The following is a 72,089-nucleotide window of genomic DNA, read 5'->3' as shown; positions in this document are numbered from 1 at the left end:
AGGCTTAGGTGATGAGTATTACCGAGAGGGCCCAGAGATACCTCTCCGACAATCGGAGTGACAAAACTTAATCTCGAATTACGCCAACCCAACATGTACCTTCGGAGACACCTGTAGAGCACCTTTATAATCACCCAGTTACGTTGTGATGTTTGGTAGCACACAAAGTGTTCCTCCGGTAAACGGGAGTTGCATAATCTCATAGTTGCAGGAACTTTGTATAAGTCATGAAGAAAGCAATAGCAGTATACTTAAACGATCAAGTGCTAAGCTAACGGAATGGGTCATGTCAATCACATCATTCTCCTAATGATGTGATCCCATTAATCAAATGGCAACACATGTCTATGGTTAGGAAACATAACCATCTTTGATTAATGAGCTAGTCAAGTAGAGGCATACTAGTGATTATATGTTTGTCTATGTATTCACACATGTATCATGTTTCCGGTTAATACAATTCTAGCATGAATAATAAACATTTATCATGATATGAGGAAATAAATAATAACTTTATTATTGCCTCTAGGGCATATTTCCTTCAGTTTGTGTCAAGCCAACTCAAGATGGTGACCTCATGCTTTATTGGGGGCATCGGGAAGATATTTCCATACAAATAAATTCTCTCGAGATCTACTGCAGCAGCTACAAGCTAAAGATACTTTTTAGAGAACAACAACGATTGTGACTCTGCCGCATAGAAACAATGCCATGGCACATCTAGGTCTACAAAAGAAGGGATCAACCAAAGAACGGGTGCATATAGCAACGATGGGAAGATCATAATATGAAAGAACAGATGAACTGCAAATATATTATTCGCATATATATATGTAAAATACAAACAGTGATATACATTGTTAGGGTGTATACATTAACGCAATGACGTTGTTACCAAAAGTTGGCCCATGATGTTTGTTAGTTTAGTGAACATAAGCTCAGGTATACGTGCCAGCTTTCTTTTAGGAAGCACACATATCTATATGCTCTATCATTGTTTCTGCATAAAATGCTCTATCATGCTTTTCTGCATAAAGTGTCCAGTATCCACAAAGGAATACTCACAAGAAGCAAGAAACAATGAGTTGATATGCGAACACAATCAAAATTAATTTCCATATTTACATGTCTATAACAAGAACAGGATCATATATAATTATATATATAAGCATGAAATATGCACAATACTTGATATAATCTCACCCACTACACATAACGGAAGAAAAAGGGGCAATAACCATATTGATTGATTACTTAGCCAAACCTGCTAGATTTATTTTAACAACCAAATTGACATCCTTCATAATGAGTAAACACCGAGATGATGACTATTACCAAATAATAACTGTAGAAAATACATTTTGGTAGGAAAATCTACTCTACAAATCACATAACGAGTGTGCCTTGCTTTGCAGATAACGAAGCAGGAACAATTATGTCCATACTTCATTATACCTTGGTATACTTTAAAATCGGCATATTACAGAAAACCAAGAAATCTTTATGATGTGGTTATCAATTACATGTACAATTTACCAATTGGGATTTGAGAAACACGGGGCTTGCATCAGGACCATTCTGCGAAAGAAACGATCTAATAGTTAATATAAGGGTGAGCGGTGAAGCTGAAGCACAACAAAAGATATAATGTAAGCAACTTGCTGGTCTAGTAGTGCACCCCATATGTGTGTTAGCAGTGTCCGGCTTGTTCAGTCATGTTTTCTTTGATCAGCTTAGATGAGTTCAACAACACCTTGTATCGTTAAGCTAGGTGGGTTTGTTTGTAAAGCGGGGCCGTTGTATTTCGTTGAAATTTCATAGTATTAAAAAAATAACTAATCTAACATGGCAATCTACATGTTACCTTAAACATTAAGGACCCTATATGACAGTAAAGATTGTTTTCTGCAAGGTATGTTAATCATGCTAACCGCTACTACAAATTCATATCTTTTTTGTTTGCGTGGCATAGGCGTACTCGTCCTGGCCTGCAGTTTTCTGAAGCCATCTCAAACAACAAATTGCTCTTATTGTAAAAAACAACTATCTTCATTTATGTATGCTGTCACATGCATCTTGGTTTCATAGATTAGTTGAATGAGTTTATCTATGTTACCTTTCATGCTCTAGGTTAACTAGGCACCTAATCACATTCATGCATGGACAACAAAACCGTCTGAAGACTGTCAGTTCAACACGAAATTCAACAAGCTTTCCTGTACAATATTGGTCAAAATGTCTATTGGCTGCATTAACTGAAGTGACCTATACATTTAGTAAAGTCTCTCATTTTTATGCTGCATACATAAAGAACACTTGTGGAATCACGTGAACAACACATGCATCAACGGTTGGGCGGTACGAGGACAAGAGATAAGATGGAAGAACCTGTAAATTAAGATTCCAAGAACCATATGCACCTTTCTAGATTGGATCAAGGCAAGGTAGTGTTTGCACGATAGCAGCATCGAACATGATTGTATTACCCTAAAAACTCAACATGGCTTGATCAGTTTACTCCATAAAGATGGCATCATCCTACGAGGTGAGATTATACCTAGGTTGTATCTCGCGCTGGTGACAAGACCGATCCTCAAGGAGCAAGCACACGCATCAAGCTTTGCGTGGCAGACAGCATGTGACATTCCTAGACCACCCCTTTGGGCGAAACAAAACAAAAGCCTCAGCACGCTGGTGGCTGACCAGTGACCTCGCGGTCTTCAAGGCTCAGTCTTGCCAGTGGACATTTTGTCGTTATTAACCGGTGCGAGAGACGCAGCATCTACCACTACCCTCCATCCAGGTGTGAGAATCCAAAACTTCCAATATTACTTCAGGTTTGGCATCCTTATTCTAGCATGCTGATTCTAGCTAGCTACGCACTCACCATATGTGGGAACTTAATTTCTGACAGGTTAAGTGTCAAAACTACGTATGCATTTCTAACAGGGGAAGCTAGAAAGTTGAGCATAGCTAGGTAGCTAGTTTTCTTTAATTTATTTCTTGTGTTCTAAGTCTGTAGTGATTAATTAGCTCCTTGTCATGTGTCCAAAATTGCATGTGGATGGCTCAACTACCAATAGGCGTGCAAACTCAAAAAAAGAGAGTTAAAAATACCAATAGGCGTGCAAACTGAACTAAATAATTCAACCTGGTAGCTAGCTAATTAGCACTGTGCAACGCAGCTGTCTGCTACTGTTACTACGTCCAGTACTTATTAACTCACTCCAACGTTGTTAAATTGTTAAGTAGTAACTATTCGCAGATCTGCAGCAAGTAAATTCTCTGCATAACCGACCACCTGATTCACTGTTGCCTGATCAGAACAAAATCAGACTGCTTTGTGTTAGAACTAGAACATAAAGGAGATAGTTGAGGATGAAAGTTTGACATATCTGAGTAAGTTTTTGTACGTATCAGAGATCAATGTGATGATTGTTTGTAAAACAATAAGATTTTGGGGAACCAGCACAACCCTCTAGGGGTGGCTTATCTCATTATATATAATGGATGTGTTACAATACGTACATAAGTACAGAAGCTATACATAGTCTAACACCCTCCCTCAATCTTAGCCACTTTCTAAAGAACTGAGAAGGGTAAGATTGCGCCTACAAGCCTCAAACTGTGGCAGAGGTAAAGGCTTAGTGAAGATGTCTGCAAGTTGATCCTTAGATGAGATAAACTTGATCTGGAGTTGCTTCTGTGATACACGTTCCCGTACAAAGTGATAGTCAACTTCAATGTGTTTCGTTCGGGCATGAAATACCGGATTTGCAGAAAGGTATGTAGCACCGATGTTATCACACCAAAGAATAGGAGGCTGTGGTTGAGACAAACCCAACTCCTGAAGCAAAGACTGCACCCAAATAATCTCTGCAGTAGCATTAGCCACAGCCTTGTACTCAGCTTCAGTACTGCTACGTGACACAGTAGCCTGTTTCCGAGCACTCCAGGCGATTAAATTAGGGCCAAAGAATACTGCATAACCCCCCGTGGATCGCCTGTCATCTAGGCTACCAGCCCAATCTGCATCAGAGAAGGCTGAAAGGACCCGAGAGGAAGTCGGCTGAATATGCATACCAAATGTCAGGGTGAACTGAACATAACGAATAATGCGTTTAACAGCAGCCCAATGAGTATCTCTGGGAGCCTGAAGATACTGACAAACCCTGTTAACAGCATAAGAGATATCTGGTCTCGTGATCGTCAAGTACTGAAGTCCACCAACAATGCTCCTGTACTCTGTGACATTCGCAGGAGACAAAAGCTCACCATCAACAGCTGTTATCTTGTCGGTAGACGACATGGGTGTGGTGGTCGGTTTGCACTTCAGCATGCCCGCTCTTTGTAACAACTCCAAGGAGTACTTCTTCTGCGTAAGGACAAGACCAGTAGAACGAGAAGTGACCTCAACTCCAAGAAAGTAGTGAAGCTTCCCAAGATCTTTGACCGCAAAATCAGCACCAAGAGAGCAGACAAGAGCATCAGCAGCATACTGAGAAGAGCTGACAAGGATAATATCATCGACATATACCAAAAGATACATAGTGACTTCTGGCTTCTGTAGAAGAAATAATGAAGTGTCAGCAGTGGACGGCACAAACCCATGAGCACGAAGGGCAGAGGCAAGGCGGGCATGCCAGGCACGAGGAGCTTGCTTCAAACCATATAGTGCTTTGGAGAGACGACAGATATAGTCAGGACGATCAGGATCAGAGAAACCAGGCGGCTGTTTCATATAAACCTCTTCCTCCAAAAATCCATGTAGAAAAGCATTCTGCACATCAAGTTGACGAAGTGACCAACCACGAGAAACAGCAATGGAGAGAAGAAGCCGAATAGTGGTAGGCTTGACGACAGGACTGAAGGTGTCCTCATAGTCAAGACCATGGCGCTGCCGAAAACCGCGAGCAACAAGTCGCGCTTTGTAACGCTCAATAGATCCATCCGAATGCTTCTTCACTTTGAATACCCATTTTGAGTCAATAACATTTACCCGTGGTGGTGGAGGAACGAGAGTCCATGTCTTGTTACGAAGGAGAGCATGAAACTCCTGCTCCATAGCCTCTCGCCAATGTGGAATGCGCAGGACAGCCTGATATGAGCGAGGCTCAGAAGATGGATCCGCAACAGCAACAGCCAAACAAGCAGCCAACCAAGCAACCGTACCATCCTTACGTTCCTTAGGTTTGAAAATGCCACTGCGACTGCGTGTATGTGGTCGGGACACAGGAACCACCGAGGTCAACGGAGCAGCCTGCAACGGGCTGGAGGACGGCGATGTTGACGAGTCAGCCGGTGACGAGGAGCCAGACACAGTAGCCTCGGGGTCGGTCAGCGAAGAAGGCCGGCCCACCGGCGAAACCGGCAGAGCAGACGAAGTAGCTGGCGACGCCGGCGTCACAGACCGGGCCGATGGCGAGCCCGGCATAGTGGGCCGTGGCGCGGCCGGTGTCGCGGGCCGATCCGTGGATGAAGGCGACGTGAGGACGGCGTCGCGGACCCGAGCTGCAGGCGAAGACGGCGTGACGGGCCGAGCCGCGGGCGAAGACGGCGTGACAGGCCGAGCCGCTGAAGACTCGGCGGCCGCTGGCGAAGAGGGCCGAGCCGCTGGAGACTCGGCGGTCGCTGGCGTAGCGGACCGAGCAGTGGAGATGCTCGGCGCGACGGGCTCTTCGGGTGACCATGCATGGGCACGCGAATCGATGCCATGCAACATAGGGCGATCGACGTGCCCATCAGAAGGCGGCGATGATGATGGTGAATCCTCCAACAGCTCCAAACGAGCCCCACGTCCGGTTCCTGCACCATGGTTAGGTAACAGCAAAGGAGAGTATGCAACATCATCAAATTGGTCAGAAGCAACAGAGGATGAATGCAGAGATGGTGGTTCGACAGTGGACACAGGAAGTTTGGCAAAGGGAAAAACATGCTCATCAAACACGACGTCCCGAGATATATAGACACGATTAGTGGGAACATGAAGACATTTGTAACCTTTATGAAGAGAGCTATAGCCAAGAAAAACACACTTCTTAGAACGAAACTCAAGCTTGCGCTTATTATATGGACGAAGATGCGGCCAGCAAGCACACCCAAATACCTTGAAAAAGGTATAATCAGGTTGTTCATTAAGAAGAACCTCAATGGGAGTCTTCATGTTTAAAACACGAGTGGGAGTACGGTTGATGAGAAAGCATGCAGTGATGAAAGCATCATTCCAAAACCGAAACGGAACAGATGCATGGGCCAAAAGAGTAAGACCAGCTTCAACAATATGACGATGCTTACGTTCGACTGAACCATTCTGCTGATGTGTATGTGGACATGCTAAACGATGAGCTATCCCAAGCGACTGAAAGAAGGAGTTGAGGTTGCGATACTCGCCCCCCCAGTCCGACTGGACATGAACAATTTTGTGCTTGAGAAGACGTTCAACATGTTTTTGAAACTGAACAAAAATATCAAACACATCAGATTTGCGTTTAATAAGGTAAAGCCAGGTAAAGCGATTATAAGCATCAACGAAACTGATATAGTAATTATGACCACTGACAGAAGTCTGAGCAGGACCCCATACATCTGAAAACACAAGTTCTAAAGGATGTTTCACCTCACGACTGGACTCCGAAAAAGGAAGTTGATGACTCTTCCCCTGCTGACAAGCATCACACACTGCTACATCTTTATTACTAGACAAACTAGGAAGCTCATGATGACGCAAAATATGACGGACAATAGGTGTGGCCGGGTGACCAAGACGAGCATGCCACTGTGACTGAGAGACCCGAACTCCACTGAAAACACGGGCGACGCCAGGATGCTCCAGACGGTAGAGGCCCTGGCACAACCGCCCACTAAGAAGAATGTCGCTCGTGCCCCGATCCTTAATAAAAAGATCAAAAGGGTGAAATTCACAAAGCACATTATTATCACGTGTGAGTTTAGGAACTGAAAGAAGATTACGGGTCACAGATGAAACTCGAAGAACATTGCGAAGCTGAAGACTCCTATTGGCATGTCTAGTGAGAAGAGATGCTTGACCAATATGAGAGATGTGCATACCTGCTCCATTGGCGGTGTGGATCTTGTCGGAGCCATGATAGGGTTCACGAGTGTGAAGCTTCCCCATCTCGCTGGTCAGATGCTCTGTCGCCCCAGAGTCCATGTACCAGTGTGGATCGATGGAGTAGGACTGAGTGTGTCCCTGTTGCTTCTGCGGCGCGGGACGATCAGCCATGGCGACCTGACGGGCATTGTTGCGTGTATCTTTGCCGTCATTGCCAAGACCAAGGAAGCTTCGCTGGAAGCGCTTATGACACTTGGAGGCCCAGTGCCCATCGCGGCCACAAAGCTGGCACACACGTGGACCGCCAGCCCCCGGTAAGGTCGCAGTAGGTGGGGGGCCGAGGCGGGCGACGGTGGCAGCCCCAAGGAGACCGGGGTGATGAAGAAGAGCGGCCACCCTTGGTGGCGGCGTTGGCCGAGAGGGAGCCAGTGCCCCTGGAGCGGCGTGTCTCGACCCGTTGCTCAGTGAGAAGGAGCCGAGAGAAAACCTCGTGTGCCAGCATGGGTGTCGAGTTGCCCCGCTCGTTGATGATCTCGACTAAGGCATCATACTCCTCATCAAGACCACTGACAATAAACGAGTTGAACTCGGAGTCGGTGAGGGGCTGTCCAATGGAGGCCAATGTGTCGGCGAGGCCCTTGACCTTGTTGTAGAACTCAGTGGCAGTGGAGTCAAGCTTTTGACACTCTCCAAGCTGACGATGGAGTGCAGAGACACGAGCCTGGGACTGCGCTGCAAAGGTTCGCTCAAGGATGGTCCAGGCCTCATGAGACGTCTTCGCGAAGACAACAAGTCCGGCAACTGCCGGCGAGAGCGACCCCTGGATGGAGGAGAGGTTCGCCTGGTCCTACCCCGTCCAGACGCGATGGGCCGGATTGTAGACCGGACCGTGCACGCTGTCTACCAGTGCGGGTGGGCAGGGAAGCGATCCGTCGACGTAGCCTAGCAGGTAGTGACTCCCCAAGAGCGGGAGAACCTGCGCACGCCAGAAGATGTAGTTGTCGGCGGAGAGCTTGATGGTGATGAGATGACTGAAGTGAACCGGCGGCGGCGAAGACGATCCCATCGAGGGGGCTGCCTGGGGTGCAAACACCATGGAGGCAGCCGGAGGCACCGAAGTCGATGCGGGAGGAGGCGGGACCGCAGCCAGGGCGGACGCCGCAAAGCTCGCGGCCGGGGCGGACGCCGCCAACCCCGCCAGCGGGGCGGTGTGATCCGCTTGCGGCAGGAGCAGCGGGACGACGCCAACGGAGTCCGCAGCGGACGGCGGCGCCGCGGTGTGGACCACGAGGTCGCGCCCAAGCGAGGGTGCCGGCGGCGTGGAATAGACGGAGCCGATGCTCCTGGTCCCGATCGGAGCCGGAACGGCGACGGCATCGAGCGGGAGGTTGAGCAGAGCCGCAAGAGAGGCCGGGAGGAACCCCGCAGCAGTGGAACCGGTGGTGGCGGCGCTCGACATGGCGGCGGTGAAGGCGGCGGCGGCTGCGGCGGCGGTGCGGGTATTAGGGTTTGGAAGCGGAAGCGATCGTAACCTAGCGTGATACCATGTAAAACAATAAGATTTGGGGGAACCAGCACAACCCTCTAGGGGTGGCTTATCTCATTATATATAATGGATGTGTTACAATACGTACATAAGTACAGAAGCTATACATAGTCTAACATTGTTTGACCACCCACACTCTAAATATATATCATATGTTTCAGAATTTGAGGGGGTGGGGGGGGGGGGGGGGGGGGGGGGGAGGAGGCGGAGGTGATACTGGTTCAAACATATATGCAATAGAGGCATACTCTATACCTAGATAGCTTATTAAGTAGACAATGGCATTCAATACAATTCTCCTAATAACCTTGTAAATCTATTCTAAAGAAAAACAACATTGCCATGAGAAACAACATGATCACGTCCATATACAAACCGCGTCAGTGGGGAAAAAGAGGTACAATATACTCTATTTGAAGTCAATTGCTCCTCCACTGTGATAAAATGTACTGTAGGTGTGAATATCCTGACAGTAGATAGCATTCACAATAGCCCAAAAAACAGGACAGTTCGGAACACTTACATAAGTATTGACACGCCATGACCGGCGACTGCACCTACCTCTCCGGTCCGCCGGGCCTCTATCTTGACTGTGTTTGCTTGAAGTGTGTTGTGCTCACATCCAAGGATGGCATTGGTTGCTCCTTCATGTAATTGGTTGCTCTGTACCATATTTGCGACAGAGGTTCCCTCGGTCCCTTTTTGGTGTGAGTCCTTTACTCTTGAATTCAGCTCAGTACTCAGATGACCGATGACATGCTCTACTGAGAATTCACGTCTCTGGTATTTTAGAGTAGTAGTAAAGTTACTCAGGAAGGAGGGAGTTTCATTACTTTCATCCGCAAGAAATTTTCCCATTAAGTTACACTTATGAAGCTTGAGCTCCTTAATGATGCACAGTATGTCACGAGCCTATTGCAATACGGGGCGGTTTTCGATCATTCTGTAATCACGAAACTACTTCATGGGCATACATCTCACTTTCAATATTAGTTGCATTGAATTTTGATTCGAGCGCTTCCAACAAGTCCTTGGCAACCCACGTATGTAAATATGTGGCAACTAACTTATCTCTGATCACACTTACAATGGCTCCGACAAGTACGACGGTGCCTCCCGGAATGCCTACTCCTGGCCAGGAGCAATCATTCCTTCTGGAGTAACATGGGAGACCCCGAACACGTTCATTGCTCTGAGCCATAAGGTAGTTTTGGTCTGTCTACGCTTAAAGTATGTCCTCATAATCGGGGCCGGTTCCAATGCTGCGGCAAAGGCTTGAATCAAAAATTGCCTATAAATTTTAGGTGTAGGATTGTTGAGTATATTAGCAATTTTTTATTAAATTAATCCAAAAATAAACCATGAGCAAGACCTTGACACTACTAAGCACATACCGATATTCGATCACCTAAGCACGTACTAGGCACATAGTAGACCCATCTATGTATAACGCTAGTACAAGTAAAATAGTAGCCACAACTATTGTATACCATCCGGGACGAAGCTGCGGCGGCGGCGGCGCCAGCGTTCTCCTGATCGGTGGTCTTTTTGTCAGCGTTGAGCTTCTCGGTGTTGAGTAACGTGATTGTATTAGGAAACATAGGTTAGACTAGGAAATATTCTGGATTACCTTGTACTCCAAGTAGATCATGTACTCCTATATATATGCCCACGAGGCTCAAACAATACAACAACTATTCCACCAATCCCCCTCTCCCTTCTAACATGGTATCTATCGCAAGTCGATCCTAAACCCTAGCCGCCGCCGCTTCCGCACTTGCGCGCCGCCCCCGGGGCGGTCGGCCTCCATGACCGCCGCCGGGGGCCGCGCCACCCGTACCTAGGGTTCGTCCGCCGGCCGTGTTGGCCGGCTGCCCTAGAGAGTCTTTTTCCCGATCCTTTGATCCGGGGTTTTCTCTTTCGCCGGTCGTTTTGATCGGCGTCTACTTTTTGGTTTTCCGATCTTTTCTTGATCGGTTTGCGTCGCCCACCGCCGCCGTCGACACCTCGCGCCTCTACTCCGACATCGGCGCAACCGGCCGGCTACTTCATCGACCCGGCGGCCTCGCGTGACAGGCAGCCCTCAAGGCCGTCATCCACGCGCCGGCCCGCCCGTCGATCTACGCCGGCCGTCACCGCCCTGCTCCGACCGGGACTCCTGCATCACCCCAACCCGGTGGCCTCGCGCCATGCGGCGGCAAATCATAGCCGCCCTGCCGCCCGCCGCCGCCGGCTTCATCTCGGACTCCGTCGCCCCCACGCCTCCACCGAGCGGCGTCCCCGACCTCGCGCGCGATCGGCTTGATCACCCGCTCGCCGCCGCGATCCGCCTCATCTACGCCGCGCGACCGACCTGGCCCGTCAGTTACGCACGCCTCCGCAGGTCCCATGAAGATCATCTCCGAGTTCAGCGCACCCCTCTGCCGATCGAGCAACGGGCTGCCGCTGCGTCGCCCCGTCGGGCCGCAGCGCCGCCACCCCGTGGTTCTTCTCCCGGCTGCACCGACCCGCGTCACCGCTGCGTCGCCCCTTCGGGCCGTAGTGCCGCGGCCCGCGGTCTACCGTCGCCCCGAGGCCGTCCGCTCCAGGCCTTCCCCGTGGCTGCACCGACCCTCGCGCCGCCGCTGCGTCACCCCATCGGGCCGTAGCGAGCGTGGCACGCGGTCCCGCCGCCGTCTCGAGGCCGTCCACGCGGTTGCACCACCCCGCGCTCCGCCGCTGTGCCACCCCTTCGGGCTGTAGCACCGCGGCCCGCGATCCCAGCGACCATCCTGAGGTCTTCCGTCGTCACCCCGAACTGCCCGCCGCCACTGCGTCGCCCCTTCGGGCCGTAGCGCCGCGGCCCGCGGTCCACCGCCGTCCCCGCGCGTCGACTTCCTGTGGCATGCGCTGCACCACCTCCTTTGGCGCGGGTACGCCACCGTTCGCGCCGGTCTTCGTCACGCTGTCGGGTTCTTCGCCTACTTCGAGCACCGCCGCCGCGCTCCTAACCTAGCCGCCGCTGCCGCTCTTCTTTTGTAGCCGCCGCCGCTACCCTTGTAGCCGCTGCAGCCGCCCGTCCACCCCCTTCGTCTTCGTCCAGCACCAACCCGTCGCCAGCGTCGCCGTCATCTACACCGACCACTTCATCTACTCCAACAACCGCGGGCGACATCGGCCCCACGCTGATTGGCGCCGCAACCGTCATCGAGTCCTTCTCTGCTGGCCTCTACGACTTCTCCGACATGGCGTACAGCTCGTGCAGGTCCTTGTCTACGCATGCCCGGTGCTGGCAACACCGATGCGTGCCTTCGTCCATGACGTGTCCCCGGGCCTGGCAAGCCTAGTGCGGCGCTTCATCAACTTCGTCTTCGTCCGTCTACGCATGCCCTGTGCTGGCAACACCGACGCCTGCCTTCGTCTACGATGTGTCCCCTGGGTCGGCAACCCCGGCGCGACGCGTCGTCAACATCATCTACTTCCTGGCGCACCACTACTTCGACACCACTGCGCCCACGACTAACTCGGCGCCTCCTTGCGCCCACGGCTCCACGGCGACTTCCTCGACACCGGCTACCCCCACTCGACATCGACCACGGCATTCTTCGCACGGCTACCTCGACCACGGCTCCACCACCCACGCTCTCGGCTACATCGACAAACGGCACAAAGGGCTACCGCCTGCTTGAGAAACCTCATTGGTTTCCACTCCAGCCACGACTCTGCGATGCGTTGACTGTTACGACTGCAGGGGGGTGTCCGTCAGCTTGCCTTCGGATTCTTCTCCAGTCTCACCGTCTGCGTCGCTACCGTTGTGACTGCGGGGGGATGTTGAGTAACGTGATTGTATTAGGAAACATAGGTTAGACTAGGAAATATTCTGGCTTGCCTTGTACTCTAAGTAGATCGTGTACTCCTATATATATGCCCATGAGGCTCAAACAATACAACAACTATTCCACCAATCCCCCTCTCCCTTCTAACACTCGGCAACGAGTCTCTCGGAGTCGGTGAACATGGTGATGATGAAGGCGACGCGGACCTAGATGAAGTAGTCGATGTAGACAAATGGTGGCGAGCAGTCGCGTAGGAGACGCTCCACAGAAACCTAATCGCCCCTCTCTTGTACATGATCTCAACAGGCAGGGTTTCAAAGGCCTGCTCTCCTGTACAACTGTATACGCGGCAACAATTAAATGCAAGCTCACGGATGACATGGGTTTGAGCTCACCTCTGCTCATTCACGAAACACAACACGTACGTGAGGCGTGAACGCGGTAGAGGGGGAGCGCGAGGGAACCACTTCTCTTCTCAAGCTTCAATAGCATGTGAAAGAGAATTTCTTATAAAGAAATCCAACTCTTCCTTCACTAGCGGGTGGTACTAAACTTTCCACCACTCTTTCTTTTTTTGAGAGACAACATGTGATTTGGGAGGAAAGGAATCAAGGACTAGTATATATACATCACTCCACTCCTATAAACTGCAGATGCCCACAACAACCTGAGTGGATATACGTACGTGAGATATACAAAAATGTCGGAGCACGGCCAGGGAGTGGAGGAGGGTCGCCGGAAAGCGGCCAGGAAGTGTTGGAAGGCGACAAAGACGGCGGTGATCAAGGACACGTGGGTGCCGCTGTTGACGCTGCCGTGGAAATGCGCGTTGAACTGTCTATGCTGCAGTTGCAGGCAGGCCGGGATAGAGGCGTCCTGCTGGGTGTGGCAGTGCGTCCAGTGCTGGACGCCTCTCAGCCTCACCGTCCTCTTGCTCTGGCTCCTCTACCGCCCCGACCGCTTCCACCCCACCGTCGACTCCGCCTCCCTCGCCTCCCTCGACCTCAACGGCAACTCCCTCCGGTACAACCTCGCCGTCGACCTCAGTTTCCGAAACTCCAACAGACTGCTCAGCATCAGCTACCTCGATGTGGGTGCCAGCGCCTCCTACAACGGCACCAGCCTTGGTCTGGCCGGGAACTCGCTCCCAGGTTCCTTCCGGCAGGGAGCCAACAACACCACGGTGCTGCACGCGGTTTTCCAGGGCATGGTCATGGTGGCTGACGTGCAAGTGCAAGAGGGGTTGGCCAAGGAGCTGGAGAGGGAGCGGGGCTCTGGGGCGGTGCGTGTGAGGGTGCACGTGGATCTCACCATCATGTACAAGGTGATTGTGAAGGAGATCTTCTTCTACAGCTATGAGTGCTACCTACCATTCACCCCGCTGCCGAATGCCGTCTTCCTCAGCGACAGCGCGCCGTGTTTCCGCGTTTGACGGCTTCGGGTAGGTTTTCCCTACTCATATCATATATCCCAATGGAGTCTGTTATGCAACGAGTCTGTTAGAAATGTGTTAAAGTAAAAGTTTGATTTGTTTCGTTTAAGCGTCCTCCGTTTTATTTGTTAGATTAGTTTGCTAGTACTAGTTGCAGTATGTGTCCTCACCTCTTCTCCCTCCTGTATCCCCAATCCATTGTATCTCTGGAATGTGATTTCTGAGCTTGGTTGGTGACAGCCTCGTAAGCATTTTGTGTTTTATTCCGTCATTGCTTGAATTCTTGCCATGTGGTGGACCCGCATGGGCACCACAGGCAGCCGCCTGCCCCTTGTCTAGCTCTCTTCCGATGATTTTCTCTGATTTTTGGTGATTTATTTGGGCTCCGCAAAAGTATTGTCTTCCATGCACTTATTTTTGCCACTTTTCTATAGTTTTCTGGCAATTCCCCCTCCTTCGTTTTCAACATATAGATCAAGAGCAAATGGCATCAGGATGGTGCGATAATTTGCAAAACATGGATAATTATGAGCAATTCACAATAAAATAAATAGGGATTTGAAATGGGTGTATCATCCTCATAAGTCATAACCCTCACTGTGGCCCGATCTGCAACCCTTGGGTTGAACCTTCCGTGATCCATCCCCCTTGTGTTGGTTCCACGTTCCTCCACCTCTTTGGCACTTCATATCCCAAGAACGCAGCACCAATGCAGCAGCAATGCCACCTCCAGATCATGTGCCACTTGTTTCTCTTCCACTTCCACTCCTTTAATTCCCAACCAATCCGGCCATCCGCTGCTCCATCTCCTTGGTTTGACTATCAAATCTTCCTGGTGCAAGACGCCGCTTCCGGCTCACCCCAAATCGAAGCGGACCATCCATGAGCACAATCCACGACCAGATGATGAGACAGACCGATGTCGTTTCTAATGTGCTCTTCATGCCATTCAACACAGCAGGTCGGCATCGCTGTTTCGGAACTGCAGCCCTTTCATTGGGAGGAGATCATTATAGAGTGAACCTTTTGTTATGGCGTACAATTCCATTTGTCTCACGATGCATTACAATACCCGAGACGAGACTTTGACTATAACCCTATGATCACTATACCTAGTTATCCTCGTCTTTTTTTGTGGGAACCTAGTTATCCTCGTTGTTTCTGATTTGTACACTTTTCTCGTTACCATATTCTGGTATCCTCGTGACTAACACCTTACTCAGTATATCTAGTCAAGCGATGCTAGACACCGTAATACCAAGTGGGTCCACGCGATGCTGGACACTGTAATACCAAGTGGGCCCAAAATGTATCTCCCCATCACCGGAGGGGCAAATCCCAGCCTTGTCATATCTAGGACCATAGCATAATTTCTACTGTACCCGAAATTTATCTTTATAACAACGCCAAAGCAACCATACGGTACTTGGGTCTACGATATTCTCATGGTCTAAGAACGAAAATAAATGTTAATACATCAATGAGAAATTATCGATAACATATTAACGATGTGATATCGCGGTGGTGCGTCTAGCATCACCGGTTGGTGTGTGGAGGTGTGTATCTGGTGGAGCTGTCTCTCGGTTCGTGTTCTGCTCAGGAAGATGAAATAAGTTTCTCGTCGTCTAGCCCCGGTTCCAATGGTGTGTCTAGCATCGTCAGGTGGTGTGTGGAGGTGTGTCACCAATGGATCTGTTTTTGGAAGATCTGCTCGGAATTGTTTGTCATTCATCTACGTTCGTGTGTTTTTAGGTTGGATCCTTACAATCTACACTACTCTTTATCGGCGGCGGTTGTTGTTCTGGTGTGTTGGTCATACGGGGCCTTAATTAGCACGACGACTTCCAACTGTCTACTACAACAAGTTTTTCCTGGCTCCGATGAGGGAGGTGCGATGACGGCGCCGTGCCTTCGGCTTGCTTCACTGCTTGTAGTCGTTGCTTGGTGGTCTGCGGATCTGAATATATGTTTTATTATTTATGATGTTTCGTTGCAGTGCCATGATCAAAAATGAATAGATTAGAAGTTTTCTTGCAAAAAAAGCAATATAGGAGCTAGTCTAGTTATCATTCTATACATGCAATTAGGTTGTCCTTTGAATCTCGATTTCAAGATGGCAACAGGGACGAAACTCATTGGGTTTTGCTTGCCCAAACCCATCCCACGAGAAAATCGCAAACCTGTCCCCATCCCCGTCCGCGTGCACAGGAACAACTATTTGCCTGTCCCCGAAACCCGTCGGATTTTGTAAATCCACAGGGAACCAGTCCCCGTGAGCAGTGAGCGGCTAGAGGACCTAGGTTTAGGTTTAGGTGGTGTGTTGTGCAGTGTAGACATGAGGAGCAACATTGCCAGAGCGACCGAGCGAGGGGTCTCGCACTCTCGTGTTCGTGTGTACTCGATGGCCTCGAGTTGGGGCCTCTAGTGCTGTGGCCCGAGCCGTTGCGCTGGTTTTGTAGTGGAAGGCCTGAAGATGGATCAGGTCATGCTACATGTTTGTCGGGTATTATCGGGTTTCGAGTTCGGGTACTACTAAAACGGGTTTAAACCCGCGAAACATGCGGATTTAATAATGTACCCAGTAGTAGCCCCACGGAGTTAGAAAAATGCTCATCCCCGTGCCTTAATAGGGTAAAATCCCACAGGGACGCGAGTTTCTGGGCCCATTGCCATCTTGAAGCCTGCTAGTCTGCTTGTACGCGCACCTTGCCTTGTACGTCTACCTCTTCGACGGAACCTTAGCTCGAAAAGTACTCGAGCTAGCCTCGTACGCGTGTATGGCGGGAAAGTACTCGGCTACATTGTCGTTGAGGTCGGGGCCTGTGGAGGCAACACAAACTACGAGAAAGACAGAAGGAAAAACAGTAGATTAGCCTGTGGAGGCAACACAAACCACGAGAAAGATAGAAGGAAAAACCGTAAATTAGCCTGTGGAGGCTCGAAACTCTGGTTGTTCCTTTTGGATTTTCTGCTACAAATGAACATTGAAGACTGCGACGCCACTAGTGTGACATCTGAAGCCGAGTGGTACTACCTCTGTCCTGGTTTATAGGTCCTTTTTGTCGTTTGTGCCAAATTTTGACTAAAGATTTAACTAATAAAATGTTAATGCATGCCAAGAAAAATTATTTTATTGGATTCGTATTTGAACATAGTTTTCAAAAATATAATGTTTGGTGACATGCGTGAACATTTTGTTAGTTTAATCTATGGTCAAAATTTGGCACGAAATACAATGAGGACCAATAAACCTGGACGAAGGTAGTACTGTTTTTATAGTGTTGCTTCATGGGATGCCTTACTGGCAGCGAATAGTTACTTAGCAACTTAACAACGTTGGAGTGAGTTAATTAAGTACTGAACGTAGTAACCGTAGCAGACAGCTGCGTTGGACAGTGCTAATTAGCTAGCTGCCAGGTTGAATTGTTTAGTTCAGTTTGCACGCCTATTGGCATTTTTTTTTTACCTTTTTTGAGTTTGCACGCCTATTGGTAGTTGAGCCATCCACATGCATGCCCTGGGGACACGCAATTTTGAAGAAATGACACGGAGCTAATTAATCAGTACAGACTGAGCACACAAGAAATAAAACAAAAAACTACGTAGCTAGCTTCCCCTGTTTCATGACCTACGAGCGGAGTAATAAGCTGTCAAAAAACTAGCTAGGTTCCCCTGTTAGTTTTGACACTTAACCTGTCAAAAATTATATGTGTTCCAACATTGCTGCAGTAATAAGCTAGCTAGCTAGAATCAGCATGCATGCTACATGGTCCCGCCGGTTCAGCCAGATGGATCACAGACGTGTAAGGATGACATTATGGAATAAACCTAAGGTAGTGGTAGATGCTGCCTGTCTCGCACGAGCATGCTATTAATGAGACATTGTACGCTGATCAATTTAACAAGACAATTTTCTACATGCTATATCGGCTATTTTTTCAAAGATAAGGACAACATGTTGATTGCCAACACTGAGAGCCTTGAAGACCGACGGCATGGTCAGCCACCAGCACAGGATCTGAGGCTTTTTTTTCCGCCTAATGGGATGCTCTAGTTATATCACGTGTTGTCTGCCATGCCCAGCTTGAGCTTGATGTGCGAGCTTGATGTGCGAGCCTTTCCACCAGCTCGAGATACAAACTAGGTATAATCTCATTCTCATCTCGTAGGTTGATGGCATCTTGTGGAGTAAACTGATCAAGCCACGTTGAATTATTAGGGGTAATAATAATGTTTCGATCATGCTATCGTGCAAACACTAGCTTGCCTTGATACAATCTAGAAAAGCGCATATGATTCTTGTAATCTTAATTTACAGGTTCTTCCATCTTATTTATTTCTTGTCCTCGTACCGCCCAAGCTGCCCATCAACACGAATCCAGCACTCAGACCCCACTGTGCCATGCCGCCAAGACCCAAGGGGGAGAGAGGAAGGGCGTCGGTTGCGGGTGGAGGAGTCGCCCTCACGTCGCACTAGGCAGGGGCGACCGAGGGGTCGGGCAGGTGCTAGTTGACACGTCCTTAGCATATCTCTGCATTACATTTCGTGGAACTGTGTCTACAAACTACCACTTTACGATTTTGTCCCAAAAACTACCACTTTCTCGCTAATCTGTGACTAAAAACTACCATGTCGCGAAAGTGCTCGATTCGCCTCTTCTAAACGCCTTTCTAACAGGATGGGCCCACCTGTCAGCATCAATCTTCCTCCTCCTCCTCCTCCTCCTCCTCTCTCTCTGGCATTTCCTCGAACACCTTGTGTGCACTCCGGTGACCCTCTCGCCCGCACTTCACTGCGTCCCTGACCACCTCGTGCAGCTCTCCGTCACCATTGTCAGCGCCCGCTGTTTCCCCTCTAATCCGTGGCCGAGCGCCAGAGCTCATGCTCTGAGCCGCACCCGCACGCGCGCGCCCGCGGCGCTCGTGGCCGCCACTTGCCATGCGCACCGTGGTCGCCGTCCCCGTACCATGCGCGCTCGCCCACACCTGCTACGCCTGCGGCCGCGCCCCCGCCTCCGGCCGCCCGGGCTCCTCGCACCTGCCGCCGCCGCCCTTCACGACTGGAGTCACTTGCCACGGCAGCCGCGGGTCGCCGCTGGAGCCGCTTGCCGCAGGTCAGCGCTGGAGTCGCCGCGGGTCGCTGCCGCAGCCGCCAGAACCGCCGCGGGTCGTTGCTGCAGCCGCCAGAGCCGCCACGGGTCGCCGCTGGAGCCGCCGGAGCCGCCCGCCCCACGCCCTTCGCCGGCGGCCGCGAGCTCCTCGGCCGCCATCAAACAGATTTTGCTAATGTGCCACGTCAACGCTTACACGTGGGCCCAACCAGTCAGAAACGTGTTTAAATGAGGCATATCGGGCTCTTTTCAGACATGATATTTTTTAGTCACAGATTAGCAAAGTGGGAGTTTTCGGGACAAAATCATAAAGTGATAGTTTGTAGGCACGGTTCCATAAATTGTGGTAGTTTTTTTGTTAAATACTCCTTGTCTTGTGATGAACCAAGAGTTCCCGGGAAAAAGAAACAGAGCAGCTCCTCTTCTCTGTTTTTGCAACTACGTAGTACGTTAGTCAACTACTTCCTCCGTTCCCAAATATTTGTCTTTCTAGAGATTTCAACAAGTGACTATATACGGAGCAAAATGAGTGAATCTATACTCTAAAATATGTCTACATACATCCGTATGTTGTGTCCATTTGAAATGCCTAGAAAGACAAATATTTGGGAACGGAGGGAGTAGTATGGAACTGCATTCTCAACAATTTTGGGTCTGTAAGTTCCAGCACCACCCTTTTACAGCATAGTCCTAGCTAAGCTACAAGAACGATAACTCTCTAAGACATGTATATCTGCATCTCTGACATGTTTCAGAAAACAAGAGAGCAGGAGAACGTACAACATACTGGAATTCTAGTTAGCTGAAGGAAATCTCATTGACTGAATTCTTTCACACTGTAACAATGGTTACCTGAAGTGAAGATTGAGTAATGTGCATCGAATCATTTCAGTCACCATGGCATTGTATTCTGAATTTCATTTGTGGTTCTTTCTCACCACAATCTTTATATTTTTGGCTAAAAAGGGCAACAAGGAGGAGCATCCGCATAACTGAATAAGCGAATAAGTTGCGTGCCTGAAAAAACAAGCAACTTGTCAGGAGTTGTTCATCTGAAATAAGTAACGGTACCTGCACATCCTTAATCCCTTTTTGAACAAACATGCTCTACCTGTTACAGTATATGTGTGATACTGTACGTCCAGTTTGTCTCAGCCGTCGGTCTTCACTTATCACCATTTCCTTGTGCCATCTGAGCCATGCCATCCGCTAACTAAACTTGTCTGACCTTGTTGTGCTTCAGTTGTTCGGAGTACCTTCCTTCGGTGAAGCTTTGGCTGTGGTACTAACAGAGTGACTCAGGTTCCAGCTTCTCTCGAGAGCTGGGAGTGCTGCAGGAGTCCCTCCAGTGCTGTCTCTAACATTGGACAATTCAAAATTGTTAGGTTCTTGAGAGCACCATACATTCCATCTAGAGATGTTGTCATGGTGTTGGATGGCAAAACACGTCCGGACCGCGCGGTCCGGACGATTGCGGGTCAATTGAGGGTCGGCGTTGGAGATGCCCTAACGCAATGTTTGTATTGCGTGATAACAACAAATACAAGTGCTTTTGAGTTTTGACATATACAAGTGGGAAGGCATAAGTAATTACACGAGGCTGGCATCAGAATACACAAGCACATGCATTCCCATCAAAGGCAAGCGAACAATTTAGCACCTGGGTCTCCGTGGAAGTTCTTAAGCCAAATTCCTTGATCTCTCTGGAATTGCTTCAACCAAATTCCAGTAGGAGCCTCCTCTTGAGAAGGCTTCCTCCAGGTTGGGGCAGCCTCCGATCCGTAGTACCTCAAGGGCTGGCAGCTGATGTAGGAGTCCCTCCGGTAACCTCTCTAATCTTGGGCATGTCCAAATATCTAGCTTCTTTAACCGAGGGAATGATACAACCGCTACTTGTCTTGCCACCTCCTGATGCCATCTCTCTAGCTTAGGCATGTAGGTAACTATCATGGTTTCCAATTTAGGAAACAAGGGAGGTGGAGAAATACAGGATTCCCCATTGTATGTATCATCATTGCCAATGCATATACTTGTCAAGCTGTGCAAACTATCCAAATACAAGTACTCGAGAGAGGGCAGCTGCCATAATGGTGGAAGATCATTGCAATTTCGGCAGAAATCCAGACGAAGTTCACTGAGATGTTCTAGCAGTGTAGAGTTGTGCATCCATGATGACAATTTCGCACCGGTATAATTATATAACAGTAAAATTTCAAGCCTTTTGTGGGGACGAAGGGCCTCTAGTATTTCTTCTGCATTTGTATCAACTTCATCTCCATAATTTGAGCTGTACGTTCCATACCAATCGAGTGATAATCGTTTCAAATCATGCTTGGCGGACATATTACCTTGTTTAGCATTTTCTGCACCATGTACTTTTCTCAGCTCAGTTAAAGAAAGACCACCACTTAGATTCAAATCTTTCAGCTGATCAATTCCATGACCTACACCACTATCAATGATATAACTTGTCAATGTCTATAGAGAATTCAGCAGACCAATACCTTGTGGCATGCACTCCAAACGATCACACCCAACAAGGAAGATGTGCCGAAGGCTGCTCATACATCTCATGCCTTCTGGTAATTTCTTAAGGTTGTGACAACCACTGAGCTTTAACGTTTGCAAGCTATACAACATGGTAGTTGCTTCAGGCAATTCAGATATATCAGAATTAGAAAATTCTAGATAGCGAAGATGCTTCAAGTTTGTCATGTTTGTCTTGACTGAGATTGTCTTCAGTGCTCGCAAGGACATGAATTTTGACGTGGACATATTCAGAGGACTCCCAAGCCAAGATTTCCTTTGGAACATTAATATTGTGCGGGGCCGGGGAGCTAGAATTTTCTTCATAGCTGCAATCGTTTTATCACTTACATAATCAAGTAACAAATGTCGAACTTCATGCTGTAATGAACTGGTATCTATGGATCCTTGTAGAATATCTTGACGTGATGAATATTCTTGTAGAATAGAGAAATCACTTCCACTTACAGAGTCAGCAAGATCATGCATGAGATCATGCATCTTGCAAGTAGTTGGTCGGTGGACGAATTCTTCTCGAAATCCATAGAACAGATTTTTCCGAATCTCCACATCTTGGAGGAAACATCTGGAAACTAGCGCATCAAAAATTTGTTGGCCTCTTGTTTCTGATGCAATAAAGTCATTTGCCATCCATAGCTGGATTAACATGTTTTTATCCATTGGGCTATCCTTGGGGAAAATAGCACAGAAAGAAAAGCATATTTTTGCTTCTGATGACAAGTGATCATAGCTTAGCTGTAGTGCAGGTACAATCCCAGTAGTTGTGAGGATGTGATCTTTCCAGACATCACTATTCAGAACGGAAACCCACTGATTGTGATGCTTCAAACGAAGTAAAGCTGCTATGGTCTTGATAGCAAGAGGCAATCCCTTACACATGTGGACAATACCCTTAGCCATTGAAATAAATTCCTCGTGCTTTTCCACCTGCCTTCCAAATGTGTTTCTATGAAAAAGCTCCCATGATTGATCCTCGTTCAGAAGTGATATCCGATGTGGAGAAATGGTGCCCATGATAGAAGCAACTTGATCACTGCGGCTTGTCACAATTATAGCAGTACCTGAGCCAGCATGTGAGCACAACAATGATCTCATATCATCCCACTTCTGTACATCTTCATTCCAAATATCGTCTAACACTAGGAGGTACCTTTTCTTGCCCAACACTCGACTAAGATCCTTGTGCAATGCCTCCATCTCAGTCAAATCACACGTGTTGATTGTGGCCACTTGTATTATAGATCGGATTATATCTTCAATAACAAACTTTTTAGAGACACATACCCATATGATCAACTCAAAATGACGCACCACCCTCCGGTCATTGTACACAAGTTGAGCAAGGGTGGTCTTACCAATCCCCCCCCCATACCAACTATGGGGAGCACCATGACATTATTATTATCACTCGGACGGTTGTGGCCGTGGTCTAGCAATATCTTCACCACTTGTTCCTTCTCATCTTGTTTGCCTACAATCTCCAATTCATCGACGTGAGAATGTGTTTGTGGATGGAGAGTGCTTGGTGTCTCAATATGTTGTAGGAAGTGGAACTTGTTCATCTCTGCAACCAGTTCATCTATCACATCAAGGCAATCCTTCATCTTCCTACTCATTGAGAGACGGAAAACAACCGGATTATGGACGGTGAAGTAGTTCAACACCTGATATATAAAAAAGTGAAATTAAAAGGCTTCCATTTGAAAATAAATAAGTTAAAAGTAAACGACACCCGTTTCCAAATTTAAAACCTGAACTGAAAACATGGCCGGCTGGAGTGGAATGGGAATGTAGGACGAGGAAAAACCTTGCGTGCGGTGGAGGAGCGCCCGAACTGGACGGCGGCACGCTGACGCAACGCCTCATAGCGGAAGTCGTCGAGGATATCGTCGGCCTGATAGGTGGCAGTCTTGAGGTCTGTCATCCACCGACGGACGGCAGGATTGGTGCGGCTCTTGGCCTCGGCGTCCAGCAGGACGCACTGGACGGCGGAGAGGTGCCGCTCCAGCTTCTGGCAGGCCTTATCCAGCCCCCACGCCCGCAGCAGGTCGGCCACGAGCGCTTCGGCAGCCTTGGCGGCCAACCTGCCCAGCGGCGGCATCAGCAGGGAACCCATCTCAGTCTGTCGCCGCCGGTGGGTGTGGGTGGCTCAAATCAGATTGGTGCTCCGGTCCAGACCCGGTGTTGAGGTAAATCAGTGGGTGCTCATGGTTGTAGAGGCCAGTTGAGGGTTGCCAGCCTCAGTATGTGCGCCTTCATTAATTGTTTCCTTCGCACGCACATCTCAATGTCCACACCATCGATTGAATGCATACAAAGCCGGCCGGGTTTTCATTCTTTTCTACTAAGCTACTCCCTCTGTCCCAAAATATAAGAACGTTTTTTACACTCGTATAGTATCAAAAACGTTCTTATATTATGGGACGGAGGGAGTAGTTGTCATGCATGACGACGTATATATGTCTCACTCATTCTTAATCCCGAAGCTATAAAGTCTTGGCAGCACTCAGAATAAGTGTTGATGTTGTCGTACTGGTCAAAATATGGTATAAGGGCATCTCCAAGCCGGACCTACAAACCGCCCGCATCCTTCCGGACCGTGGAAGCCATTCAACACGGTTCTGTATCGGTTCGCGGGACGGTCTAGACACATTTTCTCAAGCAAATTGGAGACAAGGTGGGGGAGTGGGGGGAGGTTTGCGGGAGTCCGGATCCACCAGAAACGTAGGACTAACACCTCCGGCCCATCAAAGCCCCCCTCCCAGTCCCATTTCCATCCACTCTGCTCCTTCTCCCGTTTGGTTTACATCCGCACCATCCACCTCCGCCCCCGATGTTGTATCCATGACAGACACCACGCCCGGCAGTTGTCATTGAGCTTATTTTCAAATGTTTTATCGTTTTTAGAGTACGAATGATGGCGAGTTACTCAAGCATGGAGGATAAGTTGTTACACGATGCGTGGTTGGCGTATCTGCATATTTCATAGGCAGGAGCAAAGAGGAGGTCTTCTGGCATCAAGTGCATGAAACGTTTCACGCACGAAAGCACACTGCGTCGTATGACATGTACGTACATCATTCAAGAACACAATGTGAGGTCGTTATCGTATCGCTGGTACGCTATCCAGACCAGTATCACCAAGTCTTGCGACGTGGTTCGTCAGCTCGAGGCAAGGTGGGCACTGCACACAGCAGAGGACGAGATCATAAGTTTTGCTCCGTCTTGCTTAACTTGTTCATTCATTCATTCACTCAAGGTTTGTCTACGCATTATATTAGCATGCGCGCTTTGTCGTGGTGTACCATAGAATAGAGGGACGGCCATTTACATGCACAAAATGTTGGATAAAGTTGAAAGGAGAGTTTGTGTGGAACGACATGATTCATGGATGAAAAACTTGTTAGACATCCGGAATCTAGTCGAATTTGAGAGATTGTTGTACTAGACTTAATTTGCATGCTATGTATGAATGATTTATGCTATTTTCTATCCGAACTTTGATAAATACCATCCGGTTTGCTTAAGTGCGGGTTTAAATATATGCGTCTACGTTTGGACGGAAAGGTTGAAATATATGCAGGTTAAATATCATCTATATCTTTATCTATATCTATTAATAAAGCAAGATTGCCGGCCTCAGTATGTGCGCCTTCGTTAATTGTTTCCTCCGCACGCACATCTCAATGTCCACACCATCGATCGAATGCATACAAAGCCGGCCGTGTCTTCATTTTTTTTTCTACTAAGTTGGTCGTCATGCATGACGATCGTATATATGTCCAACTCATTCTTAATCTTGAAGCTATAAACTCTTCGCAGCACTCAGAATAAGCATTGTTGTCATTGTACTTGTCAAAAATATGTTACCCCCTTCATTTTTATATACAAGGCCACAAACTCAGATTACACGTACCAATACAAAATTTAATGCTTGCTTTACAAGTCGGCTTTTCTTTTTGTTTACTGTGATCATTTATGCATGCAAAAAAACTGAGTGAAGGAAGTAGCTAATTGTCATTATGACTGCATACATGTAAGTATTAACAGATTGCTAGTATGGAAAAAAATAATTAATTTTGCCTCGATTACTGTTACTGGCCTTACATAAGTAAATGGAGGGAGTATAACCGTTTTTTTTTTGTGGAATCTGTATTTAAACTTTTCGGTTTATATTTTAAAAACACATAAAGGCAAAAGGTCTCTTGACACTAAGCGAAGGACAAGAGGTCAAATTAAGAACAGTAAAACTGCACCTAATCACTGCTCTCTCACGAATTGGGCATTCTTGGCCGTTCGATTTTATCTGCTAGACATTCATGAACGTTAGATCATTGTCTCATGGTGCGTTTAGCGCTAAATGCGGCCCAAGTTGCAAGGGCAGCTACGTAGCTTTTTCGGAGCCCGGTGGTTAATTAGGCCCGTTTTTCGTGCTCAGCCCAAGGCAACGAGCGGCCCTCTCAGACACAACACTCCCATCTCCATAAAAGAATCACCTCAAAAAAAATCTCCATAAAAGAAAAAAAATTGCTCAAGAGAAGAATCAATCGAGGGCAGTCGATACAACTACGCAAATCTTCAGCATCGTCCACTAGAGCCGTAGAAGCATGAGGGCGAACGGCCTCGCTAGCAGCACCCCCGCCTCTCGTCGTCCTCTTCATCGGCTATGGCTGGCAGTGGCGGCACAGCCCAGCATCCTGGCTGTTCGTCGGGCTCGGGAACCCCGGCAGGATGTACAGTCTGATGGGATTAAGCGCCATCGACGAGGAGAGGTGGAGGCTTGATGTAGCTGCTAATGTTTCATTCCTGTGATACTACGGCAGTGGAAAGGAGGAGTTCATTCGGTGTGTAAGATGAGTGTGTGATCCATGAAGTGAAGATCAATATAGCATCAAACGAACACAAAGCATGATGAGCCATCGGGCTTTGCATAATTAAGACGCACACAATCAAGCACCGAAAACATGACCCCCAAAAAAAAACCAGACAAAACAGTAATAGTGAGTCATATAGGTGCGGCACTATGCTTATGTCGATGGATATGCTGGATCGATCTAGAGATTATTCTGCCATCCATGTTGGTAAAAATCTGTCTGGCTTCTCGCTCTAACCACAAACACACCGTCTTGAACATCTGTTGGTACTGACGTACAACACATACGAAGCGAGTGTGTGGATCTCATGGACGGGCCATTCCACGTGTGGCCCATGCAGATTAATCACTCCAACGACGCCCGTGTTCTTAGGCGACTCCAAATCCTTAGGCGAGGTCTACTGCGCCAACCAGACTTGCCGGATTATGTCCGGGAACAATAATACTACACCTACGAAACCAACCTACTAAGAGTTACGTAACCTGCCTAACAAATCTATCGCCCCCCCTGATTTTCACCCGTGTGGGCCCCTGCCACATCCATCCATCCAATCGCAGTCCTACACATTGCCTATTACGTAAAATCTGTACGTAACTTTACCTAGGTGTAGCATTGCTCGTCCGGGAACCACCGAAGACCTCTGCATGTACAAAACTAGCTATATGTCCGGCTTGCTCGCCACCGAGACGTTCAGCTTCGGGACCACGCAGGTTCCGGGTGTGGTGTTTGGTTGCACCTGGTCTGTCACCAGTGACATCACTGTGCAGAACCTCGACGGCGCCTCGGGCTTCGCCGGCTTCAGCATCTCAACATCTCCAGCTTCACCTACTTTATCGCTCCTCACCATGTCGTCCCTGCCGGCAAGAGCTTCGTCGGCTGGAGCTGGGGCGGTGACGGCGTCGGGGTGCAGACGACGATTACGCGGAACAGCAGCACGCCCCTGCTGGCGGCCACAAAGAACCAAGCCCCTTACTTGTACTATGTCAATCTCACGGGCGTGCAGGTGGACGGCGAGCTGCTGACCGCTATCCCGGCGGGGAGCTTCGACAGTCACGGTGGGGTGTCGTTGAGCACCACTCTTCCCTACACCTGCCTCCCCGAGGCCGCTTACATGGTCCTGAGGCGGGAGCTCGTGAGTAGGGTCCAGGCGGAGGGCGTGGCTCCGATGAACGCCTCGGTAGAAGGAGGGGCAGGCGACCTCCTGTGCTTCCTCACGCATCAGTTTGCCAACGTCAAGGTTCCAACACTCGCGCTTATGTTCGATGGCGCCCACACAGCCATGGAGCTCAAGGTGGAGAACTACTTCTTCGCCCAGAACGCCGGGCGGACCATACTGCCATCTGCCGACGCCGACGGACCAGTCCTGGGCAACCTGCTGCATGCAGGCAGGAAGATGACCTACGAGATCCACGGCGATGGGGGTGGCGTGTTGACGTTTGAGACGTTCGACACGGCAGCTTCTTCTCGCGATGCTCCTCTAGTTCTGTTTTACTGCCACTAGCTCTACGTAACTGGACGTTTGCATGTGATCGCCCAACGTATGCACAACTTCAATAAACTTTCCACTGTAATTCCCTAGTAGATTATCATGTATGTACGGTGCGGACAGAGTGACCGACCCACGTTCAGACTAGACATCTCAGAATTCTGAATGTAGTAGTACAGTCATCCATCTTCAATTCGGCCACCCGAATTAAGTAGGGTTTTATTAATAACTTCTCTAAAAAAAACACTAGATCAGACCATCTCCGACGGCCTACAGCCTACCCTCAACTAAGGCATGCAAATGTTAACATTATATTTGAAATACTTCAGGCATGGAAACCAATATGTATAAGAATGCTAATTAGTAGTGAACATTAGTGGCAAAATTGTCTAAAAAGGCAATCTTAAGGTGCGCCACATATTTTTGGTTCATTGACGGTACATTACACTGATCCGAGAAAAATCAAAAAAAGTAGTTGCATGCTCTGTCTACCGAATCCACCTCCTTTGTGTCGCAAATAAGAAGAGTAGGTTGTATTCCTGTTGAATGAAATTTCCCCCTCTTCGATTTATGGGTTATCGAGTGTTGCCACGTTAGAGTTCAATATTGTACCTGATGAGGGTTTATCTTTCCCTATTGCAACTGAGGTGGCTAGGTCCTCATCAACTTCAGCTTCATCGGCAAGCCCGTGGATTCATATCTTCTGTGGCTGCCACTCAGATGGTCGATGGTGGGGAGGGGATCCCAGTGCCTCGTCATTGGCTAGTAGTTTTAGGGTTTTTTTTTTCTCATAGAGGCATTTTTAGATGCTTAGCTTACTGTCTCTACCTTATTATTTAAGTTTCTCCCTAGAACTGCACTACAATCGTGAGTCAAAAACTTACTTTCACGAGAAAAGCAACTCAGATGTCCAGTCTTGAACTGCCAAATTCAACCAACTGTCTGTGGAAAAATAAACAGTTTCTAGAAAAAAATCATATTCCCTTCATATCGCTTTATAAGATTGATTAATCTTGTGTTAAGTCAAATCTTCACTAGCTTACGGCGATCGTGAAGGCCCCTGGAGCGGCAGAGTGGTGGTTAACTTGCGTCTACGGGCCTCATGAGGACAGAGATAAAGTGGAGTTTCTGCAAGAGCTTATGGAGATTAGGGAGCTACACGCGGGACCGTGGCTAGTTGCTGGAGATTTCAATCTCATTGCGAGGCAGGAAGATAAAAGTAATGATCTGATCAACCGGAGGATGCTGGGCAGGTTTCGAGATAAACTGAATAGACTCGAGTTGAAGGAGTTGTATTTGAATAGCCGTCGCTATACGTGGTCGAACGAGAGGCAGAGGGCTACCTTGGAGAAGATTGATCATGTCTTCGTAACAAACGAGTGGGATGAGGCGTTTCCAATGTGCTTCTTGTCGGCGCTGGGCACAGCGATTTCGGATCATTGTCCTCTGATGATGGACATGAATGTGGAAGTAAAAACGCACAAACGTTTCCGCTTCGAAGCCTTCTGGGTGAAGGCACCGGGTTTCATGGAGACCGTGCAAGTAGCGTGGGATTCTACACCCCCGGCATCGAATGACTACCTGACACTGCATTGCAAGCTCAGGGCGACGGCGAAAGCACTGCAAAAGTGGAGTGGCCGATGGGTGGGGAACGTGAAGTTGCAGATTGCACTTGCTTTGGAGGTCATCTCAAGATTGGATGTCGCTATGGAGTCGCGGGATTTGTCTCATGCGGAGAGAGAACTGAGAAAAGAGTTAAAGCACAAGCTTTTGGGGCTGTGCTCGCTGGAGCGGTCGATTGCAAGGCAGCGGTCGCGTCTGCTGCAGCTGCGCGAGGTAGATGGCAACACAAGGTTGTTTCATCAGCAGGCTAGTCATAGACAGCGGAAGAATGTGTTGCGAGCAGTCCGATACAATGGGCAGATCTATTCGGGTCAGGAGGAAGTGGCATCGGCAGTTGATGCTTTCTAGGCAGAGCTTTTGGGTCCTGTGAGCAGCGACAGCATACGATTAACTTGGAGGGGCTCAACCTGCCACAACGAGATTTGGCACATCTGGAGGAGCCGTTCACAGTAGAGGAAGTAGAAAGGGTGATTAAGACAATGCCTATGGACAAGGCGCCGGGGCCGGACGGCTTTACAGGGAGGTTCTATGCCACATGCTGGGATATCATTAAAGTGGAGTTCATGAGAGCGATGGATTGCATGCATCGGGAGGATATGAGAGGAATGGTGGCAATCAACAGATCACTTATATCTCTTCTACCCAAGAAAGAGGGAGCCATAGATGTGGGTGACTTTCGGCCAATAAACCTTGTCCATGGGGCAATAAAAATCTTCGAGAAGGTTCTCTCGACAAGGTTGGCTGTGGAACTCCCAAATCTGGTGGGAAATCATCAAAGTGCGTTCGTCAAGGGGAGATCTCTTCATGACAACTTTATGCTAGTGCAAGGTATGGCAAGGCGGCTACATGTTCTAAAAACCTCGGTCGTGCTACTTAAGTTGGACATCTCTAAGGCATTCGATTCGGTCCAGTGGCCTTTTCTGTTGGAGGTCTTACAACAGTTTGGTTTTGGTCACAAGTGGAGGGCGTGGATCTGTGGGATACTTGCCACGTCGACTACAAAGGTGATGGTCAATGGAGAGCCAGGGGAAACAATCTATAACTGCAAGGGTTTGAGGCAAGGGGACTCGCTGTCACCAATGTTGTTCATACTCACGATGGAGTCACTGCAACGTATGTTTGAGGCTGCGGCACTACAACGAGTGTTAGAGCCACTAGCAGCGGTGGGCATGAGACACAGGATGTCGATCTATGCGGATGACGTGGTCCTTTTCTTGAAGCCCAATAGAGTGGACCTGGTAGCTTGCAGAGCGCTCTTTGCCTTGTTTGGAGAAGCCTCAGGCCTAAAAATCAACATGGCCAAGTCAGCAGCACTACCTATTCGATGCGATGAAGTCACTATGGATTGGGTGAGTCAGGAGTTGGGCTGTCCGGTGGGATCGTTCCCGATCAAATACCTTGGCTTGCCCCTTGCCCTAAGAAAACAGACGGCAGGACAGTTACAGTACTTGGTGGATAACTTGGCGAACCGGCTGCCAAAATGGAAGGCCGCATTAATGCCGAAGAGCGGGAGGTTGACGCTGGTGCAATCAGTGTTGTGTGCTATGCCGATACATGCAATGATGGCTCTCGACCTACCAATGAAAACTATTGCGGCCTTGAACAAAATATGCAGGGGATTTCTGTGGTGCAAGAGGACGGAAGCAAATGGGGGCAATTGTGCGGTGGCCTGTGAGGTGGTGTGTGCCCCGAAGTGGGCAGGAGGTTTGGGGATACCCAATCTTCAATGGTTGAATATCGCAATGCAAGCAAGATGGCCGTGGTTGAAACGGGCCGATGGGAACAGACCGTGGAGTGAATTTACTATCAAGGTGCCTAATGCATCCATGCAACTGTTCAGGGCAGCAACTAGAGTTCACACTGGAGATGGAAACAACACTTTGTTTTGGGAGGACAGATGGCTGGATGGTATGAGGGTGCAGGAGCTGGCACCGGAAGTCTACAAAAGGATCCCGCATAGGATCAGGCGGGTGGCGAGCCTAGGGCAGCTCGCAACTAGTGGAGAGTGGGCACGGCAGGTTGGGCCGGATTTAGATGAGGCCACGATGAACCAGTTTCTTGAGCTATGGTCGAGAGTACAAACTTGGGAACCGCAGGTCGGCGAGCAAGATGTGGTTTCCTGGTCCTGGGAGACACATGGCCAGTTCACCGTGCGATCGGCATATGCGAGCAGGTTTTGGGGACGCGAGATGGTCTCCACATCGAAACTCACGTGGAAATCACGGGCACCGTTGGAGTGTCGATTCTTTACGTGGTTGGCTCTCAAGAATCGGTGTTGGACCTCAGACAGGCTAGCAAGAAGGGGTTTGCCGCACCAAGACTCGTGCCCATTTTGCGATCAAGAAGAAGAATCGATAAACCACATCTTGCTCACATGTGTTTTCGCTAGAGCAACGTGGACGCTGGTGGGAGAAGCTCTTGGCAGGACGGACTGGAAACTGGGCCAGGACGACATTCTGGGGGAATGGCTTTGCAGCAGAAATGCGGATGGAGGAACAAGCAGGAAGGATTTGCATACGGTGATGCTGCTAGTGCTGTGGGAGCTCTGGAAGCATCGAAATGCCATTGTGTTCGATGGTGATTCCCCATCGGTCCACAGGCTCATACACAAGGTGAAGTCTAAGGCCAAATTGTGGACTACGGCAGGGCTTATCAAGAGGGAGATGGATAGCTTTCAGGGTAGAATGTATAGGTGGGCTATGGGCGAGGAGTAAAAGAAGTGTGAGTGAGTGGAGTGGGTGCGTGTTTAGCCACGTAGGCTTGTACATGTAACTTGAGGTGGAGGCTTTCTTTGCCTTTCTTCTTTAATATATAATATGCACGCTCGTGCATATTCGAGAAAAAAAATTAATTTAAGGGGTTTCATGGAAAAAGTGTGAATTTGGTCGAATTTATAACGAAGTACACAGAAAAGAAAATTGAAAGCCTGATAGTACTATCTTAAACAAGCTCTGCTCCTTCCACCAAGATAGATAAAGAAACGAAAAAGATTCAAATCAACCGACAGATTACGGCTCACGCGTCAGCCGGGCGTGTGGCCCGTCCGATATGCGCCCAGCTCTCCGTCTTTGCATGTGTGGTCTACTGATTTTCTTTCCATTTCCGGCATTTCCGTCTGCACACGCTAGTGAATAGCTGCATCTAAAAACCCGTGTATTGACTCGCAAATGAGGTGCAAAACAAGCCTGGGTACTTAGAGCATCTACAGCGGTACTTAGCTAATCCAGACCCCTAAACGTCCATGGACGCGCCCGGGCAATGCATGGGCGTGTCCGTTTTAGACCCCTATTTGTCCATCCGTGCAGCCATACTCCTCATTTTTCTTTCTTAGAACATTGTTTAGATAGATACAAGTGGTTTTGAGTTATGACATCTACAAAGACACAAAATAGATTAATAACTGAAGTACAAAGTTTTAATGAGGAAAATATTTAAATATTCCAGTAAGCAGCAGAACAGAGCAGAGGAGGAGACCTTTTCTTCAGGCAAATGTTGCATCTACAAGAATTAGAGACTTGACTGGAAACTAAAGAAAATCCGGGCTCCTCTGTTTTTGTGTGTGTGTTGCAACCATGGTAGTTTGGTTCAGGTTGTTTCCAACCATGGTAGTTGGATTTTCCGCATCTTGCAGTTTGCACGGAAATTGGATCTCTTGATGCCACTCTTATTATGTTTGTGTAAGTACTAGTATTTTGCTTGGATGTTTGTGAAGAAGAATGTCATCTGTGATGTAATACATGGCAGTCTTGAGTGGATGCTTTGGTTGACTTGATTGGTTCACGGCGAAGAATAACTCTGCAAGACATCTCCTGCTGGCTGTTTTTCGTGGACCGCTGCATGCATGCTCTGTTTCATCCCCGGGCGAGCACTTGGTGTTTTATTACCCATGCAATCTGTACAAAGAAGAAAAACTCTGCAAGACATGTACTATGCATCTCTTCCTGCAGCAACACAACAGGGCATGCATTTTGACAGGATCGTGGTTCAGTAATTCAGATCCGGCCTCGTACCAATTGCAACATCCCGCTTCACCTGTTGGCTCCTAGGTATACTATACTTTCTTGGCAACACACAAGGGGCAAGAGAAATGAAATGAAATAGCACTTATTAGCCCAGTTTAATAAAGGTGTCAAGCCAAAGTATTTAGCAACGGAACAACGGACATGTCTGGGTGTTAGCATAATCTTGATTGTTAGGTTTGTATTAGTGTGTGCATGTACGAGTTGCCTAGGTCGTGTCTGGTTAGGACACCAGTGATCAATGTGGCCGGTGATTAGTTTAGGTGAGACTATGAGTAGTCTAGGTTGGAGTCGGCTTGAAAGTAGAGTCCGTGTCATGTAGGCGTAGTAGTACGTAGCAGAGTCCAAGTGTGTTTTAGTTTCCGGCTAGGTTTGCTAGCCATGGTCCTTACCGGCTGTGTGTGTATATATATACACAGGGTTGGCGTGAGTTTATTGTAACATCGTGAGAAGAAGTGGAGAAAACCAGAAAAGCAATAAAGAAGAGAGGCACGACACGTGCCTTTGGCAAAAGTTTTTGCGTTTGCGTGTTCTTGTGATTTGATGTGATCGATCCTGTGGGCGAAGTTCCAACACTGGGAACAGATTTACATACATACATAAGTGCTTTTCAGTTTTGACATCAAGTCTATCTATTGGAGGTTATTACCCAACATATACATATAATCAACTAGCTCAACAGTACATCAATCCTCGAAGGAATAAATTATCCCACAAGGCCGGCATCCACAGGCACAGGCACAGCCTTAGCATTCAGTGCATGGGATCAACCAACATTTCTCTTCCTAATTGCTTCAACGAAATCCCAGTAAGCGCCTCCTCTTGAGAAGGCCTGCTTCAAGTTGCGGCATTCACTGATGGATAGTCCCTCAAGGGATGGGAGCTGCTGCAGGAGTCCCTCCGGCAGTGTCTCTAACCTTGGGCACTCAACAATCCATAGCGTCTTGAGCTGAGGGAATGATACAACCCCTACTTGTCCTGCCACCTCCTGGTGCCATCTCTCTAGCTTAGGTATCTTCTGAAGAATCATGGTTTCCAACTTAGGAAAGAAGGGTGGTGGAGAAATGTAGGATTCCCCATTGTCTGTGTCATCATTACCAACACACATACTTGTCAAACTATACAAATCACACAAACGCAAGAGCATGAGGGAGGGCAACTGCCATAATGGTGGAAGATCCTTGCAGTTCTTGCATCTAACTAAAGAAAGTTCGCTGAGATGTTCTAACAGTGTATAGTTGTGCATCCATGACGAGAATTTCACCCCGGTATAATCATATAACAGTAAAGCTTCAAGACTTTTATGAGGACGAAGGGCCTCTAAGATTCCTTCTGCATTATTATCCACCTCATCTCTATCATTTGTGCTATCAGGTCCATGCCAATTGAGCAACAATCGTTTCAAATTATGCTTGGCGGACAAATTGCCTTGTTTAGCATTTTCTGCACTATGCACTTTTCTCAGCTCTGTCAAAGAAAGACTACCACCTAGATTCAAATCTCTCAGTTGATCAATTCCACGGCCGGCATCACTATCAATGACATAATTCGTCAATGTCTTTAGAGAATTCAATTGACTAACACCTTGTGGCATGCGCTCCAAACGACGACACGCCACAAGGAAGATGTGACGAAGACTGCTCATATACCTCATGCCTTCGGGTAATTTCCTAAGTTCACTACAACCAATGAGCTTCAATGTTTGCAAGCTATACAACATGATAATGCCTTCAGGCAATGCAGATATACTAGAACCAGAACAATCCAGATAGCGAAGATGCTTCAAGTTTGTCATGCGTGTACTGATTGAGAATGTCTTCAATGCTCGCAAGGACATGAATATTGACTTAGCCATACTCACATGAATCTCAATCCCAAATTCATTTTTCAAGACTAATATTGTGCCGGCTCGGAGATATAGAATTTCCTTCATGGCAATAATAGTATTGTTACTCACATAATCAAGTGACAAATGTTGAACCTCATGCATGCTGTAATGAACTGGTGTATGTGGATCCTTGCAAATTTCCTGACGTGATGAAGATTCTTGCAGAATGGAGCAATCATTTTTGCTTACGGAGCCAGCAAGATCATGCATGAGATCATGCATTCTGCAAGTAGTTGGTTGGTAGATTAAGACACCCTCTTTAATTTCGACATCTTGGAGGAAACATCTCCAAACTAGCACATCGAAGTTGGCATCTTGTTTCTGATGCAATAAAGTCATTAGCCATCCATAGCTGGATTAACATGTCTTTGTCCACCAGGCTATCCTTGGGGAAAAGATCACAGGAGGAGAAGCATATTTTTTCTTCAGACCCCATGTTGATATGTTCCGACAAAAAAAAATTCCGAGTAAAAAGTTACCATGCCTCTGCTATGCAAGTTATCATGTCAGTTGTGCATAGGTTATCACGTTGTTGGGGCATAAAAAATAGTTCCTCCAACCTTCTCTTCACATGCACATGCCTGGATGCAAATAGGGGGGAAATTGATGTCATCTTAGATGCTTCCCTATTTCAAAACTTCAAAATGTTTCAAAAACTTCATCAAATTTAAAAAAAACCATAGATTTTGAAAAAGGTTTATCAAATTTTCTTAAAAAGCTCATCAAAGTTGAAAAGAGTTCTTCAAATTGGAATTTTCCTTTTTATGGGTTTTTTCTTTTGCTTTTACTTTTTCTATTTTATTTTCCTTTTTCCATTTCTTTTTCTTTTCTTTGTCATTTCCCTTTTTATTTTCCATTTTAAATTGGTATTCTTTTCAATTCGGGAAGATTTTTTCAAATATGGTATCAATTTTCTAAATTCACAAACACTTTATGATTTTGTGGAATTTTTTTAGTTGATGATATTATTGAAATACGGAAACTATTCTTGAAGTTTGTGATTTTCTAAATTCGAGAATATTTTTTGGAAATTTGGGAAAATTCAAAATTCACAAACATTTTTTTGAATCAAAGAGCATTTTCTGAAATACGGCAGCAAATATTAATATAGATTGGAGGTAGTAAATTGTTTGAATTCATAAACAAAATTTGAATTGGTGGACATTTTGGAAATTGGAACAATGTTTTCAATTCGTGAACATTCTTTGTATTATGAAACATTTTTCAAAATTCATTAACATTTTTTAATTTGGAACATTTTTCTAAGTTATGAGCATTTTGGGAAATCTAGGAACATTTACCAGATTCTTAAACATATTTGAAAGTAAAACATTTGTTAAAATCGAGGAACATGCTTTCAATTTGCGTGCATCTTTTGAAATTTGGAACTTTTTCTAAAGTTAGTAAAAAAATGAAATCTGGAATTTTTTTAAATCCCAAACATTTTTTTGAAGAAGCAAAGAAGAAACAAAAACAAAATAATAAAAAACATTGTTACGGTGGAGGGGTGGATCCTAGCGGAGGGGAGGAAGACGACGATCCACTTTGTTGAATTAGGGACAAATTTCGTTTTCAAATTATGGGTAATTTGGTACTTTCCCCATTTTTCACCTAGTCAGAGAATCACCCCAGCGACAAGTATTTTGGTACAGAGGAAGAAATAGCAATTCCCTGCGCTTCCCTGTCTTGTCTTGCGATGAACCAAGAGCGCCCTGAAGTAACTGTTTGCGTGCATTATTCAGGATCTCAGCTTGAGAGCAGAATTACAGTAACACAAATAAACCATAAAAGCATTTTTATGGGTTGGTAATAACATTTACTGTCAATGATGTCGGGGAACATTGAGTCCTAGATCCACAACCTTTAATGGAATTGATGCCAACTTTCTGCACAGAAATATATATATGGAACGATGGGCCCGTGACCACACCGGTTGTTGTTGAGACAAATTATGCATGGAAACAATACCTAGGAATGCTAATTAGTGGTGAACATCAGTATCAAATTATGTAAAAATACAATTCAAGGAACGCAGCAAATTCTGTCAAGGACGACCTTCAGCTTCAGGTGGGCATAAAGTTCACCAAGATAATAAAGAAAAGAAAAAGGTGGTCCAACTAAGATCACATCAAGCACACATGGTCAGCATAAGATCCAATGCCTCTCAGTTTTCTCATGGAAATGTATTCTTGCGCTGGAGACTTGATTCTCTTATGCTTCTAGGATTTTTCTCCAACTTGTGATGTGTAGTTGAATACGTACTCTGAGAACATCATGTGTTTTCAGAGAAAAACAGAGTTGACTGGGAACTCCAACATAATCTGAAGATTGAGCGATATACACTGACAGAATTTCAGTGCATAAAGACCCTCTTAGGAATTGCAGTCTGACTAAATTTGTGATGTTACAATCTGAAGTTCAATCTGTTAAAAGGGGCAACGATGGCTTCCTTTTTCAGAAAAATAGATGTACTTTACCAGTTACAGTGTATGATATGTAATACACCCTGCACTAATGGTGCTATACAACACTCTGAAGAACTATGGTGTCCCCTCAGTTGTGCTCATAGCCGGTCCTCAGGCAGTTGACCTATTTCTTTAGCAGGATACATTATCACCCAAGTGAAAATGATCTTTAGTCCACTTGTTTCTTTTTTCCTGAAACTGAAACCGAAACACGGCTCCTCTGCTTTTCTTGGACCGCTACTTGGACCTCTGCTTTTCTTTCCTCCAAATTGCATTATTCAAGTTGCTATATGGCAGGCTCTCATATGTAGTTCCTCGAGGGCTGGGAGCCGTTGCAGAAGTCCCTCCGGTAGTGTCTCTAACCTTGGGCATCTAATAATCCATAGCTTCTTGAGCCGAGGGAATGATGCAACCTCTACTTGTCCTGCCACCTCCTGGTGCCATCTTTCTAGCTTAGACATACTGTTAACTTCCATATATTCCAATTTAGGAAAGAAGGATGGTGGAGAAACACAGGACTTCCCATTGTCTGTATCATCATTACCAATGCATATACTCCCTCCGTCCGAAAATACTTGTCATTAAAATGGATAAAAAGGGGATGTATTTATCCATTTTGATGACAAGTATTTTGATACATCCCCTTTTATCCATTTTGATGATAAGTATTTTCGGACGGAGGGAGTACTTGTCAAGCTACCCAAACCAAACAAACGCAAGTACACGAGAGAGGGCAGTTGCCATAATGGGGGAAGATCCTTGCAGTTCCTGCAGCGACTCAGCCAAAGTTCACGTAGATGTTCTAATAGTGTAGAGTCGTGCATCCATGATGAGAATTTGGCACCGGTATAATCAGATAACATTAAAACTTCAAGTCTTTTGTGAGGTTGAACGGCCTCTAATATTCCTTCTGCATTAGTATCTACTTCATCTCCAACACTCCTGCTATAAGGTCCATACCAATCGAGTGACAATCGTTTCAAATTATGCTTGAAGGACATATTGCCTTGTTTGGCATTTTCTGCACTATGCACTTTTCTCAGCTCAGTCAAACAAAGACCACCACCAAGATTCAAATCTTTTAGTTGATCAATTCCATGACCTGCAGCGCTGTCAATGACATAATTTGTCAATGTTTGTAAAGATTTCAGCTGGCCAATACCTTGTGGCATGCACTTCAGACCATAACACCGAAAGAGGAAGATGTGTCGTAGACTGCTCATATATCTCATGCCTTCTGGTAATTTCCTAAGTCTTTGACAACCAATGAGTCTTAATGTTTGCAGGCTATACAACCTGGTAGTGGCTTCAGGCAATTCAAATATATCGGAATTAGAAAAATCTAGATAGCGAAGATGCTTCAAGTTTGGCATATGTGTCTTGAATGAGTGTGTTTTCAGTGCTCGCAAGGACATGAATTTCGATATGAATTGCACGTATCCGAAGAAGTCCCATTAGTCTGCTCCAGGAACATCGTGCGGGCTTGGGGAGCTAGAATTTCATGCATGGCTGCAATAGTATTGTTACTAATATAATCAAGTGACAAATGTCGAACCTCCTGATTTAATGAACTGGCATATGTGGATCCCTGCAAAACTTCTTGACGTGATGAAGATTCTTGCATAATGAAACAATCATTTCCACTTACAGAGTCAGCAAGATCATGCATGAGATCATGCATCTTGCAAGTAGTTGATCGCTGGATGAACCCATAATAAAAAGGGTTAATTATCCTTTTGCCCTCAGTGGTGTCCATGTGCTCAGTTTTGCCCTCAGATGCGAATTGTGCTCAGTTTTGCCCCTAGTCCGAGCACAGCAACTACGACGAGGCCAAACGGCCATATTTGAGTCCATTCCGTCCGCCGGCGTTAGTAGTTGTGGGTCCGGAGCTTACACGTGGGACCGCGTGGACGTGGGTCCGGAGCTGACATGTAGGCCCCTGCAACTAAATCCCTAAATCATTCTAGCTCACACCCATCCGCCCGGCCGGCTGTCCTGCGCCGCCGCCGCCGCCACCTGCGCCGCGGCCAGCACCTGCCCCGCCACCAGCTGCACGGCCTGCTCCGCCGCTACCTCCCTGCGCCTACGCTCCACGGCTCATTGTGACGCCCACCACCTTCCTGCGACGCCACGGGTGGGGCGCCCGCCACCTGCTCGATTCGCGGCGCGGCCTCCTTCCGTGCGCCCGGCTGGAGCGCTCAAAGGTGGGGGGCTGCTGGAGCTATTTGAACTAGGAGGAAGAACCCTAGGGCGAAATGGTGAGCAGCGGCGACCCCGAAGTATTTGGCGAGGCAGGCATCGGGCCGGAGATCCGCCGCGTCCACGACTGGGTTCCCGAGGGGTAAGTCTCGCCTCTTGTTTAGATTGAGCTTAGTTGTGCATCTGAACACTCGATTCGATTAGGTTTGCCCAATTAGTGTGCTGATTGCGTCTTTGTTTTTCGCCGGTTAGGATGGAGTTGCGGTTTGCTTTCATGGTGCACATTAGAAGGGACCGGTACATGTTCGATGCAAAGGATAAGAAGAAATACCAAGGAGGTTTTGATTATCGGTTGCCAATGGCTAGTAATTGGAGTTTCAGACAATTTGGGGAGGTAATTTGTAGCCAATATCCTTGGGGTTTGCTTGATGAAATGGTATACAAATACTATGATGGGGAAAAGAATTGGGTGACAGTTAGTAATGATGAAGAGCTAGCTACCATGTTTGTTAGGCATAAAGAGAAAGATAATTTTCATGTGAGGCTGCAAGTTGATGTGCTTGAGGAGGCATTTGGACCTAGGATGGCGGGTGCAACATCTCGGGGAGAATCAAGTCGTCGTAATGGCATCTCTAGCCAGAACAGTTCAGTTGGTGCACGACGACGTGGTGGCTCGACAAGTGTGGGCAACAGCAGTAGGGTCCCCCTTGAAGTGGAGCCTGATGGCTACAATTCTGGGGTTGATGAAGAGAAGTTATATTCTGATGTTATTCGGAATTTACGACGGGCACCTCGGGCTGAAAACCAAGATGAGGCTCACAATGCAGCCCGTGTGGATGATGACACGATGGTGAGGACGAAGACCTTGCAGCTATTGAATGGGACCCTTTGAACCCTCAAATGGAAGAAGGTACAATTTTTGCATCCATGAATGAGTGTAGACATGCACTTGTGACATACTGCATCAAGGTAGAACGTACTTTCAAAGTTGACAAGAGCGATCAAGTACGTTACAAAGTGCACTGTCCGACTGAGGGTTGTCCATGGAGGCTGCTTGCAGCTAAAATGCGGAATAGCACTAATGTTCAGGTCAAAGTGAATCCTTTTAAGCACACATGCCAGGTATCAACCCTTAGGAAGGATACAATCAGTAGAGCCAAGTCAAGATGGATGGCAGAAGAAGTAAAAAAGTGGGTGAAAGAAAACCAGCAAGTGGGCCCAAAGGAATTGCAGAAGAACATCAAAGATAAGTTCAAGATAGATTTACCATACATGAGGTTGTTCAATGGTAAAAAACATGCTATGGATTCTATTTATGGTAACTGGCAGGATAGTTTTCAATTGTTGTATTCATTCAAAGGTGAAGTGGAGAGGACAAGCCCAGGTAGTATTGTAGATATTGATCACCACACCGTGGAGTACACATTCAGGGGAGTGACAAAGACCAAGGAATGCTTTAAAAGGGTTTTTGTCTGTTTTGAGGCTTGTCGCCGGGGTTTTTTGGCAGGCTGCAGGCCTTATTTGGCTATTGATGCCACTTTTCTCACAGGAAGGTTTAAAGGACAGTTAGTAGCAGCTTGTGCAGTTGATGCACATAGTTTTGTATTTCCAGTTGCCTATGGTGTGCTGGAGACAGAGTCTGAGGAGAGCTGGACTTGGTTTTTGCATAATCTCCGCCGGGCTATTGCACATCCCAATGGGTTGGTCATTCATACAGATGCCTGCAAAGGTTTAGAAGTGGCCGTGGACAATGTGTTCCCTGGAGTAGAGCATAGGGAATGCATGCGTCACCTTGCTGCAAATTTCATGAAGAAATTCAAAGGAAAGGTGTATACCGACAATTTATGGCCAGCATCTTTGACATGCAGTGTGAAGAAGCACAACTACCACTTGAGGCAGTTATACATGAATCCCAAAGTGAAAGAATACTTGGAAACACACCACTCCAAGTTATGGGCCAGAAGCCAATTCAGTGAAGTGAGCAAAGTTGACTATGTGCACAATAATCTAGCAGAGTCTTTCAACTCAACGATCCGGAAACTAAAGGGTCATTATGTGGTGGATTTGCTTGACAGGATAAGGATAGAATACATGCAGAAATTTCATTATCGTGCAGGAATAGCCGAGGCAAAATTCATGGGCCACATTATCATCCCTGCCGTGATGAATGAACTGAAGCAGAAGACAACAGGCTTGGAAATGAACATGACGCTTTGCTCGGGTACCACAGCAGAGATATCATATTTGGATAAAGAGAAGAGGGAATGGAGATATCCAGTGGATTTAGAAGCTAGAACTTGCAGTTGTAGGCAATGGCAGATAACTGGGTTGCCATGCATTCATGCCTTGTTTTTCATCACTTCTCTCCCAGGTCCAGCAGGGAACATACAGCAGTATGTGCATGATTACTACTCTGTTGCAAGGTTCAAAGCCACATATGCTTATGCCTTGCCTGCTATGGAGGGAAAACAACAATGGGACATGGTGGACCCTGGATTCAAGCTTTGCGCTCCAGTTCTGAAGAGAGCAGCAGGTAGACCAAGGAAGAGTCGAATAAGACCTCGCAGCGAAGGAGCTGGACTTGGAGCGAGGAAGCGTAAGTGCACAAGATGTGGTGGGTCTGGTCATTTCGGTAAGTATTGTGATAACACAGTAGATCCAGCGTTCGGAGAGAGTTTCGATGAAGGCTTCGATGAAAATGTTGGTCAGCAGCCGGTTGCCTCAACAGATGATGAAAATGTTGGTCAACAGCCGGTTGCCTCAACAGATGATGAAAATGATGGTCAACAGCCGGTTGCATCAGATGAGGATTTTGACGAGGTTCCAAATGATGATGGTCAACAGCCGCATGATTTTGACGATGATCCAAAATATCCTCCAAATAATGATTCAAGTGAGGCACCAAATGGTGATCCAAGTGAGGCTCTAAATGGTGATCATGGTGATCCAAGTGAGGCTCCAAATGATGATCCAAGTGAGGCTCCAAATGATGATCGAAGTGAGGCTCCAAATGGTGACCAACCTTCTGTTGTTGTGAGTTCTGCTAGGTATGTAAATCTTGCAAGGGTCAAATACTACTGTACATCTATCACTTGACACGATCTCATTACCGTTTATGTTTGGACCCTTTATGTTTTGCACAGCTCTATGGTAGGTTTGAAGAAGACGCGCAAGGTACCGACAACCAAGAGAAGAAGAGAAGAAACAATGAGCACAAGGTGCACGAGGAGCAAAGTGATGGCAAGAAGCTCAAGGAACAGACAGAAGCCCCAACGCTATCTATGAACAATTATGAAACATTATGAATAAGGAATGATGTTGTATTATGAAACATTTATCACTTGACATGTTGTATTTCTGTTGGATGATGTTGGACCTATGTTAGAAGTATGTTTGACATGATGTTTAAATATCTGTTGGATGATGTTTGAATGAGCACATGGTTTTTCCTTTTTTTGATTTTTTTGAATTTTGTTTTGCTCATTTAAATTCTGGTCAAACCTAACTTTGACCAAGATTTAAGCAAGTCTAAAACATCAAAATGAAAAACTAAGCCTGGATACTTCTTAGTCAATCCAAAATGAAGTTGTGGTGAGGTTTTTGAAATTTTCATGAAAAATGTGCTAAAAAGAGGGGTCCAAAGGTAGGGTAAACGGCCTCATTTCTAAGCAAGGTTTTTTTCGACCTTATCTAAATCAGCCAAATAACTTTCCTACACATATATTCTATATGTACAGACTATGTGCGCTGGTTTTTCCATTTTTTGATTTTTTTTAAATTTGTTTTGCTCATTTGAATTCTGGTCAAACTTAACTTTGACCAAGATTTAAACAAGTGTAAAACATCAAAATGAAAAACTAAGCCTGGATCCTTCTTAGTCACTCCAAAATGAAGCTGTGGTGAGTTTTTTGAAATTTTCATGTTCATTTCCCCAAAACACTTCTCTTCACTTCATACAAGAGAGTTTGAGATACTCGAGATATCATACAATACACATGAACTTATCATTTAAATGTATGTAAAGCTTGTTTATCAACTTAAATCGTTAGTATATGACATAAGAAGACTATGTGCGCAGGTTTTTCATTTTTCTGATTTTTATTTAATTTATTATGCTCATTTGAAATCTGGTCAAACATAGCTTTGACTGCTCCAAACCCCTCCCAAACCCCGCTAACCCTAGCGCTGAATAAGGACCGTTCATCTAACCCTAGCGGTGATCAAGGGCCGTCGATCTAACCCTTCTAGAAGGAATCTGCGGGGAGGAGGGGGGCGATCCGCGAGATGCAATCTGATTGGCTGGGAGATTGTTTTTTTAACAAATATCGGGCGCGCTGGATGGACCGTTGGGCCGTCTCGTTGTCTGGGCCTGAGACCGCAGTAAATAGCCCGTCTCAGCCTTTTCAGGCCTTGCATGCATGAAGGCGACTACGTGGGTTTGCGCATGCGCGGGAGGCGGCGACGTGCATGCATGCGAGTGAGGCGAGCGACGCGTGCTAGGCGAGCTAGGCTAGCGAGGCGAGCTAGGTGGTTCAGGGCAGTGGTTCAGGGCAGCGGTTCACATGCACTGCCCGGTCAAAGATGCATCATTTTTGTGCAAAAATTTAAGTGTGCAAAACGTAACGGATACACACACGCGTCCGGATTCACACATGCACCGTTCTCATTCTTTCTCTCTTCATCTCCCACCCACAGGCCTATAAATGGGGTGCCTCTCTTCCTCTCCCACCCACAAGCCAGATCCGATCCTCTCCAACTTCAAACACCCAAGCGACCAAGCCCTCCCCAAGCAAGACCAAGTGAAGAAGATGCAGTTCAACGGGCCGACCTTCCGCCGTCCTCCTGTGGTGCCGGAGCTGCGCTACCCACCGGGCGTGCTCGTGGAGAGGGAGCTCTGTGTGTGGGCTATTTCAAGGTGGAGGGGTTCCGTCGAACTCACCCGCGCCTTCCTCAGAGCCGGCTATGCCCACCTCCCACAGGGCTCGCCGAGGATGTTCACCCTCAACGAGGTTCGTGACCGCGGCGGCATCCTCCTACCGCTCACGGTCACCTTCACCAACCCATTTGACGCGCGCGAGCTCCTCGGCCAAGTCTTTTGGTGCGGCTGCGAGGCCATCTTCTTCACCATCTACAACATCTACACCAACTACGAGCGCATCTTCCCCGCTCCAGGCCAGATGCACTCCCTTCCCTACGACGACGAGGAGGAGGTGTGAAGATGAAGACGGTGTTGAAGGGCCGCGCGCGGCCAAGGTGGAAGAAGGAGGTCAAGATGAAGATGTTCAAGCCCGGAGTCAAGCTCGTCATGTTTGGTTTTTTATTTTGTTGCTTTTCTATTTCGTGTCGTGTCGTGTCATGTTTCATCATGTGTCCGTGAACTGTCCGTGAACTTATCTAAGTTATTGTAATGGTACGGTGTGTTCCATCTTATTATGTGTGTTCAAAAATGTCCGTGCCCAAACTTATCATTTCTTCCCTAAACAAGTCATGAAGTTCGAGAACTTGTGGTTTTCGGAGGGGGTGAGAAGCCCTCTGTTTCATTCAAACAAAAAGTCGTGAACTAACATGCAAATTTATTCCCTTTAAATCCTAAACCAAGTGCCACTCTAACCCTAAACCAAGTGCCACTCTGACCAAAATCATGTGGTGGTGCAACATACATTTTCAACCTTCCAATCCTCCAAAATTTAAGTGCAAAACAAAGGAAAACCACTCTCACGCATGTGCAAACATTCACGGTCTCACTATTTTTTTTAAAGAAAATTCACAGTCTCACTATGTATACCTTCCTTCCCTACCCATGTCAAAGTCTTGCCATCTGTCCTAGCGGTTACCAGCGCAGCCCTAAACACCACAAACCCACGCGGTCCTGGATTCGAGTCCCCAGCCGCACCAATTTTTTGTGCATTTTCCACCTTTCATTTTTTTAGACATATTATGTTTTCCTCAATGTAATGCCCTTAAAAAATGTTCATTTATTTTGGCACCTGGCGTAAACCTCTACCAGAGCTGAGGCACATTTTCCATGACATTTTGGTCTTTGATTTAAATCATGGTGTATTTGAATTGGATTAATTAACAGCTCCAAAAAATTTCTAACCTTAATTGTTTGGCTCCGGAATAATTCAATTAGCTTTTACAAAAAGTTTCAGCATTATGATTTACTGCCTAAATTAAATCAGAATAGAAAACAGAAAAATACGCAAGAAAACCCCTGAATGGGCCTAATTGGATGCAGTTGGCCCATTAGTCTAGCCTGCACTTGGCTCTACGCTCTGAATTTGGCCCAAGAGCAACGTTTTTTTTGGACAGAAAGGTAGAGCAGAGAGCTGCATTTCATTGATCAAAAGTTTCTGAATTCCTAATTTCTTCTCTTTTTTCCAACATATTTAAATGTTGGTCACTTCTTCTCTTTTTGTTTCAACATTTAAACAACTTTAACCAACATTTAAACTAGGTGAATTTCTCAAACAATTTCAAGATTACAAATTCCTTCATAATTCATGCCTTTCCATACATTTTCAACATTACAACTAGTGCGATTATCATACCTACAAATGCCCAAAAGTATTTGCAAATGGGTATTGATAGTGCTTGATCTTCAAGCTTCCTAACCTTCTTCTTCAACATCCTAAGCTCAATAGCTAGCTCTCTGTCAGTGCGTGCTTCGCCATCCATCTCTTCTTCCGGAGCTCGTGGTGTGGCCACTGCCGTTCGTGGCAGCATGCGCAACCATTTTTCATGCTCTTCTTGCAGTTCATTCATCAGAGTCTTGGCCAGAGCATCGACCCAAAGAAAGAAGCATGTCACCTGCATGAACACTAAACAGATCAACCCATTGCTCAAACATCCCGACGACGAAAATGGTGCGATTGCCCCGATTCTTACCCCATTCTTGCTGCACACGTAGAACGGACGATTCTGGTTCCTCGGTGTCTGAGAAACCCTTCGATCAACGCCCGCCCGGCACCGCGGACAGACGAAGACAGGTATGTCCACACGCGCCCGGCTCTGCATCCGCGAGGTGGCGCGGGAGCTTGAGGAAGACATGGAGCTCGGAGCCGAAGGGGATCTCAACGCCGCCGCGCCCTCCACTGCTAGCTTCCCACCGCCGCGCCCTCCACAGCTAGCTTCCCGCCGCCGTGCTCTCTCTCTCTCGCCGTGGTCACCGTCGTGCTCTCTGTCGCCGTGGTCACCGCCGCTGTCGCCCGCTTATATAGCACACCCGCCAACGGCTCTCTGCTCAACGGCTCTTTGCTGGGTCCCACAAGCCACGCGTGCAACGGTCTGAATAAAATTGGCCGTTTCTGCCGCCTGGTCCCACCTATAAGGGCCGAGTCAAAAGGTTGACCTGACGGAGACGGCAGAGTTCACGGAACGAGTCGGTGCGCACGGACTAGGGGCAAAACTGAGCACAATTCGCATCTGAAGGCAAAACTGAGCACATGGACACCACTGAGGACAAAAGGATAATTAACCCTAATAAAAATTGCAGAGCAGGTTATTACCAATATCCACATCTTGGAGGAAACATCTCCAAACTAGTACATCACAAATTTGTTGGCCCCTTGCTTCTGATGCAATAAAGTCATTTGCCATCCAGAGCTGGATTAACATGTCTTTATCCATCTGGCTATCCTTGGGGAAAATAGCACAGAAGGAAAAACATATTTTTGCTTCTGATGACAAGTGATCATAGCTTACTTGTAGTGCGGGTACAATCCCTGTACTTATAACGATATCATCCTTCCAGATATTACTATCCAAAACAGTCAGCCACTGATTATGATGCTTCGAAACAAGTAAAGCTGCTATGGTCTTAATAGCAAGAGGCAACCCCTTACACTTCTGGACAATACGCTTAGCCATTGAAATTAATTCCTCTTGCTTTTCTACTTCCCTTCCAAATGTGTTCCTATGAAAAAGCTCCCACGATTGATCTTCATCTAGAAGGGATATCTTATGTGGAGGAATTGTGCCCATGATAGAAGCAACTCGACAGTTACGACTTGTCACAATTATAGCACTACCTAAACCAGCATGTGAGCATAGCAATGATCTCATATCATCCCACTTCTGTCTATCTTCATTCCAAACATCATCCAGCACTAGGAGGTACCTCTTCTTACCCAAAACTCCAACAAGTTCCTTTTGCAATGTCTCCATCCGAGTGAAATCACACTTCTTCATCGTGGCCACTTCTATTATAGATTGGATTATCTCTTTGACGACGAAGTTGTCTGAGACACAAGCCCATAAGACCAACTCAAAATGATGCTTCACCCTCTGATCATTGTGCATAGTTTCTCAACTATGGGGAGCACCATGACATCATTGTTACTATTGTTACTGTTGTGGGAGTGGTCGAGCAATATCTTCACAACCTGTTCCTTCTCATCTAGCCTGCCGACAATATTTGATTCATCAACACAAGAGTGTGTTTGCGGATGATCAACATGTAGTACCTCGGCATGTTGTAGGAAGTGGAAATTGTTAATTTCCGTAACCAGTTCATCTATCATTTCAAGAGCATCTTTCAGCTTCCTGCTCATGGAAAGACGGAAAACAACCCGTCGATTGACGCTGAAGTAGCTGAGCACCTGAAATGAAAATGAAAACCAATAAAAGTGGAACTAGAAGGCTTCCATCTTTAGACTGAACTTACAATAGAGTCGGAGTGGGAAGAAGGTAGGACGAGGAAAAACCTTGCGTGTGGTTGAGCTGCGGATATGAGCGACACGGCAGCGCAATGCCTCATAAGAGGAAGTCGTCAAGTATATCGTCGGCTTGGTAGGCGGCGGTCTTGAGGTCCGTCATCCACTGGTGGATGGCGGGGTTGGTGCGGCTCTTGGCGTCGGCATCCAACAGGATGCACTGGACAGCAGCGATGTGGCGCTTCAGCTTCCGGCGGGCCTTGTCCAGCCCCCACGCCCGGAGCAGCTCGCCCACCAGCGCGTCACCGGCCTTGGCGGCGACGCTGACCAGCAGCGGCATCAGCAGGGGAAACATGTCTTCGCGGGTGGGTGGCTCAAATCAATCAGTGGGTGCTGCGGTGCGGTGATCTGATGATGACTCTCCCTCGTTGAGAAATACTAGAAGCTATCCTTGTGCTATGTACGAGGCTAGCATACCAACGCACAAGATGCCTCCATCGTTTCATCCGCACCTTCGAATGCATACAAAGACGGCCGGGTTTTCATTGTTTTCTACTAAGCTGGTTATCATGCATGGCCCAATGTCGTCTCTCCCAATGCCTGCGGGATATATTGTGCTAAAATTTATAATGTGGAGAGATACGTTGTCTAAAGAAAAATAGCAACTTGCATGTGCGTCAAAGCATTTCTCATTTTGTGGGGAAAGCATATCTTTCAAATGAGTGCATACAAAAGAATTGCTTGCATCGGATTGTAACAGTAGTGTTAATACAAAGAATTTAAATGATGAGTTAATACAAAAAACTCGAAACAAAGAAGTCTTTAAGCAATGACACTTTCCAATTACATACATGAAAAGAGTGAAGCAGAATCAGCATATAGCTAAAAGTAATAAATTTGGTTGTTGGGTCCATGTACTCGTGCGGCTATCATGTTACCTGAGCTGAATTAAGAGAAATGTCACCTAGTTTAACTTAACTTAAAATCTACTACCAATGCATCAAAGTCAACAATCACTAACCTGCAACTCTAAAAAAGAAACAAAATGACATTTTTTTAGAGGTGAACTAATGGAGAATAGTATAGCAATATAAATGAAAAATCAGAAGAAAGAAAATTATTCCATCAGGAACTATTAATGTGTCCAATGTAACTTTGAATATACGATTATCAAGACCTTCAACCTGGAAAAAAAGAATCATTAAGTCAGCATTAGGAATACTACATGGAGGTGCTATGTAAGGAGTTGGTGCCGAGATTCATATCGAGAATGGTATTATAAAGCTCATCGTGTGTCTCCTCAGATGCCCATTAATTTATGAGTTTGTACTGGCTATTTCAAGCTGCACCACTCACCTCACATGTTCCTGGAGAAGAAGAGTGAAACCTGTCAGTTTGGCCAGGCTGTCCAGGAGGACTGAGCACATAATTACTTGACATGGTCAAGTATATTGCAACAACAGGTCAAGAGGACCACAACACCTCCAATTCCAGAAACGTCGTTGATGTTCCCACTCATAAGCTTACCACCGATAGAAAGGAGCAGCCTACACGTCTTCCTCCGTAGCTCCAGAGTCAGCTCTCCGAAAAGGTGCTACCATTGCCATGTTAGAAGCTCGACCATGTTGTATCTTCCTCATTTGGCCATCGAAGCTGAATTGCAGCTCCGACTCCTTGTCGTAAGGGACTATAGTTTCATAATTTCTAGAAAACAAATCAGTTTTGCTGATCTGCCATCGACCAAACAAAAGAAACTCCAGGATGTTCTATTTGTGCATCCATAGTATATGCTCTTTACTAAAACCTACATGGAACACTTACACAGACGTTAGTATAGAGGAACTATTGTGGAATTTCAATTAAAAAGGAAGCAGACCATCATGACCTGTAGTAAAACATATATATCAACTCAGAAACAAAAAATTTGCACGTACCTTCAGACTGTAGCGTGTGTGGGAATTAACCTTCAGTAAGAAAATAAATAGTAGAAAGACGTTCAGAGTTGGACTGCAGCAAGTAACACATCACTTTGAAAATGGTTGAGTTATTTTATTTAACACCTAGGACGTAATGCTTATAAAGTCCACCGGAAGCATGAAAGATGACAGTGACCGGAAGCACGAAAGAAGACAGACTTCCATACGCTGTTTAGAAATCAGCAAGATAATTTATGATGCCTTGTATATACATCAAGATATTTAACTCAGTCCACCTGAAACACGAAAGAAAACAGTGACCAGAAGCACGAAAGAACACAGTCTTCAGAACGCTTTTCTGAAAGCAGCAAGATAGTTTATGATACTTTCTGTATACATCAAGATATTTAACAAAAAATAGATTGAGAGAGGATACTTACAGATGGTGGCACATAGAGCTATTCAACGGGAACAATTACTTGGTAATGTAATACTACTCGAATCAGACAAATGCCCAATGCAGCCGAGATGATACCCCTGCCAGTATGTAAGGAACATGTCGCAGAGCTGTTGGAAGTAGTGCAGATGTTGTATACCAGTATACTATACCACGATGCATGAAAAATAGAGAAAAATAGGGGGCGGAAACCCTATCAGTACCGGATAAGATCAAATCGGGCCTAGTACAAAAAGAGAAAAACAGGGGAACCATAGAATAGCACTGGATTAGAACGAAACGGGCCTGGCCGAGGCCTGTCCGGAGGAAGGAGGTGACGGAGTCAACTTACGTGTCTTCCTCATCTAGTCCTCGAAGCTGAACTACGGATTTGGCTTGCCCTCAAGGGTATTGATGAGATTGTTGATGCCCCAGCCAGCCTCTAGATCGATCTTCTCGAGATTCGGTCGGTGCTCCATCATCGCCTTCGTACTCGCCGGTTCTGCCCCGGGACGGTCGCCGTAAACCCTAGAGGCTGGCTTCTCTTGCGTCCGTCGCTTCGTCGGGGGTTGAGATGGTGGGAATGGGAGACGGGGAGGCCAGCTTATGAGGATTCAGGATGTTTCGTTTTGGGGAGGTTTGCTTCGGCTTCGGCTTCTGCTGGTCGAGGAATAGAGATCCAAACGGGAGGGCGTCTATTGTGGAGCACCGGGGGTCATCTGTAGTAACTGAAGCCATATGCTGGTAAAAAACCTTCCGGGGAATATGCCATCAATCAATGCTACGTGAACATGGAGAAAAAAAAGAGAGATAAAGGGACGTGGCAGGAAATTGTTGAGATGGCTAGATGATGACGTGGATGGGCTGCATGTTGAGAGAATCGGTGGTAGTCGGGATCAACTTCTTAAAAATGTAAGATTCTGGCTTCTTTTGGTCTGAGTTACCTGCCATAGTCCCATGTTTAATGTTTTCTTGTGTATACGTATGGTTACATGGCGAATTTAGAACCCCGCGAAATATCATTTTCTGGCCTTTTTCACGGGCCATTCGCAATTCCGAGGAGCATTATTCAAAACAAGTTTATTAACTCCTTCATCATTTTCTGAAAGCCCCGAGGTCTTCCCGCCGTCGCCCCGTTCCGTCTGCTGCCGTCGGTGCATCGCCCCTTCGGTCCGTAGCGCCGCGGCCCGTGGTCCACCGCCGTCCCCGCGCGTCGACCTCTCGTGGTATGCATCGCGCCACCTCCCTTGACGCGGGAACTCCATCATCCGCGCCGGTCTTCATCACGCTGTCGGGTTCCTCGCCTATTTCGAGCACCGCCGCCGCACTACTAACCTAGCCGTTGCCACCGCCGTCAGGCCGGCGTCGCCGCTCTTCTTCGGCCGCTGCCGCCGCTACCTCCATAGATGCCGCCGCCGCCCGTCCACCCCCTTCGTCTTCGTCCAAGCAGCAGCCCGTCGCCAGCGTCGCCGTCATCTACACCGACCACTTTGTCTACTCCGACCACCGTTGGTGACATCAGCCCCGCGCCGATGGAACGCCACAATCGTCATTGAGTTCTTCTCTGTCGGCCTCTCTGACTTCTCCGACATGGCTTACAGCTCATGCAGGTCCCCGTCTTCGCATGCCCGGTGCTAGCAACACCGATGCGTGCCTTCATCCATGACGTGCCCCCGGGCCTGGCAAGCCTAGTCAGCGCTTCGTCAACTTCGTCTTCATCCATCTACGCATGCGCGGTGCTGGCAACACCGATGCGTGCCTTCGTCTCCGGCGTGTCCCCGGGTTTTGCACACCCGGTGCGATGCCTCGCCAACACCATCCTCCTTCCGGCGCACCACTACATCAACACCACTGCGCCTATGACTAACTCGGCGCCTCCTTGCGCCCGCGGCTCCACGGCGACTCCCTTGACACCGGCTAGCCCAACTTGACATCGAGCGCGGCGTTCTTCGCACGGCTACCTCGACCACGGCTTCACCACCCTACACTCTCGGCTACCTCGACATTGACGCAAAGGGTTACCATCCGCTTGAGCAAGTCGTCGGCTTCCTCTACAGTCAACGTGCCCGCGACGCTCCCGCTACGACTGCGGGGGGATGTCAGCCCGTCGGCTGCTATTCTCTCAAGTCTGACCATCCGCGACGCTCCTGTTGTTCGCAACGCTACCGCTACGACTGTGGGGATGCTAGAGATATATTTGGTAGTAGCGATTTCCCGGGATAGATAGAGTTATTTCCATCTTATCTCTAGGAGGTGTCTTGCCCTCCAAGTCTTGTACTCAATATATAGTCGCCCTCGAGGCTCAGTAATACATCCATCATATTTCGCAACAATCTCTCTCTCTCTCTCTCCCTTTTAACAGTTCCCACACAGTCTTAATGCATTTCCTATCTGATCAAATGGCATGTATATTGTGTGTATAGAGCCTGCAATGGAGAAATGATTATGGACCATCCGCCGCATCCAGAGTAAGCTTGATTGTGGGCCTTTCAAAATTTGGACAACTTGCTGTAGATCTGAATTCGGTATGATGTTAAAAACTTCCTTGCACGAGTTCAAGAAACTGAGTTTACCATTCCATTACACGAGGATAAATATTAATGCCATATATTGGATTATATCAACTCTACTTCTCCTACCTACAAAGAATGAATACGTGAGTTCAAAGTTAGGTAATCAGGCTTACCAACTACGTTTTGGATTAGGCTTTTGTGTATAAATTTATTTCACACTGTAATACAAAAAGTGCAACATAGTAGGGATAATAATGGAGTTTTACTTAGGTACCTAGACTCAGTCCATGTACTTTAAGTTGTTGTTGATATATGGCATGTCATACTGGAAGAGGATTTGGAGCACCGGGGTGCTCAACCCCCTGAACATTAAGTTCAATAAAATACCAGGAAATATGAAAAATAATCTGAGATTTTGGGATATCATACTTGGATGTCCAATCTAGTTTCTTATGAAATTTCGTGAAAAAATATCAGGAAATGTATCCGTGGCAAAAAAGACAAAAAAAATTCTATCTATCCATGGCAATTCTGTACCATTTAAATTTTAATCATAAAATCATAGATGTCTTTTCGTACTTTATTTATGCACAATATTTATGAAAATTACTATTATACTATCGCAAGAATGGACGGGTCCGACAGCGCGCCATCAATGATCTAGTTAGAGCATCTCCAGCCGTCCCCCCAAGAGCCCTCCAGGGCCATTTTTTAGCCCCGGCGATAGAAAAACGCCCCACTCGCACCTCCGAGTCTTGTATTTCACCGGATTTGAGCAAAATTGGCCCCGGCGATAAAAAAACGCCCACTCACGCCTCTGAGTCTTGTATTTCGCCGGATTTGAGCAAAATTGGCCCCGGTGAACCCAGCCCCTGAGGGCAGCTGGGGAGGCCAGCCCTATATTTTGCGTGATGTGGCTCACATGCAGCCACATATCTCCTCCCCCACCTTCTCTCTCCCACTGGCAACGGCGAAGAAACCACCGTCGCCGCCACCCTCGGGCAGGCGCAGGTGAACATTCGTCGCCCGCAGCTCCGCCGTGCACTCGGCCTCGTCTGGACGCCGTTGGGCCCGGAGCGGTGGCGGCGCCGCGGAAGCCGGCGAGGACGCGAGGAAGTTGGGGAGCGATCCCTGGTAGGACGAGATCCAGGCGGCGTGGTTGGACGAGAGCTCGAAGAGGTTGGAGGTGAGGAAGGACATGCGCGTGCGGGAGCGGCGGCAGGGGGAAGACTAGTGTGGGATCAAGACTTTATGTGAGATCATGCGATCCAGCCATATGTGCCGTTGGATTGCCAACCCATGGTACAGATTAAGCTACTCTGGAAGGGTTTGACACTTTTGCGTGAAACCCCTTGCTTTCATTTCATAATACTGCACGAAACACATTCTGAAATTGAAAAAGAAAATGCCTTTTACTCTATCTCTCTCATCTCGTGTTCTTCTCTATCAAATGTGCATGACGTCCGCATGTCGAGCTTCCCACGCTGCTGCCATCTCGGTTAATTAATCCCCGTGGCATTTCAAATACTCGCCACCATTTTTTATGCATAGCAGCGCACCAAGCCTAGATTTTGTTCGTGCTGATTGTACAACACAGTAACAGAATCAAAATGTCTCTAGGCAGATCTGGAATTTTTTTTCATTGGCTTGTATGACTAATTCAAGGAACTGTGCCAAGTAGTTTACATTTTTTATCCCCCGCAAAAAGAAAGTTTACATTTACGATAAACTTTTTCATTTTTTGAGGTTTTCTCGGTCAAAACGGCCAACAAATGGTCGGACGTGTCGCAATTTGCATATGGTCTCAAAAGTTGTTCAAACCTCGCATAGATGCCTATCATAGGTGTGCTCACCTTCTTGCGAAAATCAGGGTCATTTCAAAGATATCTGAAAATAGACTATGTTCACCATAGGGCGTTAGGGTAGGGGCCAGAAGGCTTCATTTGAGAGCATGTAGTTTCTCGATATCCGTCTAATGACCCCCGGTTTACTTCATAGGATTCTGTGACCACTTCAAGGCACCATTTCAAGTTTTCTTGGGTTTCGATAAATTTTGCATTTTTTAGAATTTTCTTGGTCAAAAAACGCTAATGAATGGTCGGATGTGTCACAACTTGCATACGGTGTTGGAAATTGTTCAAATCTGAGATGAATGCCTACCATGGGCATACGCACCTACTTGCAAAAGTGAAGGTCATTTCTAGGATGTACAAAAATAGATCATGTTCAATGGAGGGTGTCCAGATAGGACTAGAAGCCTCCGCCTGAGAGCACATTGTTTCTCAACATCCTTGAAATGGCGCCAAATTTTTTACATGGCCTTGCATGACCAATTCAAGAAACCATGCCAAGCTATTTGGGTTTTTGACAAGTTTTGTATTTTCTGGAGTTTTTCCCGTGAAGAAAGGCGGATCAATGCCCAGGCGTGTCCCAACGTGCATACGGTGCTGGAAGTCGTTCAAACCAGGCATGTATGCCTAACATGGGCATGCCCACATGCTTGCAAAAGTTTTGGTCAGTCCTGAGGTTTATAAAAGAATATCATGTTCAATGAAGAGTGTTTCACTACTAGGGAAAAGCCTAGCAGTAGCGCTGGTTTTTGGCCTAGCAGTAGCATGGGTAACCGCGCTACTGATACGGCGCTACAGCTAAAGCTTAGCAGTAGCGCCTGCTGGCACGCGCTGCTGCTATATCTATTTAATAGTAGCGATTTTCCAAACAACCGCTATTGGTAATTACTAGTAGCGCTTCTCTCCGCCCGCGCTACTACTATTATTCCGTATTCTATTTCTTTTAAATTTTAGGTCGTATTCATACACCTTTATACAATTTTTCATACAGTAGCAATTTAGAGATTGTTTTTACGTTATAATGATTTATTAAGTCACTAGGTGAAAGAACCGTGGATTAGTTTCAAGTGCATGGATCCAAAGTAACCTATGGTCACTTTGGATCCATCCATTTGAAATTAATCCACGGTTCTTTCACCCAACGACATAATAACTTATCATCATGATAATATCATTAACAACTTATCATCATGATAATATCATTAACAACTTATCATCATAATATATCATTGTCATATAACTCCTCATCATCATCAGTTTCGTCCATGAGACATCATATAACAACTTGGTCACTAGTTATAATAACAACTCCTCCTCATCATCATCATAGTACTCATAATCACTACTCCTACTCAGCATCACCATCAAGTCTAAGACATTGTAGCACATAATAAAAGCTTCTCATCATCATCATCATAGTCATATATAATCAACACTAACTAATTGTTCTTAATACTTAGGACCTACTCCTCTCTCCTAGGTAAAATACCGTAAAACAGATAAACCGGTCCTTCTCCATAATGAAGAATGGACATAAACCTATCTCCAACTTGTGGCTTGCTCACATTCATTTTGTCTTCAATTATTTGTGTGTGCGCATTCATCACTTTGCTCCATTCTTTGATTTGAGCCTTCCATCATTTGAAGAAATCAAGTGTGCAGTATGGTAAGACTTCGAAGGAGTTGGTCGTAAGCTAACCATATGCATATCACCATCGGTAAATAGCATGTCAGGCACAACCTGCTTCGTAGCCTCTGTTCAAAAACATAATAGTAACATATATATAGTTAGCAATGTAGTTTACTTAAGAATAATGTATGCAATGAAGTTACCATCATTAACAAAATCTTACCAAGTTTTTGGCAATGAAGTTACCATCAAGCAATTTGTGGACTAGTGGCACGTATCTAGTATAATTTGGGCTGATAGAGTGACTGGTTTTGAAGGCCTGAACATCTTCTATGAATGAGACAAGATAACCTTTCTCCTCACAATTAAGCTTGGAGTCATAGTTGTAGTATATGTTGTCTACTATTTTTTGAAGATAAGAAATAAGCTGACAATTATAAATAAATAAGTTTAGTACCGACGAACATCAACTATTTTTAAATTAACAACATAAATTACTGAATTTAACAAATTAGTTTGACAAACTCACATCTAGGCAAAACTGGAGGCCTATCCATATCCACCCAGATGTCGATATTATCATCATCATCATCATAATCTTCGGGAAGAATATCTAATCTTATTCGCATTCCCTCCTCAAATCCATATGCCTTGCAAAGAGCTTCCCAATTAGAGCAATCGGAATGGGAGCGATCGACCGCATTGTACAGCTTAACCAGAAACTCATAACCATGTTTAGTTCTTAAGTGAGCCCTCCTCGTCTCCACATTCTCAAAGTCATCTAAACCAAAACCAAGCTTCTCCAATACATATGGTCTAGCATGGCACGGGATGTACTAATCGAATTGAAAAAAATACATAAATTACACGTTGAACAAAAGAAGCACAAGTGATGATATTAATTACGATGAAATGCTTGTTGTTGCGTATTGTATAAACATCAAAATTCTCTCCTAGCTTCACGGTGAAAAACCTATCATTTTGCAGGTGAGGAAACCTGTCGCACAAACCCCGGTCATCATAGCAATACCCGCACTCCGGGATCCCATCGTCATCAGACATATCTTGTGTTCATATTTAAAGATTATAACTCGAAGGCAAAACTCAAAAAATCCGGCATGACCTTTGCTAAAAAAGGACATATCGAGCGCCTGAAATTTGCCAGAACAGAAATTAATCAACACTCCGGCAAAACATAGGCCACTTAGCGATGGTCATTGCATTTCAATGGTTGAAAATATGAACAAAAACATTTCAAAATATCTTATATATAATCCTAGCATAACTAAATTTTCCAATATAGGTCTCTCTCTAAACTAGTTTTATTAAGCACTTACTAAATAAACTAGTTTTATTAACTAATTACTAAATAAACTAGTTCTATTAAGCACTTACTATAAATAAACTAGTGAAAGTTCTAGTTATCGACTAGAGGGGGGGGGGGTGAATAGGCGATTTTTATGAAAGTCTTCAAAACGTGGAAGTTTCGAAGGCAAACAATAGAAATGACTTAATTGATATGCAGCGGAAGATAAAGTACAACAAGCAAACCATAGTCAAGTATGCAATAATGTGAAAGTACAAAGACTAATAGCAGCTTAGTAGTAAGGTTCAGGATGGAAGATAGTATGAAGCCAACCAACGACAGTAGTCAAGCAATGAAGTCAAACAGGTATGACAAATAGGCAATGACTTCACGAAGACAAACTCTAAGTAAAGGGAGGAAGAGGATAGAACCAGTCACTTGTTGAAGACACAGGATTTGTTGGACCAGTTCCAGTTGTTGTGACAACTGTACGTTTGGTTAGGGAGGCTGAGATTAAACTCAGAAGACCGCGTCTTCACCTTATTCCCCTTGAGCTAAGGACACATAGTCCTCGCCCAATCACTCTGGTAAGTATTCAAGGTAGACTTCCGAACCTTCACAGACTTCGTTCACCGGCGATCCACAATGACTCTTGGATGCTCAGAACGCGACGCCTAACTGGCTGGAGGATTCACAGTCCTCAAGTGTAATAAGTCTTCAGGTCACACAGACAGAAAGACTTCAGTGATGCCTAACACTCTTTGGCTCTGGGTGTTTGGGCTTTGTCCTCGCAAGGATTTCTCTCTCTCTCAAAGGCTTCGAGGTGGGTTGCTCTCAAACGACAAAAGCCATGCACTAACTCCGAGCAGCCACCAATTTATGGTGTAGGGGGTGGGCTATTTATAGCCACTAGGCAACCCGACCTGATATGTCCGAAATGACCCTGGGTCACTAAGGAACTGACACGTGTTCCAACGGTCAGATTTCAAACACACACGGCAACTTTACTTGGGCTACAAGCAAAGCTGACTCATCCAGCTCTGGATAAGATTTGCTCTCATTGTCTTCGCTCGAAGACATAGGATTTGGGTTGAGCATCACTTCAGTCATTCTGACTTTGTTCACTTGGACCCCACTTAACAGTACGGTGGTTCCTATGACTCAACAAAGAAGAAAAGGAAACAACGAAACGACACAGTCTTCACGCTCCATAGTCTTCACTCAATGTCTTCTCATGTCATAGTCTTCAATATGAATATCTTCACATACCACCATTGTCGTCAATGTCTTCATACATTTTTAGGGGTCATCTCCGGTAGGTAAACCGAATCAATGAGGGACACTACCTGTGTTATCCTGCAATTCTCACAAACGCATTAGTCCCTCAACCAAATTTGTCGTCAATACTCCAAAACCAACTAGGGGTGGCACTAGATGCACTTACAATCTCCCCCTTTTTGGTGATTGATGACAAACTGGTTGAAGTTTTCAACGGGGATAAAGTATGTGAAATTGTAAAGGATAGGGTATTGTCTTCATAAGTGGCAAAGGCTCCCCCTGAAGATGTGCATATAAGTAATTTGCTTTTGGAATGCAAATGCACATGGCAGGTTGTACTTGTGGAGATCCTCTTCAACTTATGAAGATAATTCATCATGCATGAAATGATATAACTAAGAGAATGACATGCATAATGAAAAATGGACGTCTGCAGAATGATCTAAGTGCGGAAGTTATCATCGCACATGCTGAATTTATCATCGCATCACAGAAAAGCAAATAAGTAGCAGACGACCATCGAGTTTAAGTGTTACAACTCAAAGAACCAAATGTATCAAAAGCGAGAGTTGTAAACACTGGGAAAAATATAAAGCAACCGCCCATATGAACCCGCTTGAAGACTATCAAACTCATATGCTTCTCCCCCTTTTGTCAGTAAGGACCAAAAAGGTTTGAAGACATAGAGCAGCTACTCGTCCTCATGAGGAGTAGGTGAAGCATCAGGGTTGTCGTTGTTGTTTGGCGGCGTAGATGTACTTGGTGCAGTGTCAATGCATGCAGAAGTAGGGGGCGGTGAAGTAGCATCGTCTTCATCATCGATCACTTTGGCATTCACAGGTGCCGCGGAGAAAGAATAGTCAGAGTCTTCAAGGGATGGAGTTCGACGTAGGACAGCATTCCGTGGAGGAGTGGAGTCAAACTTGAATCTTTCAGTGAAGCCATCATCTTGAAGATCTGCTTCAGCACTGAGCAGTGTCAAACTCTTCCTTGATCGCTGACAGGTCTCGTGAGTGACAAAAGCATTCTTGGTGGCAAGATTTCGAATGCGATTGACGTCCACCAAGAGGCTTTGCATTTGTCGCTTAAGACAAAAGTGATGCTTGTCTTATTTTTGATGCAGTGCCACAAGAAGTTCTCGGTCATTTAGGATGCGAGAGCGCTTCTTAGGCCTTTGGGCAATTGTGCTCTCAGTAGCTTCAGTTTGCGCACGATGAGGCAGACGAGTGTTCCCTGCCATTGGATAGACACGAGTTACTGCTTGGACTCCTTCCATGGGTTGAGTGAAGCTTTGGTGATCAGCATTTTGAAGACAAAGGGGCTTCTTGGCAGGCTCAGGGTATATGGCTTCAACTGACATATCAACCTCTGGTAGAAAGATCAAATGATTGCGAGCAGAGGGCTGATAGTTGATAGCAGAGTGTAGCTTGATGAGGCGCATGACCCATGGAGCATAGAATTTCAGGCCAAAAAGGTCAGATCCAGACGCAGCCAGTTGCCGGATGAAGAATTCTTGTGTATTGAAGCTGATGCCATTGAGGATGTAAAAGACCAATGTCTTCATGGCTCCTTCAAGTTTTGAAGATGATGAATGCCCTTTGATAGGCCATAGAGTTTGCCTGATGATGTGATATATTGTGCGAGGCGGATACTCAAGGTCATCGACAAGGAACTCCTTTGGGTATTCAGCATCAGGTGGCGAAGGCTTCATCATGCTCAACATCTGGCTCATGTTGGGCTCTGGCTTATGGAAAATGCTCTCCAGTGCATTGCGGTGGAGTTGACAATCAGGTTCGAACAGCTCTCCGGGAGTGGGTAGGCCTGTAAGCTCAATGACGTCAAGAGCTTTGGCTTCATGATGTACATTTCCTGTCATCCACTCGAGAACCCATGTCTTTGTATCCCTGTAATAGCCGCGAATGTGGAGGGTAGCATAGAATTGAAGCAAAAGTTCCTCATTCCAATGTTCTTTGTCTGTCACAAAGCTGAGCAGACCTGCATCATGAAAGCAGTCAAGTGCTTCTTCTAAGCATGGTAGTCCAGCAATGGCTTCAGTGTTGAGGCGCATATGAGGGAAAATGCGCCCTTGATCATACAGAACGCAGGAGTAATAGCTTCGCTGCTGATAGCTCCAGAAACGATCTGATGATATTCTTGGCCTTGAGTAGGGGTTCTTTGCTCTGTCAAAGAAGGTGTTGTGGGCTTTGAAGCCATTTGCATTGAAGGACCCTGTAGAGGTGGCAGTACCTGGGAACCGTAGCAGTCTTGGCTTTGGTTTCTGGACCAGAGGCCTATGCTCAATATGATAATCAAACTGAGGACTAGAGGCATTAGGCGGAGGGACCAGAACGGGCCATTTGACAGTGATTAGCTGACCATAGTTGTATGCTTGCTCAATTATATGGGGCCTTGGTGGCGGAACAGGAGCAGTGGCAACAACAAAGGCGTTAGGTTGCACAACAGATGCTTCAGGAGTAGTTTCATCATTGGCTTCTGGCACATTGGTTAGTGCAGGCTCCACATTTGCGTCAGCCATGACTACGTCATTGGCTTCATTTGTGTTGGTGGTGGCAGCCTCAAGAGTTTCAACCTCCACTTGATGAGCTGGAGGGTCGGGCACTGGCACGCTCACATCAGGGACACGTTCTTCTTCTTGGTTGTCATTGGCTGATGCAGCCGGATTATCTTCAGCAGCTTTGGCTTCAGACATGGAGACATTCACAGTCGGAGTGGCTTCTGGAAACACTTGGCATGCAACAGATTGGTGGTGCACTTCTCCTTCTGAAACGCTCGAAAGAGGGACTTGAGGCCTTGGTCCTTTGTGAAGCCTGCGTAATACTGGGGACGCCTTTGGAGATGAAGTTGGCTGGGCCTCAGAGTCATTCTCTTCTTCTTGCACAGGTGGTGTGACTTGTTGTTGTTGGGGAGTACTCGGGGAGTCTTGTTGTTGTGGGTGATCAGCCCATGATGCATCCTGAGCAATTGGCGTCAGAGGACGACCAATGCTGATGAGTTCGCTGTTCGTGAGAACAGGCGATGATACCAAGTTGTGTTTGATCTGAGGAAGAACTACATCATCTTCAACATTGTCATTGTGACCAATGTCTTCAGCAGCGATTGGATCAACTGCTGGAATGACTTCAGCTTCATGAGCCTCTGTGGAAGCAGGCTCATGAACTATCATCCGTCGTTCTTGGTGTTCTAATGCAGGGCGAACCATTGAGATAGGTTCAACAACTAAGGGCTCTGTGGGAGCAGCCCGATTCTTCTTGGTTTTGAGCTTCTTCTTGGAGGGAGCAACATCAGAGGCATCAGGATTTTTCCTTTTTCTGGCTTCAGCCTCGGTAGTCCTCGTCTTCTTCAGTTCTGAAGTGGTTGACCTGACCTTTGGCTTCGAGCCAGTCATGCTGCTTGGGAAGACTATGCGAGGTTCTTCCTGCCTTGAAGGTGCAGTTTGGTCAGTTGATGGCTTCTTCTTCTTTGCAGCCATTCTGGGGTCAATGCCAGGACGACCAAGAGCCTTGCGCTTCTCAGCCTCATTGTAGGCTTGCACACACTTGTCAGCCAGACTCTTCATGCACTCACGAGAGCCTTTAGCTTCTTCGCGCTTCTTGAGAAAGGCTTCTTTGAGCTCGTGCAGCATGTTCTTGAAGTTTTTGACATCTTGCATGCTGAGCTTTGCCACATGCTTCTTGAACTGAGCTTTCTCATAGTCGATCTTGTGCTTCAGTTCAACAATGCGCTGAGCAAGAGCTAGCTCAGAAGCAATGGCGCCATTGAAGGAGACGCTGAGGCCAATGGGAAGTTGCAGATCTTCAAAGCTGAGATTTGGGGTGTCAAACCACTCATCAATGAAGTTATGAATGATTGACACATCAAAGAGAGGCAAATCATTGAAGATCTCTGCTTCTTCCTTGCTCTTGATCAGTTGCTCAAGAGCATCATCTGCAAGATCTTCATCGCTGGATAGATCAATGTGCTCTTCTCGCAGAATGGCAGCAGGAGTCAATGTCTGATCAGTATTTTTGACGATTCTCTTTTTCTTCTCCGTCTTCTTGGAGATACGTGATAGATCTTCAGACTGCACACTGTCTTCAGGAGGTGAAGTGGCCAGTGGCTTCGTACGTGAAGCTTTTGAAGCCTTAGCCTTCTTTGGCTTCTGCGGCTTTGGAGTAGGAGCTGGGGCTTCATCAGTGTCAGCATCGTCATCCGAATGATCCACTTTGGCACCTTGGATTGAGATGTGAGAGATGAGGCCATCAAGGCTGTAGAACGGACCGATGACATTGGGTTCTTCATCACGTGAGCCGTCAGCATGGGGAGCAGAGGGACCAGGGTTGAAGTCTAATCCCAATGACTTCTTGTTTTCCTTGGCTGATGCCTTTGCGTGCTGGAAGTTGTGCTTGAAGAGATTATCGTCACGACACCAGAGCAATGACGATGGGTCGGCATTTTCAGGCTGAGGTCCACGGACCATACAAGGATAGAAACCTTGTGCAATAGCTTCAGCTCTGTTCTTGGGTGGAAGGCTTCGGAAGAGAATATCACCCCAAGGACTTTTGATAGCATACTTCTCAGCGTATTCCTGGGTCACAAACTTGTATTTGAACCATTGTTCAGCCCAATATCGTCGAATCCATTGGATTCGTGTCTTGCGCTGATTATAATTCTCTTCAGGATCTGTCTTGTATAGCTCTGAGAGGTCATCAGGAAAATCTCTTGATGTTCCCCCACGACGCTGTCTGCCACCCTTCCTTACTGATTTCTCTGCAGCCATGAACTTTAAACTGAATGGCTTCAACACGTTCAAAGGCTTCAAAGGCTTTCGCTTGTTGGACAAACAGGAACTGGCTTCGGGAGAGTTAATGTGATGCTGTAAGAATTCTGCAAACGAATGCAGACTATGAGAACCAAGGGATTCTCCCACGGACATGTACCTGTGAAAGCATTAGAGATGCGAGGGAAGGGGAAGAGGTCATATGCATTCTCAGAAGATTTTGAAGATAAATCAGTTTGAAGACATTGACCTCATGATGCGAAGACATTCACTTATATGTTGAGAGTTGGTTCCAGATTTGTACGAATCCGTGAATAAGTACAAGTGAGGAATCTAACTAGATATGAAGCTTAAGTGAATATACTAGGCAGTATGAGATGCAGACAGAATAGATCTAACATTGTATAGGCAGAAACCAATTTTGGTAAATAGGATGAATCTTTGAGGATCAAAAAGATGGTAAAAATAGAGTTGTATTTACCACACGAAGAACTGCTAGATGGGATGAGTAGGAGACCGAGCAGTTCAATCCACCGTGCCCTAACTTGGCGACGGAGGACACCTACGGCGGCGGCGGAGAGGACGATGTCCGCGGCCGGCGTGAGGACGGCGTCGGAGAAGTCGCGGCAGCTAAGCGCTTTGTCGCCGGTGTCGTCGAGAGCTAGCGGTGGTGCTAGGGTTTTGACGAGGTGGAGAGGTGGAAGAAGGTTTTCTTTACCGCAGGGGACATGTATTTATAAGGAAGTGTGCGGCACAACGCAATTACGCAGGTGCCCCTGGCGGTTCACATCTGAGGGGCACGTGGCAAGCATGCAACATACTCAGAGTTGTCCCACGTTCCCACGCCCGCCAGGTTTGTCGGATGGTCGTTCCGGCTTCTCCGGATTTCAACCAATAAGGATGAATCATTTAAAACAAACTTAATGTTTGTCTCTGTGTCTTGTGCTGACAAGGACGCAGAGAAGACATTCGACAGTTTCAATAGAATGCATATGATTTGGACAGATAGAGTTTGAGATAGAAAGCATAGAGAGATTAGGGTCCGATCACATTCACTTAGTTCAAAAGATTCAACTAGGAAGACATAGCTATAAGTGAATGCTGTAGAGGACAGAACACTAGTATGTATATCAGAAAGCAATCAAATCAACATAGTGAAGAAAATCATGAAGATAAGTTGAAATTGAAGACAAACCAAATGCGAAGACATAGCAAAAATAACGCCATGAGTGAAACACTTCAAACAGAGAAATTTGGTGGTGGCGTTACCCACCGTATAGGAAGTATTAGACCCAGACACGGCGCACAATTATCGTGGCGCTCCGAAGTCAAATTCCACGTTAATGTATTCACACTCAGAATGTAAGTCTTCATTGATTGAAGATATACTTTACTTCGTGTGTTGCACATCTAAGTCATCAACATGCATAAGTGTTAGGATGTGTGCCTGATCACAGGACATTTGAGGATTCCAAGATATTTAGCTCACACCGTAACTTGCAAAACCTTTTCTCATCCAAGGGCTTTGTGAAGATATCTGCCAGTTGCTCTTCAGTGTTGACGTGAATGATGTCAATATCTTTCTTCATGACATGATCTCTGAGAAAGTGATGACGAATTTCAATGTGCTTTGTCTTCGAGTGCTGGACTGGATTGTTGGCAATCTTGATGGCGCTTTCGTTGTCGCAGAAGAGAGGTACTTGTTTCAGATTGATGCCATAGTCCTTGAGAGTTTGCTTCATCCATAGAAGCTGAGCGCAGCAAGATCCAGCAGCAATGTATTCAGATTCAGCAGTTGAGAGTGATACACAGTTCTGCTTCTTTGAAGACCAACAGACAAGTGATCGTCCCAGAAAGTGACATGTGCCTGATGTAGACTTGCGATCCACCTTGTCACCAGCATAATCAGCATCCGAGAATCCAACCAGATCAAATTTTGAGCCCTTTGGATACCATAATCCGAGTGTTGGGGTGTAAGCCAAATATCGAAGAATTCGCTTCACAGCTAAGTGATGCGATTCCTTTGGTGCCGCTTGGAATCGAGCACACATGCAAACACTAAGCATAATATCTGGCCTAGATGCACATAGGTAAAGTAAGGAACCAATCATGGAGCGGTATACCTTTTGATCGAACTCTTTACCATTGTCGTCGGGACCCAGATGGTGTTTGGCTGGCATTGGCGTCGTGTAACCTTTGCAATCTTGCATTCCAAACTTCTTCAGACAATCTTTGAGGTATTTTTCTTGAGATATGAAGATGCCATTCCTTTGCTGACGAATTTGAAGACCAAGGAAGAACTTCAGCTCACCCATCATGGACATCTGATATTGCTCTTGCATCATGTATCCAAACTCATCACTATACTTCTGGTTGGTGCAGCCGAAGATAATGTCATCCACATATATTTGGCACACAAACAGTTCACCATCATATGTCTTCGTGAAGAGTGTGGGATCGAGGGATCCAGGTTTGAAGCCTTTGCTCTTCAGGAAGTCTTTGATCGTATCATACCAAGCGCGAGGAGCTTGTTTGAGGCCATACAGTGCTTTGTTTAGCTTGTACACCATATCAGGATGTTTTGGATCTTCAAAGCCAGGTGGTTGAGCGACGTATACTTCTTCTTCAATCTTGCCGTTGAGAAATGCACTCTTCACATCCATTTGATATAGCAAGATGTTGTGGTGGTTAGCATAGGCTAGCAGTATGCGAATAGCTTCAAGCCTAGCCACAGGAGCAAATGTTTCATCGAAGTCAATTCCTTCAACTTGAGTATATCCTTGAGCCACAAGACGTGCTTTGTTTCTGACGACTTGACCATGCTCATCTTGCTTGTTTCGATATATCCATTTTGTGCCAATAATGTTATGCTTGCGAGGGTCAGGACGCTTGACAAGTTCCCAAACATTGTTCAGCTTGAACTGTTGAAGTTCTTCTTGCATAGCTTGTATCCATTCAGGTTCCATAAAGGCTTCAGCAACTTTCTTGGGTTCTGATATTGACACAAAAGAAAAGTGCCCACAGAAATTTGCTAACTGTGTTGCTCTTGAGCGAGTAAGTGGACCAGGTGCATTGATGCTATCAATTATCTTCTCAATTTGTACTTCATTTGCAACTCGAGGATGAACTGGACGAAGACCTTGCTCTTGCTGATCATTGTCATCATTGGGAGGATTGTCTTCAGTCTGAGCATTGTCTTCAGGTTGGTTAGGTGCAGAAATGATAAGTTCCTCTTCAGGCTGTGCTTCAGAAGGCATGATTTCACCAGTTCCCATCAGCTTGATAGATTCGCTGGGCGGAGCTTCGTCTAGTGTACTTGGCAGGAGCTCTCTTTGTGAACCATTGGTTTCATCAAATCGCACGTCCACAGTTTCGACGATTTTGTAGAGATAGAGGTTGAAGACTCTGTAAGAGTGCGAGTCCTTTCCGTAACCGAGCATGAAGCCTTCGTGAGCTTTAGGTGCAAATTTTGACTTGTGATGGGGATCCTTGATCCAGCACCTAGCTCCAAATACTCTGAAGTAGCTGACATTTGGCTTCTTGCCAGTAAGGAGCTCATAGGATGTTTTGTTCAGAAGCTTATGGATGTAAACACGGTTGATGACGTGACATGCTGTATCAATAGCTTCAGGCCAGAACTTTCTTGGTGTCTTGTACTCGTCGAGCATTGTTCGAGCCATCTCAATGAGGGTTCTGTTCTTGCGCTCTACGATGCCATTTTGCTGAGGTGTGTATGGAGCAGAGAACTCATGAGTGATTCCCATTGTATCCAGATAAAGATCAAGTCCGGTGTTCTTGAACTCAGTGCCGTTGTCACTTCTGATATGCTTGATCTTGACGCCATAATTGTTCATGGCTCGATTGGCGAAGCGTCTGAAGACATCTTGCACTTCAGTCTTGTAGAGAATTATGTGCACCCATGTATATCTTGAGTAGTCATCAACAATGACGAAGCCATAGAGACAAGCAGTTGTTGTGAGGGTAGAGTAGTGAGTAGGGCCAAATAAGTCCATGTGTAACAGCTCGAAGGGTTGAGATGTCGTCATGATTGTCTTCGAGGGGTGCTTTGCCCTAGTCATCTTTCCAGCTTCGCAGGCACCACACAAATGATCCTTCTTGAACTTGACACCCTCGATGCCTATGACATGCTTCTTCTTGGCGAGTGTGTGTAAGTTCCTCATGCCAGCATGCCCCAGCCTCCGATGCCAGAGCCAGCATTCTGAAGCTTTTGCAAGAAGACATACGGCAAGCTGTGGACCTGCTGAGAAATCTACCATGTATAGATCATCTTTCCGATACCCTTCAAAGACTAGAGACTTGTCAGATTCCATTAGTACAAGGCAACGATATTTTCCGAATAGCACAATCATGTTCAAGTCACAAAGCATCGAGACAGACATTAAGTTGAAACCAAGGGATTCAACAAGCATCACTTTATCCATGTGTTGATCCTTTGAGATTGCAACTCTACCTAGACCCAATACCTTGCTTTTACCAGTGTCAGCAAATGTGATGTGACTCTTGTCTGATGGACGTAAGGTTGAGTCCATGAGAAGACTTCGATCACCAGTCATATGATTAGTGCATCCGCTGTCCATAATCCATTCTGAAGCATGAGGTGTCATACCCTACAGTACAGTTAGGGGGATAGGCTTCACCAAGAGTATTGTGAAGCATAAACATTTGACGGGCAAGAGGATTATTGAAGCTCAGATCAAGATTAGGACTGATAGGATGAATGGCAAACAATTCAGGAACAAAATACATAGTGAGACCATTTGGGCATTTGATCTTGCGCCCTACAAGATGTTTTAGGTCCCCAGCAATAGCATCAGACGCCTTTGATTTTCGGCTGGAGACCTTCCCTGCAAAGAAAGTTAATTCTTCTTAACCACCCACATCTTCAGGGGTGGCTTAGAAGCAATGAGTCTAAGTGCAGCATCTGAGAACTTCGGCTTTGGAGCCCTAGCAAATAGCCTTGCAGGAGATGAATGATACTCATATGAATAAGCAGAAAAGTTCTTAGTTCTATGAACATAGCGGTTTGAAGACACACGCTCATATTCATAAGTTTGAGTACGGTTTCCCTGCAAAACATTGGCGTTAGGGTGACTCAGGTGAGTCCTCTGTCTGTATGAAGCCTTTGGACCATATGACGCCTTAGGTCTGGGGTTTGTCTTCTTCCCAGGTGGTGTCATGATCACATTCACTGGAAGATTCTCAAGACAGCTTTTGGGAACCCAGATCTTCTTCATAGGTGGTCCATTCCTGCAGTTAGTACCAATATACCTGGCAAACACTTCACCATTCTGATTCTTGAACAGCTTATAGTTTGCATCAAGGGATTCATCAATGATAATAGGATTAGCACAGGTAAAGCCAGATAAGGTGGATGGATCCACTGAAGGTCCCTTTGCAGCAACCCATGTGGTTTTGGGATACTGCTCAGGCTTCCAGTAGGAACCATCAACATTCATTTTCCTCTCGAACCCAACACCCTCTTTCCTAGGGTTTCGGTTCAGAATCTGCTTTTTGAGGACATCGCAAAGTGTCTGATGTCCTTTCAGACTTTTATACATCCCTGTTTCAAGCAATGTCTTCAACCTAGCATTTTCATCAGCAATAGTAGTGGTATCCTCCGCAGAGGGGTTAGTTACCACATCAGTAGTTGAAGACAATGCAACAGTAGCAGCAGTGGAACATTCAGCAACAGAGGTAGCGTTATCACGCTCAAGGCATTTTAGACATGGTGGTTCAAATCCATCCTGAGCGGGACTGATCTGTTGAGCGCGAAGTGACTCATTCTCTTTTTGAAGATCTTCATGAGCCGCTCTCAATTTCTCAAGCTCTTGCTTCCTTTGAAGATAATCATAGGAGAGCTTTTCATGAGTGGTTGAGAGCGTTTCATGACGACTTTCAAGTTCTTGGTACTTAGCATGAAGATTTTTTATGTCTTCAACTAAGGACTGTGAACGTGTCATTTCCGCGTCCAACAGGTCATCGCTTTTGTCTAACAGTTTTTGAGTATGTTCCATAGCTTTTTGTTGTTCAGTTGCAATTTTAGCAAGTGTTTTGTAGCTGGGTTTGGATTCACAATCAGAGTCATCTTCACTTGATGTTTGAAAGTAAGCATCACGTGATTTTACCTTGGCACCACGTGCCATGAAGCAGTAGGTGGGAGCAGGGTCGTCCTTGTCATCAGCTTCAGCGTTGGTGTGGAAGTCATTGTCTTCAGTGTTGAAGATGGACTTGGCAACATAGGCTGTGGCTAGAGCCAGACTTGCAACGCCAGGGTCGGACTCCTCTTCAGAATCCACCTCCGCCTCCTCAGAAGCAGACTCCTCCTCTGAATCCATTTCCTTGCCAACAAAAGCACGAGCCTTGCCAGATGAGCTCTTCTTATGAGATGAAGACTTTGATGAGGACTTGGAAGAAGACTTTGAAGATTTCTTCTTCTTCTTGTCATCAGAATCATATTCCTTGCTCTTCTTCTTCTTCTTCTCATTGTCCCACTGTGGACACTCAGAGATATAGTGTCCAGGTTTCTTGCACTTGTGACATGTTCTCTTCTTGTAGTCATGAGTGGAAGCTTCATCATTTCTTGAGCTAGATCGTGAAGACTTTCTGAAGCCCTTCTTCTTAGTGAACTTCTGGAACTTCTTCACAAGCATAGCAAGTTCCTTTCCAATGTCTTCAGGATCATCAGAACTGCAGTCAGATTCTTCTTCAGATGAGGAAACAACTTTTGCCTTCAAAGCGCGAGTTCGGCCATAGTTGGGACCATAGATATCTCTTTTCTCAGAAAGCTGGAACTCATGTGTGTTGAGCCTCTCAAGTATATCAGACGGATCGAGTGTCTTGAAGTCAGGGCGTTCTTGTATCATGAGGGCAAGGGTGTCAAAGGAGCTGTCAAGTGATCTCAGTAGTGTCTTGACGATTTCATGCTTGGTAATCTCAGTGGCGCCGAGAGCACGAAGCTCATTTGTGATGTCGGTGAGGCGATCAAACGTGAGCTGGACATTTTCATTGTCGTTTCTCTTGAAGCGGTTGAAGAGGTTGCGAAGAACACTGATCCTTTGATCTCTCTGGGTTGAGACGCCTTCGTTGACCTTGGATAGCCAGTCCCAGACTAGCTTCGACGTTTCCAGAGCACTCACACGGCCATACTGTCCTTTGGTCAGATGACCACAGATGATGTTCTTGGCAGTAGAGTCCAGTTGAATGAACTTCTTGACATCAGCAGGGGTGACACCTTCACCAGTTTTGGGAACGCCGTTCTTGACGACATACCAGAGGTCGACATCAATGGCTTCAAGATGCATGCGCATCTTATTCTTCCAGTAGGGATATTCAGTTCCATCGAACACGGGGCAAGCAGCGGAGACTTTGATTATCCCTGCAGTCGACATAGCTAAAACTCCAGGTGGTTAAACCGAATCACACAGAACAAGGGAGTACCTTGCTCTGATACCAATTGAAAGTGCTAGTTATCGACTAGAGGGGGGGTGAATAGGCGATTTTTATGAAAGTCTTCAAAACGTGGAAGTTTCGAAGACAAACAATAGAAATGACCTAATTGATATGCAGCGGAAGATAAACTACAACAAGCAAACCATAGTCAAGTATGCAATAATGTGAAAGTACAAAGACTA

At 46.3% G+C, this 72,089-nt stretch overlaps 3 pseudogenes; all 3 read right to left on the bottom strand.

The window, feature by feature from the left end:
- Positions 1-20,656: 20,656 nt before the first annotated feature.
- On the bottom strand, positions 20,657-23,639 carry LOC123084637 (putative disease resistance protein RGA3; annotated as a pseudogene).
- Positions 23,640-33,989: 10,350 nt separating this feature from the next.
- Positions 33,990-35,849, bottom strand: LOC123083674 (putative disease resistance protein RGA3; annotated as a pseudogene).
- A 2,307-nt stretch (positions 35,850-38,156) lies between these two features.
- On the bottom strand, positions 38,157-49,071 carry LOC123084636 (putative disease resistance protein RGA3; annotated as a pseudogene).
- Between the last annotated feature and the right edge of the window lie 23,018 nt (positions 49,072-72,089).

Source organism: Triticum aestivum, chromosome 4A, assembly GCF_018294505.1.
Source record: "Triticum aestivum cultivar Chinese Spring chromosome 4A, IWGSC CS RefSeq v2.1, whole genome shotgun sequence".
Taxonomy (NCBI): Eukaryota; Viridiplantae; Streptophyta; class Magnoliopsida; order Poales; family Poaceae; genus Triticum; species Triticum aestivum.
Note: the sequence above shows the minus strand (reverse complement) of the source record. Positions and strands in the feature narration are given on the sequence as shown.